The sequence below is a fragment of the Abrus precatorius genome, unplaced genomic scaffold (assembly GCF_003935025.1).
Source record: "Abrus precatorius isolate BTA unplaced genomic scaffold, Abrus_2018 Scaffold7, whole genome shotgun sequence".
NCBI classification, from domain to species: Eukaryota; Viridiplantae; Streptophyta; class Magnoliopsida; order Fabales; family Fabaceae; genus Abrus; species Abrus precatorius.
Window position 1 is genome coordinate 14,181,358 of NW_020874417.1, and position 72,089 is coordinate 14,253,446.

General features: G+C 29.9%; 4 protein-coding genes across 5 annotated transcripts; all 4 read left to right on the forward strand.

Annotated features, from left to right (window-relative positions):
• Nucleotides 1-472: 472 nt before the first annotated feature.
• Nucleotides 473-3,617, forward strand: LOC113872204. Its single transcript, XM_027509567.1, has one exon. The coding sequence runs from the start codon at nucleotides 1,148-1,150 to the stop codon at nucleotides 2,957-2,959; it is 1,812 nt and encodes a 603-aa protein (XP_027365368.1). The 5' UTR covers nucleotides 473-1,147; the 3' UTR covers nucleotides 2,960-3,617.
• A 13,721-nt stretch (nucleotides 3,618-17,338) lies between these two features.
• On the forward strand, nucleotides 17,339-22,173 carry LOC113873289 (bet1-like SNARE 1-2). Of its 2 annotated transcripts, XM_027511342.1 has the most exons (6): nucleotides 17,339-17,448; nucleotides 20,092-20,248; nucleotides 21,206-21,262; nucleotides 21,334-21,393; nucleotides 21,489-21,574; nucleotides 21,960-22,173. In XM_027511342.1, exons 1-6 carry the CDS (start codon nucleotides 17,435-17,437, stop codon nucleotides 21,985-21,987), a joined length of 402 nt encoding a protein of 133 aa, XP_027367143.1. In that variant the 5' UTR covers nucleotides 17,339-17,434; the 3' UTR covers nucleotides 21,988-22,173. The 2 variants fall into 2 exon arrangements, with proteins under 2 accessions (XP_027367143.1, XP_027367144.1); XM_027511343.1 differs by lacking the exon at nucleotides 21,960-22,173 and having other exon boundaries at nucleotides 21,489-21,578.
• A 10,702-nt stretch (nucleotides 22,174-32,875) lies between these two features.
• LOC113871518 lies at nucleotides 32,876-34,505 on the forward strand. Its single transcript, XM_027508607.1, has 2 exons — nucleotides 32,876-33,575; nucleotides 34,192-34,505. The coding sequence occupies exons 1-2, from the start codon at nucleotides 32,876-32,878 to the stop codon at nucleotides 34,503-34,505; spliced, it is 1,014 nt and encodes a 337-aa protein (XP_027364408.1).
• A 12,320-nt stretch (nucleotides 34,506-46,825) lies between these two features.
• Nucleotides 46,826-47,731, forward strand: LOC113871520 (AT-hook motif nuclear-localized protein 20-like; the record flags this gene model as incomplete). The annotated part of the gene is made up of 1 exon (XM_027508610.1): nucleotides 46,826-47,731. A coding segment is annotated over one exon (906 nt), but the record flags the coding sequence as incomplete, so codon positions are not given.
• Between the last annotated feature and the right edge of the window lie 24,358 nt (nucleotides 47,732-72,089).

Consider the following 72,089-nt stretch of genomic DNA (forward strand, 5'->3'; position numbering starts at 1 on the left):
ATATTTAATAATATGAGTAGTCATATGCACCGTATTGACATTTACACTGTTATATTTAAGGTTTTTTTTTTTAATGAACTAACAATTCTTTATAATAATTTCGAAAAATAAATTCACAGTAGCCTATATTATTTAAAGATTATAATGATAATTTAGGTTAACTTTAGAGACTAAAAAATTTATTTAATAGTTGAAAATATTAAATTAACAAGTGTCTATAATTATAAGAATTAAAATAATTAATTTTTAATAATTTTGGGAAATGATTTTTTTATCATAATTTTGAAAACTAATTAAGGAATACTTATAAATTAAAATTTATAATAATTATAAGAACAAATTTACTTTTTATTTATAATTTTTGAAATTAAATTAACAAATACCTCTAATTCCATAAACTAAAATAACGTATTACTGGAATGGAGCAGCTCCAACCTAAAATACATCCAAATTTATAAACCGCTTTAGTCCACAGTTCACTTTCTAAAATTCTGCTACCCTTTTTTGAAAGCCAGACACCCATCATCAAACAAAGTCTCAAACTTCTAAAACAACACCTCTCCATCTCTTGCAGGCCCCAACACACTTTTCTCTCTCTCTCTCTCTCTTGCCATTGCCATTGCTATTGCTATTGCAGCTTACTCAATTACACCCATCATCCTCCCTCTTCCCACGCCTGCTACTGCTACTGCTCAATTTTGTGGCGCATGCTAAACCTTCATCTTCTCATCATGCCAACAACTACCTTTCTCTGTGCCACTGTTTTAACTTTCTTGGGCACTCTCTGACTCCTCCACTATCCCTTCCATTTATATCATTTTCTTCCCCTTGTTTACAACCATATCCATCAAACAATTCATGTAAAGTTTCCAACTTTCACAACCTCTTGCCTTCTTCCCCTTCTCCACCTGCATGGGTCTTTCTCCAATTTCCCTCACAAAGCTTCTTATGAATTTTCACTGTTCTGGGTTGTTCTAGGTTTCCCAAAGGCCTCAGCTTTGGGGCTATAAAAGTTTCATTTTGAAGAAATGATTGCATATTTTTGCCTGTTTTTTGAAAATTCTTAAAAAATAAGCTATTATTTTTGCTTTTTGGCACACCCCATTTTGAATCTGCAGCTGATTTTTGAAGGAGTGTGGCTGCAGCTATGGTTGCAGAAGCTTGGATTGTAAAGATGGGTAACCAGGTAAGTTCCAATCTGAAGCATGCCCTTCTTCTTGAAACATTGACAAAGAGAAAACAGAACCACAAGAGGTCAGAGAGCAAAGAAATGATAGGTATTCTTTCTTTTGAAGTGGCAAATGTGATGTCCAAAACTGTGCACCTTCACAAGTCACTGTCAGAGTCTGAGATCTCAAAGCTGAGAAATGAGATCTTGGGCTCAGAGGGTGTTAGGAATTTGGTTTCCTCTGACGAGGCCTATCTTCTTGAGCTTGCTTTGGCTGAGAAGCTTGAGGAGTTGAACAGGGTTGCTAGTGTGGTTTCTAGGTTGGGGAAGAAGTGTTCTGAGCCTGCCTTGCAAGGGTTTGAGCATGTGTATGGGGACATTGTTGGTGGGGTTATAGATGTCAAGGAATTGGGGTTCTTAGTTAAGCATATGGAGGGAATGGTGAGGAAAATGGATAGGTATGTTAATGTTACCAGGAATTTGTACAGTGAAATGGAGGTGTTAAATGAGTTGGAGCAAGCAGTGAAGAAGTTTCAGCACAATCAGCATGAGGAGAGTAGGAGGGCGTTTGAGCAGAAACTCATGTGGCAGAAGCAAGATGTGAGGCATCTTAAGGATATTTCCCTTTGGAATCAGACCTATGATAAGGTTGTTGAGTTGTTGGCTAGGACTGTTTGTACCATTTATGCTCGGATTTCTGCGATCTTTGGCGAATCTGCTTTGAGGAAGAGTGCCCTTGGGCTTGGTGGGGGCTCACCGGCTATGCAAAACGAATGCGGGTTTGTGTCTGGCCATATCAATGTTCAGACGAGTTCTGAGAGGTTGAAACGCAATCAGAGCAAGAGAAATGGATCTCATTCGGGTTCAGTCGGGAGAATGGCTGCAGTGGAGAGGAAGGGAACTACTAGTAAGCCTCAGATAGATATGAGAAGAGGTGAGTTAGCGTCTCTTCGACCTGAAGATTTTGGTTTTCCATGTGGAACTAGTCCGGGGAGACTTTTTATGGAATGCCTAAGTTTGAGTAGCTCAGTTTCAAAATTTGATGATGTCGATGATGGTTATGTTATCAATCGGGAGGACCAATACAGTAGCTGTCGCAGTGTCGGGATAGGGAATAATAGCATGAAAAAGGAGCACGTGTGCCATTCTGGTGTTCTAAGTCATGCCCAAAGTGTTGTTCCTTTCACTGGTGATCTAAGACAAGCCAAATCTGGTGTACAAAGTTGCTCTACGTTTGGTCCCAGAAGTTGGTTAGCTGTTTATGCTCCTCCTTCCACTCTTGGAGGGTCTGCTCTAGCATTGCACTATGCTAATGTCATAATTGTCATTGAGAAGCTGCTTCGCTACCCGCATTTAGTTGGTGAGGAAGCAAGGGATGATCTATATCAGATGCTACCTACGAGCTTAAGGTTATCTCTTAAGGCCAAACTGAAGTCCTATGTCAAGAATTTGGCCATATATGATGCCCCTCTTGCCCATGACTGGAAGGAGAATCTTGATGGGATACTCAGGTGGCTTGCCCTACTTGCCCATAACATGATCAGATGGCAAAGTGAGCGCAATTTTGAGCAACACCAAATTGTTAGCCGGTCAAATGTTCTGCTACTTCAGACATTATTCTTTGCTGACAGGGAAAAGACTGAGGAATCAATCAGTGAGCTTCTTGTTGGGTTGAATTACATATGTCGTTATGAACACCAACAAAATGCCCTACTGGATTGTGCAAGCAGTTTTGATTTTGAAGATTGCATGGAGTGGCAATTGCAATGTGGTGCTTCTTTTCTCAATTGAATACCTTTTAAATTTTGAAATCTTCAATATGGTGGTGACCATTTTCTTGATTTATAAAATATCTTGTGAGGGTATCATCTCAACACAATGTGGAATTCTGAACTTTGGACGTTGACGATTAATATTGTCAATGACTCTCAAAGTATAATTATATTTGTTTACAATTTGACTTGTGCAGTGCATAAGCAGTCATATTTATAAAGGGGCATAAAAGTTCAGGCTGAACTTGTAAATATGTTTATGTACAGATTGCTTATTGCATAGAGTATGCTTTGTTAGAATTGTTGTCATGAATAGCACATAAACTTGTATTGGTATCTTAATCTTGAAGCTGGTGTTGATTTATTGGTGCATGTATTTTTATTCTAGTTTTGTACAAGTCATAAGGTCTAGTTTTCTTGCCTGTAAGATACTTCTCCATTAAACTTGTCTAGGTGATTCATAGTGCCTATTCAAAGAATGAGTGCATACTGTGAATTATAAACTGTTATCTCTTGCTAAGAAGTAAGGGACTTTACGATTATGTTGTTTGAATTTTGCAGATAGTACTTCTAAAAGGCAAGCATTGTACATGGATGCTGTCTGTCTATTGGTTATCAATCTATTAAAGATGCTTGTTCCTGATTTAGACTCTTAAATTAAATCACAAGTATTGGATTTATAGCATATTTTGATAATTTTCTTTATTTAGTCTGCTATTTTTGACTTCCCAAAGCTGATATTTTGTGTCTTTATGATTGCAATATCTTATAGGCTGTCATTTATAGGTTAGATCATCGTTGCTCTTCTAAAAAAAATGCTTTCTGAAAGTTGAATATCGAAAAGATGAACAAGCAATAATCTCCCAAGATTCTATAATTTTCTTTTGCACCAGAAAAAAGAAACTCCTAAGATTGTATGTATAATTTTCTAGACTTTTGAATGCGTTGTATAATCAGCATAGATCCTCCCTTCTAGATAAGACTATCCTATAATGCTATAGAGACCAAGATGAGATTACCATCTTGATGAAATGAGTGATTTATGCTGTCAATGCTCTGTTTAAAATACGTTACTAACATAGGAAAGAAATCAGTCTATGACAGAACTGCCTTGACTTGAAGTAGCAGAGCATTGCAGATCCACCATGCTGTCATCATTGACATTCATTTATACCGAGCTTAAACTTTATCATCTTTGCATGATTTTGCTTCATATCTCACGTGAGCTCTCTTTAAGTCCATGCATCGATATTCAAACTAAACTAATATTTTCATTAGGAAATCATAAATCACCCAAAATGCAGTAAACACTCAAATTAATCATCAAGATTTTATGAATTAGACATTTTAATTGCCTTTAGAAATCTTACATTAGTTTTTAACTTTATAAAATTAAATTTGTTTTATTCCTTTTTAATGCAAAATAAAGAGTAAAATAAAATAATTAAAGTAAAATAATATTTTTAAAAAGTTTTAAGACTATAATGTCCGGTTCATATAATTTTAAACACTCAATGCTTTAAGAAAGAGCACGCGATGTAAGAAACACAGATCAACATAATAAAATGAATGTTTAAAAGATTCATAAAATACTTATATTTTGGGAAGCAGTGCATACGTAGAATGTGGTATTATTTATTACATGTTTAAGGAAACAAATAACAATAAAAATGGTCAGGATCTAAAGTCAAAAATTTTTCTTGATATGGATATTGTCTTAGTGGGAACACAAACGCTAAGATGGGAGCGTATTGAGATGGGAAACTACCTTGTCAGTTTAATTAATATAATTACTAAATCCAGCTGGGAAAGTAGGCGCCATGAAGAGGCATAACATAGGTGGGTAGCAGATGGCATTCACTTTGGCTATAAAATGTTGTGTGTGTAGTTGGGTGCCATTAATCTGTTGTGGGGGGGTTGCCTTGTGGTTGCTGTTCCCTCCTTTTATCACTTCCTTCCTTTCATTCACTGCCTCACAAAATCAAGGTCCACACTTGTTAGATCCTTCTTTCTCAATAACATTTAAGTTTATGCCTCTTCATCAAAGCACAGCCATGGAAATATTAAAAGATTTTTTAGTTTTGTTAACTCCAACCTTTATGCCTCAGTTTAAACATTTAAATATATTAATTTTTATCAGAATAAAAAGCATTTATTATGTTAAGAATATAAAAGTGTAATGAATATTTATTTTTTAATGCAAAATTTACTTGTGTTTGAATGCTTAAATTCAACTTCAAGGATGAGAATGATAAAACTATCTAAGAGTGATAAAATTTTATTAAGATGTAAAATATTTGTTACATTTTTATGTGATAATAATTTTTAATAAACATTTATCATTTTAAAACCAATATCAATTTTAAAAGTTGATATTACGAAAGCTGATATTTATTGGTGTATAGTTGGTAGGAAGGTCCATGCCAGATATTAACCATTAAATGAAGCTACAGTTGCGCTGGATGGACAATAGTAACACTCTTTTTTTTAATTATTGCATTCTTAAGTTCAAAATCCTCAAATATTATTTATTAATTAAATATTTTTTTTACAGTACTCTTAAAATACATACTCCTTTTCTTAAAATAACAATACTTACCTTTGTATGGCTATTTTATCCCTGTTTATTTGTTCATTTTAATTAAAAATTAAAAACTGCCAAATAAACAAAAATAGTTATAACAAAATAAGTACTACAGAAGTATAAAAAACTTACTCCTTAACCAAATATAATCATGTCCACTAAGAGAGTGAAGCAGGAAAACAAACCACATATAAGCTAAGTTTCCATTTTTTTGCTAACTTTTTGTTGTTCCGTCAATTTGAGCTATACCTTGAACTTCATTGAGTTTGAGTGAATTGATTTTTGGGTTGTAATATAGAAAGTGTAAAGGAGTGATTTATAATAGGTTGTTGTGTGCTTGGGAAGCACTTATAATTCGTCCACCAATTTGGTTTATAGTCAATTTTGAATTAATGCCTTCTTGTCAACAACAATATACTACTCTGACGCACTTTCCAATTGGGCAATTACCCACAACTTTTGCTTCTGATGATATCAGTTGATCAACCCATTCCGGTAAGGTCAAAGACAAACTTTATATGCAGTAGATCTAAAGATGGGAACCCAACTTAATTTAAACTTTAATAAGATATTATAGTGAATTTTAAATAGTTAATCTTAGGATATCCATTATGCAATGGTGCAAATATATTCTCTCTATTTTAAGTAAAACATATAAATGCCCAACATTAGCAATGGTGGAGAAGGGACCTAAACTGGTCTGGTATAACGTAGGTTGAAGGCACATATGAAGCCCCCTATGTCAATAAGCCCGTAACATACTAATATTTTGAACGGTTCAATAAGCTGGACATAAACAGTATGTTAATTTTAGTTGTTTAGTGGGTTTATAATTCTGGTTGATTTTATATGTACTACAAGGCATAGAAGGGAATAGAAAAAGAGGAGAGCATAAGCACTTGGTCATAGTGCACTGTTCTATGATGTGTGTCAGCCCACTGTACAAGCGATGAATTTGATACTTAAATTTGAAGGTGCCAAACAACAATTCTTTTTAATAGTGAGTGGATGATATGTAATATTGGTCAATCTTCAAATATTTCAGAGAGCCAAACATGTGGTCCCCACTCAGAAATACTATGGTCAGCTCCTTCATAGTGCATGTTTAACTCACTTGTGACTTGTTTTTTCCTTTATTTCATGCACAAAATCAAACCTAGTTGGGCTTAATCTCCCAACCACCAAGCATTTTACAGATAATAGAAACATGTTTCAAGATCAAAAGAAAGAGTTTCTTTTAACTTAAGAGAAGTAATGGTTTATATTTCAAAAGTTCATTTGAAAAACTGAAAATAATAATCAGGCCGTGTGTATGGAATAGCAAATTAGAATATTTAACATGTTGAACTATTTAATATTTGTATAATAATAATAACAATAATAACAATAATGTTTATTTATGAGTTTCATTTTTTTAATAATTAACCTTTCTTTGTTCACTTTTTAACTCTTTTTGTTTCTAAGTTATTTATTTCTTATTAAATCAATATATTTATTTTATTGACACACGATTTGAAATTTTTTATAATATAAAAGTATTAAAATGCATTAAAAGTTTATATTCTTTTTTAAATATTTATATTATTTATCTAATATTATTTATAATACTTAATAATAGTTAGATCAATAACTTTATAAAATAAAATGAATACTTAATTATAATATTGTTTTAACGTTGGTCGCTTTAGGAATAAATGTTGTTTTAAAAGTAAGAGTAATCGTTTGTTAAAGTTTATTTTAAAGAAAAATTTTAGAAATTTTTTTAAAAATATGTAATTTTTAAAATTAAAAATGAGTTTGAAAATTATTTACCTATAAAAAAATATTAACATCTTATTATGTCTATTTAAACAACAGTTATTTTAATTTAAATGTGTAAATTTATTATAATATTGAAAATATTTATTTAACTCTTAAATAATAATTTTTGTTTCCATCTTTCATTTGCTAACGTTGTTTATCTTTTTGTACAGTTAAAAATGTACAGGTCAAAAATATTATTACACCGATGTGATAATTTTGTGATGCCTCTGACATTAAGATCAACTTTGATAAGTTCATGGCAATGTATTTAAAAGGAGTCATTCACCAAAAGTGTAATACTTTATATGACTTCACTTCCATTTGTGTTGTTTCATATTTACCTACCTTAGCTTTCCATTGATTAAAGGTAGATTGAATAAAATCTTTTTCTCTTTTACTCGAGAAAATTTACTAACAGATAACAACTTGAAAAAAGAAACTACTTAGGTAATATCTTATGCAAATCTAGCAGCTACCCCAATTTGTTTATTATGATATCAATAATATAGTTAGAGATTTTATTTGATTTTCTCATAATTTAGACTGTGACATTCATCTGATTGGTTGGGACAAAATTATCTTTCCTAAAAAATAGGGTGACTTAAGTGTTTGTAATATGCGAATGGTTAATACCTCTTTTATAGGTAAAATGGTGTGAGATATTTTTTCAGATAAACCCAAATTATGTGTTCAAATAATGAAAACTAAATATAGGAAAGACAATTTGTTAGGGATTGTTCAACTATGTTCAAAAGATTGTGTTATTTGGAAAAGTATTACGAATGTATGTAACATTTTGAGAGATGGTTTTAGTTTCAGTTGAATTATGATTCTTTTTTAGTATAATATTCTGGTTGGACTAGACTTGACTCAATTACTAACTTAGTTGATTTTGTTCACATCTTATATAAAAACCTCCAAGTTAGTGAATTATTTGTTTATGTCACTTGGAAATTGGACCAACTCGGTACCTGTATCTCGCAACACATCAAAATCCACATATACTATCTTCTTAGGCCATAGACAAAAATATTGAACATCAATATTATTGAAAAAGTACAAAAGAGACTTATTCCACAAATGTAGGTTATGGTTGCTAAACAAGTTGAGATCAAATCATTTACCAATTTTAGATTTTGATTGGAGTATAGAAGTTGTCATTAATGGAGAAAGTTAAAATTTTTATTTGACTTATTTATTATGAATCTTTACCCACTGATTAGTGATCATTAAACTTTATTTGGAAATTAATTAAATATGAAGGGATGGTTTTAACTCCCTAAACCTCTCCTAACCTTGTGTTTTTTAATTATTCTATTTTGAGAATTTTATTGACTTATGCTGTGTAAGTTTATTGTTTGTATTTCTATCTGTTAGATTAAATATTTACCTGGTATAGAGTTAGAATAACAAGAAAATAAAAAAAATTTAATTTTAGAGTGATTTTTTTAAAATTATAATATAAATGGAAATAAAAATTTTAAAAATCTTATTTTTTCAGTGAGAGGAAAACATTTACTTTTTTATTTTTTGAAAAAAAATGAAAAATACAAAAGATACATGAATAAAAAAATATAAAAAGGTAATAAGTCATTTACATATTAAACCTTCCATTATCCTTTTTCTCTTATTATTAAACATCCAAATAAGGAAGGGGTTTAACACCCCTTTCCCTCTCTTCTCCTCCCCTCCTAAACCTTTAAACCATTTATTTTCCTCTCCTTCCAAAGTCTCAAACAAAACCTTAAGCTCTTGTTCTAGGTGTTCTCTTGAATTTAAAGACATCATTATCTTATGTGAAAATCAATTTTTGTCTCCCAGGATTTACCTCCAAATTAAAAAAAAAAATACAAAAAAATGGAAAACTTTGAAAAAAGAAGGATTAGTTTTTAGAAATGGAAACCTTGCACTATGCATGCTTATACTCCAATATCAAAAATTGACTTTAAGCATGAGGAAGGATAAAACTCAGACGTTTAGCATTTTGTGAAGCCCTAAAAGCAAAATACAAGGACCAATATAAATATGCAAGTAAGAGATAAAGAAAAAAAAAATTTGGAGGAGAGGGGAAGGAGGCAACAATTTTTCAAAAGGATGGAGGTTTTTAGGAAAGAGCAAAAAAAATTTTTAGAAGGAGAAAGATATGGTGATTGGAAGAGGGTATAACTAGAGAAAAAGAAGAAAAAAATTCAAAAAAAAAAAAGAGCATCACAGGTATTTCCTTTCTTTCTATATTACTTTTGTCTTCCTTCAAATATTTGTGTAGGATAGAGATAAATAAAAGAGCTTCGAAAGAGTTGCATAATGAACAATAAATTGGAGAGAGGAGAGTTCTGGAGAATGGCATTGAGAGAAAGTTGCGTTTGAAACCAAATGAAAGTAAAGTGGGGAGATTCTTGCAGTTTTTGACTTTCTATTATATTCTCTCTTTCTTAATATTTTAATAAAACAATGTTTCATTTGATGTGTCCTAACTGGGCAGTCGCAACGGTACGACAAAAATGTTTTCAAAAATATCAGAAGAGTCGCCACCAAAGTTTATTTTAAGAAAAACCTTGGAAAAACTTAAATATAATACGATCTTTGAAACCAAAAATGAGTTCGGGAATCATTTACGTGTAGGGAAGGTATTAGCACCTTACAACGTCTGTTTAAAAACAGTTACCTAAATTAATTGTGCAAATTCATTCTAATTTTGAAAAATATTTATTTAACCCTAAACATTAATTATTTTATTTTTAGAAGAAGAAATATTATTTGGATTATTTTAAAAATTATTTTGACTTGACAGGTTCGGTTTCCGTTCCTACGTATCCCCGGGTGCAATGGGAAACTCAAAGCCACGTAGTTCTATCTAAAAATTATGAAATTAGTTTATTAAAATTAGGTTTAGTAAAAAAAAATTATTTTAAAATTAAAATTATTTTGTAAAATTATAATATTTAGAATACAAGATAACACGGTTATACATGTACCCTACGAGAAACAATACAGAAAGTGAAGGAAGATTACACAACTATATTGCAAATCGTTAAAAATATTTTATTCGTAAATCAAGTATTTGAATTTGAATTTTGATTATGAATAATGTTAAAAGAGAATTAAAGATAGCATAAGCTATACGTTAATCTTTTATAATATTTGAACAATCGAAGGTAATGTAAATCACACATCAATGTTATAAAAATTGTATAATATAATAAAAATAGAGAAATAATTTGTTATTTAATTTATCAAAATTAGAAATATGATTCAAGAAAGTTTAAAATATGAAATTAATTTCATTTAATGAAATGAATAAATAAATTTGAATTGATTATAAATTATTTAATAAAAAAAAATAATTAAAACTTTGTTTGATAAATTTATGTTGTATAGAACCTAAGGTGACGTTGGTACACATAAGTTCTAATAATTTATAACATGTAAAGGTAGAGTTGCTATACATTAACATTATAAATTATTATGTTAATAAAATAATTTTATTGATTGATTAGTAAAATAATGTTTATAGGGAATAAATTTTGATTAGTTATTAAAATAATTTTTCTAATTAATTAAAGATAACCTATAATAAATTAATATTGCTTAAAACTTCGGTAACGTAGGTACACGTAAGCTTTATCAATTTATGATACAGGACGATAGAGAAGCTACACGTTGGTATCATAAATTGATGTCATTATTGTATTTTTTATTTATAAGAGTATTTCGTTAAATAATAGACAAGAGACTAAAACGTGACACTAAATTATATTAACATTATAAAATTGTGCAACGCAACAAATTAAATTAATAATACTAAAGAACATATAATCTGAAAAATAAAATAAGTAAACTAGATATGAACATATAATCTGAAAAATAATTTTGATGAAGAGATAAATTTAACAAGTAAAAATAAAAATAAAATATGATACAATAAAAATTAACATTATGTTTTAACTTCTTTTATTATTATAATCATAATGTGAAATTAAGAACAAAATGAAATAATTTACTTAATGAAAATAATAACAAAATAAAAAATAAAAAAAAAATTGCGATACAGGTTCGGTGCAAAGAGTAAAGAGTGTATTTCCAATCTGTATATCCCATCTACGGAATTTGTTTTTAAATATTTTCGTGTGATATCACAAAAAAATAAAATAAAATCTATATGTAATAATGAAAGAAAAAGTGTGAAAGATGCATTTGAAAGGTGCCCTTTTTCATGCGTGCACACTATCACTATGTCAGCTTATAATATTAATAAAAAACATAAACATTCAAAAGTTCCTGAAGCTTTCACGGTATGTTTGCATTGATTTTTTTTCATTTCTATTTCAACACACACAACACAAACATACAGATTTTATATTCGAAGAAGAAGAATACCTAGGATAGAGTCAAAAATGGCGAAAGGGAAGAAACGATGAGCGGCTGTGATAGATCTAGCAGTGATAAACGAGACAGTTCTCTTTTTTATTTTATTTTTTCTCTTTTTCTCTATATTTTATTTTTAAAGTTTTTTTCTTTTTTCTCTGAATCTCTCTCGTTAGATCTCTTCTTCTAAAATTTTGCTCTCTTTATCTCCTCCGAAAGCTCTCTCGAGTGGACTCCTTACTTGCATCTTTATACTGGTTCGTTTAGGATTTTTTACAAAATGCCAAAAGTTCTGATTTTGCCTTTCTTGTGCTTAAGAACGATTTTTGATGTGGAAATATAAGCGTGTATGGTGCAAGATTTTCATTTCCATAATTGATCTCTTTCTTCAAAAAATTTCCATTTTTTGTAAAAGATTTTATTTCATTTTTATAAATTAAAAAAAATAAAAAATAAAAAATTTAAGGTCATTCCAGAGATATAAAAGTTAGTATTCAGATGATGTGAGTATGATTTGAAAGAATAAGAGGTGGAGATCACTGGCACACGCTACCTGCACACAAAAGCACAAAGCTAATCATATCCAATCACTTATTTATTTATTTATTTTGTTTGCTTTTGGCGGTATGTTTTTTTTTTCTTTCTTTTTATACTGTCATGATCCAATGCACCTATTTATTCCGGCCTGATTGCATATCCTTTGTTTCATTTTTTTATTATTTTATTTTATTTATTTATCTCAATAATTTTATTTATTTATTTATTATTTGAAAAATGGAGCTTTTTATTTATATTATTTTTGTTTCATATTTTATTTATCTTTTATTATCTTAAATAAAAATATTTGACTTCTCATATTTATTTATTTTAATTTAACTTCTCTTAATTGCATTTATTAATTTTTTAAGTAATAATAATTAAAATAATAATAATAAATTATTAAAATTAGATTAAATGCAATGTTTTTAATTTATCATACTATATTTGAATTCTTTTTATCGCAAAATTTAACTCTTATCAATGGGACAATAAATTCTCTCCAAAATCCTTTTTATGTTATTTTATTCTTTTTTTTAATTATTATGTTAATTATTTCTCGGTTAATTTAGGATTATTATCCTTTATTTTATTTATTATATATTTGTAGAATATTGATGTAGTTTAATTTTATATTCATGATTACCTCTTATTATATTATTAATAATAAATAATATAACTGCATTAATTTATAATATTAATGTATAATTTTTCTATCGTTGTGTGTTATAATTGATAAAGTCTACCTATATTAATGGGACTTTAGGCAATATTAATTTATCATAAGTTATTTTCAATTAATTAAAAAATTATCTTAATAATCAATTAAGATGTATTTCCCTATAATTATTATTTTACTAATCAATCAATTTACATCAAAATTATTTTATTAATACAATAATTCATAATGCTAATGTGTAGCAATTTTACCTTTATGCGTTATAAATTATCAAAACCTATGTATATCAACATAGCTTAGGTTTTATATACAATCAATATATTAAAATAATTTTATCTGATTTCTAAAACTAAACAATTATGTTGTTTTATTTAATTAAAATCTATTATTTAAAATATTTTAATTATATTAATGCAGCGATTTTATAGCATTATTATGTAGCTCTTTACCTTCATATACTTTAAATCGTTAAAAATTTTGTGTGCCAATATTATCTTGGGTCCTATGCAATATAAATTTATCAAATAAAATTTTAATTTTTTATTAAATAATTATTTTCTTTAATCAATTTAAATATATTTATTCCTTTTATTAAATGAAATCAATTTCATATTTTAATTTTTCTTAAATTATATTTCTAATTTTGATAAATTAAGTAACCAATCATTTCTTTATTTTATTATATAAATTTTTGTAATATCGATGTGTGATTTACATTGTCTTTGATTGTCCAATAAATTATAAGAGATTTATGTATAATTTACGCTATCTTAAATTCTCTTTCAACATGAATCATAATTTAAATATAAATTTAAATATTTCATTTATAAACAAAATATTTTTAACGATTTGCAATATAGTTGTGTAATTTTCCTGCACTTTTCATGTTGTTTCTCGAAGGATACATTTATAATGGCATTATCTTGTATCCTAAACATTAACCTTATTAAAATAATTTTAATCTCAAAATAAACTTTCTTTTACTAAACTTATTTTTAATCAACCAACTTCATAATTTTTAGGTAGAACTACGTGTCTTTGAGTCCCCATTGCAGTTATGTAGAAGCAGGAATTTGACCTGTCAAATCAAAATAATTTTTAAAATAAATTTTCTCTTTGCCAAGATATCCAACAATATTTCAATAAATAAATTTTTTTAAAATAAAAATAAAAATAATTATTGCTTAGGGGTTAAATAAATATTTTTTAAAATTAAAATAAATTTGCACAATTAATTTAAGGTAACCGTTTTTAAATGGACGTTGTAGAGTGCTAATACCTTCCCTATACGTAAACGACTCCAACTTATTTTTTGTTTCAAAGATCATATTATTTTAAAGGTTTTGTTAGCATCATCCTTAAGGCTAAAATAAGCCGCTAATAATAGTAAAATTTTAGTAAAAATAAAAGTATTTATTGTATTTGTATAACTTAAATACAATAATTGTATACTTTTTTCATAATTTTTTTTATTTGTGAATACTTAAACTCAGTCCTAAGAGTTGAGGTTAATAAAACCCTTATTTTTAAAGTTTTTTCAAAATTTTCTTAAAATAAACTTTAGTAGCGACTTCTTTAATTTTTTAGAAAATATTTTTATTTTTAAAAGATTTTTTTTAGTTTTTCTTAACACGTTTCGCTGTTGCTGTCCAGTTGCGACATCTTAGATATTATCTTTACTTTAAAGAAGTTTGGTTTCACTTGAGAATATCATTTCCTTTTATAATTTCTACTATCCTACTACCACTTGGATTGTTAACTTAGCTCAATATAAACATTGTATTTTTTATTTATCCATCCTTTAGTGGCTTTGGTGCTGGAAAAATAAGATACTCTTTGATAAGGAGAAATGAAATATCTATCATGTTTTAAATTTCATTGGTCAGTTGAAGAAAAATTGTTCTCTACTAATTTCAAATAAGTTAACTCTTAAATTCACATTTTTTTAATGAAATGTCATGAAATCTATCATCTTCCGATTACTAAAAAATTAAAGTTTATGGTACTTGTAAGATAAATCATATGAGGTGTGGTGTTGTTATTTGAGATCATAGTAGTAAATGACTAACAAAGTTTACATTTTTTTTTTTAATAATAATGTATTTGCTCTTTGTGCTGAATTGAAATTAATCTCCTAGGATTCTTTTTGACCATATCAAAAAATTATCATATGGTAATTTTAAAATCTTATTGCTTAGAAATGGAGAATCTTATCTAAAGAAATCGAGATTAGTCTCTCTTGAAGTATGTTCTATTATATAAGATATTCATAATCGTATGCAATCCTTTTCTCATTTACTCATAATATGTTGTTCATAAAATTAACTCGTAGATGACAAAGTAAATCATTTGACACTCTTGTCCAAAGATTCTTTTCATCTTCTAGACGATCCTATGAAAAAAATGATATTATAATAATTTTTTAATAAAATATCTGTTTTCGCAGGATATAAACATTTAGGCTAAAATGCATTTTTGGTTCTCCAACTTAATTTTGTTTTTTAATTCTCCAACTTTTAATTGCATGATTTTAGTCTCCTTATTTTCTTAATTAAGCAAATTTCGTCCTTTCATTAATTTGCCATCTAATTTTTAACGACAAATGTACGATCTTCTTCTTCCTCTTTTCCTATCAATCGGAATCCGTAATTCTTGACAGTGCTCCCTCTCTTCCCCTTCCTGGACTCCACCATTGCCAACAAAGCTCTTCTTCTTCCTTTCTTTTGGTTGAACTTTGAACCCTTAAAACAATTTTAGACAAGTTTTTCCTTGTATTGGTACTTTGGATGCAAAAATAATCTTAGATAAGTTTTTCTTATATTGGGAATTTGAACTCTTAAAACCTTGAATATGTCACCATGAAACAAGCCAAACGCATGCTTCCTATTCATTTTTTGCGTGAAGTTGGTGGGTTGTTGTAGCTTCAAATTAAAGCATATGGTTGCAATTTTTAAACCTATAAGGAAGAAGAGCTCCATTAACAATAAGAGAGTCAAATAGAGAGAGAGGAGAAGCATTACCAGCAATACAAATTTTGGTCAAGGAAGAAAAAGAGAAAAAAAAAAAATACTGTATAGTTGTAATTAGAATTTAAATAACAACTGAACAAAATGATAAAATTTACTTAATTAAAAAAATATTAAATTATACAATTAAAAATTAAGGACTAAAATTGAATAAATATAAAAGTTGACGAACTAAAACTAAAATTTAGTCAAAATATTTATCATATGATTAAATATCAATATAATTTTGCTCAAAATTTTTATTTTATAATTAATCTCACCTATCGAGTAAGGATTTTGTTATTGAATACGAAGTCTTTATCTTTTATTTAATATAAGTATTTATTTATCTTTATATAAAAGTAAAGTAGTGTGAACCAATATTTTTCATACCTATATTAAAAGGGTTTATGAAATATTTCAATAAATTATTAAAATCTCTGATCAACATTAATTTAAGTCATAAATATACAAAAAAAAAGAGAAAATATTTGAATTTTAAATTTATTTTAAATTATAATATAACTCTATTAAGTTTATAAATATTTTCAACAATAACATCCAAATCTCCTTAAATGCTTTATAATCGTTTACCTCAACATTCTTAGGTTTTATAGAGAAAATAACATTCTCTGTCTACAGATGCAGAATGGCCCCAAGAATAGTATATCAGAATATTATCTTATACGGTTAAAACAAAAATACTCAAATACTAATTGTAACGAAAACATGTAATAGAAAGCTTGAAACATTTTAACTTGATCCTATGATTCTTTTGTGAAGATAAGAAAAAGTTCTTTACAGCATCTTTCATTATGCGACTAATAAAAGTTACATCATTTTTTCAGACTTTAAATTTGTTACTTGTGTAAGCAACTTTCTCTCTTTTGAATGCAATATTATTTATCTTCTGTATTAATAATTTTAACCATACTAATAATAACAATTGCTTATTTTTAAGTAATTTTCATTAATTATAATATAGAAAAATTATAAATTAGTAATTTAAAACTTCAATCGTGTGTCATTCAATTTCGAATTTCGAAAAGATATACCCTTAATATGTAATCTATATATAACTCTTTAATTAATCTATTTCTAAAATTATCATTAAGAAATATAAATTAATGTTTTAAAATTTGAATCATGTGTAGTTTAGTCTTTAATTATAAAAAAAACCCATTAATTAACTTTTTTTTTTTAGTTTTTAATTCATATGATTTTTTATTTTATAATTCAAAATTTTATAATTTGCCTGGATTGAATTGGTTCATGACCACCTTTGACCACGAGGATTTTAGCAATTTTATTTCTATGCGATTAGAGGAGGTAAACATTGAGCACAAAAATACGACACCGTATGGCTTGTTCTCACGAGGCATGACCCCAATCCAATTGCACTCCAGTCCCTTTCCTGGATCTCGAGCAGAATAACTTTCTCAACGTTTTCTCACCGTTTCTCAGCATCAAAACAAGATCCTTCATTTAATCACCACATTCTCCTGAAATTTTTTGCGAGCTATGAGTTACAGAAGGTTCGTTTTCGAAAAGACACCTTTCATTGTTTGATATGTTCTATCTCTCTTGATTTTAATTATGCCTTTTTTTTAATTGCAAATTGAAATGCACGGTCATGACGATCTTGCATTCATGTCACGTGTTTGTGTATTTTGTTTCCCCTTAGCCATTCATTGATTCTAACTTTAAGGTTTGGAGGATGATTTTGATTTTGGGGTAGTGCCGGATCTGGATGTTGGAATGACTATTAATAACTATTGCTGGGAATGCATGTGTATATTAGTCATTAGTACTTCAGTAACAAGGTGAAGCTGAAGACGATCATAAAGTTTTTGAGTGTTGGATTAAGTAATTTTGTATTCGAAATAGCTTATTATCGATATTTTAATGAGAGTGCATGTCTGGTTTGGATTGACTTTTGGATAACTTCTTTTTATCTTTTCTTTTCAATTTATCTGTAAGATTTTTTTATTATAGGGTGTTTTGGATCTTTGAATGTAAAACGAAGTAGTACAAATTTACGTGGAGCTTTTGAAATATATAATTTTTTGAATTAATCCAAACCATGCATGGCCTTAGAGTTTTAATAAAATGCTCGAGTCCTAAAGTTTTTGAGAACTAATAAGCAGAAGTTATAATGTTATTGGGAAAGATTTGAAACCCTTGCTCACTTGTTAATGCTTCTTTTACTGTTTTTGAATCAAACGAGAAGAGTGAAGATTTTAGAAAATTGGAGGATTTTGGGTTCAAACAAGATGGTGGGTCTTGGTGCGATGGTAAGGTTGCTTTCTTGTGACTCATAGGTCACTGGTTTAAATACTGAAACAGCCTCTCCCCTAGTAGGGGTTAGGCTGCTTTCACACTAGACAGTGCATCTACCCTCCCTAGAGCCCCCTAGGTGGGAGCCTGGTGTATTGTACTCACTCTTATTTTGATTTAAAACAAGGGAAGTAGCAACACTCTGAAAAATGAAAACTGCATTCTTTGTTTAGGGCTTGATGTTAGCTTAAGTTTTGTTGTGTTGTCTATGAATGAGCAATGACCTTGAGACTACCTTTTTTACTATACGTCCTGTGTTGACTTGATAGCTATTCTGTACAGTATTACTATAAGTATTGTTGTCAAAATCACAATCATACTCGTAGGATTGCAAAATTCCATGAGTTTTGTCATTCATTATCTTTGTGCTTGATCACACCTAGGATCACAACTTTGTGGGATTGAAGTGAAACTGTTGATCAGACTCACAAGATCATAGGATCTGTGATTTTTCTTGATCTGGATGTGTTTATTGCGGTTGAGTTTGCTGGTCAGGTTTCACAATCTGTGTTGCAAAACCCCAACAAATTCTCACCCAAACTAACTCTAATCTCTACCACTTCACTCACACTAACTTCGCCTCACCACCTCCCTGTGCACACTTTGCAGAAAGAAGTTTGAAGCTTCTGTTTCAAGCCTCCCTTTCTGCTTTTATATCCTGCTCTCTCATATCAATCTCTTCTCTGCCTTTTAAAGCTTCTAATTTGATAAATTTTGCAAGTATTAGAGTTTCTGGTCTGGTCTACATTGGTGTGTTGGAGTGTCTCTCTCTTCTTTTAGGTCTATGGGAGTTCTGGTAAGGCTGGCTAAAGAAACTCCACTTTCTTTTTCTTTTTTACTTTTAGTTATTGAAACCCACAAATTGGTCCTTTTGGGTATTCATTTGAGATACAAGTTCTTTGGTCCACTTTTTATGTCGCATTCTTTTTCTGCTTCCTTTTTTTCCCCTTGTTATATTTAGTATCAAATATCAAAATTATGTTAATTATATTGTCATATTTTTATGTTAAAATATAGTTTTTTGGTAGGATCTTACAAAGGTTTACAATATTTCACCCCTCTCCAAATCTTAGAAACTATCTCAATTTTGATAACATTGATTGAAAGTCACCTAGGAAAAATAATTTTTTACTTTTAGTTATGTCTAGATAATAAATTCAATAATGCCTTGTCATTCAGTTTACAAATTGTCTGAAATTTTGAACTTGTTGCTCTGTTTTCATCCCTTGAGTGTAGATGCCAACTCTAATGGTTTTAATTAAACAAGACAAAAGTCTTATCCCACTAGGTGGGGGTTGGGTACATAGATCACAAAATGCTATTGGGCTAGGTCAAAACAAAATTTTCAACTGTTTTAATTAAACAGTATTAAAAAAATAAAATTAGATAAAAGATACATTTTGTATTCAAAGTCAGGATAATCACCGCTTCTTTACTCTTTATTTTTGCTTTTGCAAATCTAGAATTCATCTTGACTCACTGCTTCTCATGAATATTTCCTATCATTGTTTTTTTATTTATTCAGGAACCCTTTAATATCATTTATAATATCAGTAATCAATCAATCATTGTGGTTTTTCTAATTCAAGCCACCATAACCATGATTGACTATTGAAATTAGATGGTTTCTTGTTTGGACTTCAAACCATTGAGAACCAAACCAACATTTTAGTTACTCTGCTGTACCATAAATTTTGATGTGGGCTACAACTAGTGCCTATTTTCTTCCAGTTGTTTTTACTGCCTTTAAGAATATTTCATTTCATTGTTCTAGATTTTTGTGGAAATAATGGTGAGCTCTTGTATATTAAATCTTATAACTGTTTAATTTTCAAATACAGAGATGGTCGCTCCTCCAGATCATCACTTGTAGATGGTTTTGATAGTCTGGAGGAAGGTGGTCTAAGGGCTTCTTCTTCTTACTCACGAGAAATTAATGAGCATGATAATGAAAAGGCCATAGAGAGTTTGCATGACAGAGTATCTTTTCTGAAACAAGTAAGTTTTGTCTATTACTATTTCACTCTTGAGGTTTCAATTAAAAATTTCACCTAACATCTGGCTATAAAATTCTTAGTTCTAATTAATGCAAAAGTTCATGGAAAAGTTCTCTTAGGGTATGTTTGGGGGAGGGTTTTTGTAGGGGAAGGGAAGGGAGGGTATATTTTTTAATTTTAAATTAAGAGAATTATATAACATTTATGATGGTAAATGATGATTAATACATTAAGTTTGTGTTAATATATTAATTTATATATATATTTTTTTAAAAACATTAATTTTAAATATATATTTAAAATAAAAAAGTTTCTCTCTCCTCATCTCTCCTCCAAAACTTCCCTTCCCAAACAACTTCTTAGTGTTGAAAGTATTACTTGCATTGGTTCTATTGTTGTTTGCAGTTGGTTATACTTTGTGATGCATATATGTTGTTTCACTTGTTTCTATTTTACCCATTATCATTTTGGATCACTTACTGAAATATTGGGAAACTATTGTTTTTCCTTTTTCTAATTCAGCATTGTCAAAACGAACATGTTCGTAGTTTGCTTTGGAGACCTCTGGCACCAATTAATTTGTAAATAAAGGATCATCAAAATGGATCCTGAGTTTATGTTTACTGCAGGTCTGAAAATGCCTGTTTGTTCGTCAAGGCATATGTACATGCATGGTTGTTAATTTGCTAATTGGTGGTGGTATCTCATCCATTTTAATAGAATTTTTCTTGTCTCTTTTGTATGGGGTTTTAAATTATGGAAATACATTATATCTTACTTTGTCATAATTGGTGTGCTAATTACAAATATACGCATGCACATGTGCATAAAAAATATGACTCATTGCATAATGTTCTAATTATCTGTTTACTAATTTTCTTGGAGGAATCATATAAAGGAAATGATCTATTGGTTTATATTTTCTTTAATTGACTGCTAATATTTATTTGATCAACAGTTAACAGGTGATATACATGAGGAGGTAGAGAGTCATAATCAGTTGCTTGATCGGGTGGTATGTAAACTGTACATTGTTTCGTAAAAATCTCTCTCTTTTTATTCTGATTGGACTCCATTATAAATTAGGGTAACAAAATGGATGGATCAAGGGGTATGATGTTGGGAACCATGGACCGATTCAAGAAGGTAACTTGTTTTCCCTGTTAACTTGCCTTATTTTATCTTCTTTTAATTTCACATTATTGTAAAATGATTTAGTGCATAGAAACTGGATTTTGTAGGTTTTTGAGAAGAAATCGACACGGAAAACATGCTCACTTGCAGCTTATTTCACTTTTGCCTTCATATTCATATACTATCTTATTAGGTAAAATGATGCGATAATCCTTTCACTATTTATTCTTATTACATGTTTACTCTGACATGACTGAAATGAATATCTTTAGATACAATATTCACAGCCCTTTTAGATCCTGTAAGGAATAATATCAAATGTGTGTACATACTTTGGTAGGTTCATAAACAAGGTATGCTTTAAGGAAAAAAATGAAATTATCAAAGGCATTGTTGTCTTCTAGTATTTGTGCTATGCAGAAGTGTTACTGAGTTTCATAATGAAAAAAAGAGTCACTGAATACAGCTGTTGGCTCATTTCTACAGACATTGATTAATTAGTTAGTTGGTATTCATTAGTCATTGGAACTGGAAAGATCTTTTCAATTCACTGATGCAAACTAGCATTTGCTTGGCAGGATGCTTGGATATTTTACACTTGGGTAAATCAAATTTTGTTGAAGCTCATCTATTTTGTTACACCGTGGATGATGGATGTTCAGAAGTAAAATCGTGTGGTCCTCTGCTGTAAAATGTTCGAACGATTCCATTTGGTTAGGAGATGGTATGATGTTCACCTGTGATCACAGAACCTTATTGCACATATGAAGCTTAAACGAAAGTCTATTGCATTCTTCCCTACCTGGTACTGTATCCATTTTTTCACACTTTACACAAGTTTTGAATTAATTTATTATGTAAATTTGAGTAATATGAAATGATTGTATTCAATTGTAATCGCTATTTGGCTTTTACCTTGCGAAACTTGTAGAGTAACACTTCTCACACATGCACCATTGCGATATATCCCGGAATAGTTGGGATCAAATGTACACTTTACATTCATGTTTTCTAACTAAAAATATGTACTTGTCTTATACTTAGGTGCATGAAGTACAAATAATTACCATGAACGTTTAAATTTATCTATTAAATTTTTAAATTTTATTTTGGTACTAAAAGGATAATAGTTCTATATATATATATATATATATATATATTAGTATTTCAGTTTTTTAACTTAGTGAAATAGATAGGTAGTTACCTTTAGTTTACAAATTGCAGACAAAGCTGCATAAGTGAATTAGTTTTGGGCCCAATAAACTTCTCTACTTAAAAGTGAGAGAGCGAAAAATGAATCAACTCATGGAAGATGCATTTTCCATTCTTACTTTCTTGTCCCGTATATCAACTCATTGATTATCCAGTTTGGAGTTTGTAGGGTAAATGTGAGCCTAGGCTTGAATTGAATTGCTTGCTTTCCTAACTACAAAACATATTAAGCCCTTTTATAACAGTCTTAACTTGATGCAGAAAGGCTTTTGTAACCAAAATAATATTATCAACATAAAATGAGAAATTTTATGGCCTTTTTTACTAAAGCAAAAAGGATTCCAACTACCAGAATTAATCTCATTTAAGATACAATGAACCAGTTTTCCATACAAAGGACACAAATATAAATAGATTAAGGATCTCTTTGACAAATATCTCTTAAAGTAAAAAAGAAAAACCAAAAGTTTCCTGTTATATGTTATGCACATAAATGATGTAGATATACACTGAAAAACCAGACTAACAAAAAGGTGTCCCAAACCAGCCTCGGGCATATATCCTTCCCAAACCAGTCTGTTATTCGTTTTCTCTAAAGGAGTACACTAATTTTTGAATGATGAAAACATTATCTATTCCTTGTCTTCTCGGGACAAACCTATATTGGTTATCCAAAATCAAATAAGGAAAAAATTATTAAATCTATTTGCTAGAAGTTTAGTTATAATCTTATAACGCACATTGCAAAAAGGAATTAGTCTAAATTGGTTAATTTTATTTGGAGACTAAATTTCAAGTATTAAGATTAAAACATTTTGATTAACTATCATAATGATAGATGGATTAACAAAAACATCTTTAATAAAACTAAAGTTTTAAAAATGAAGCATGCAAGTCATCCAGACTAAGAGATTTATAATTATATGTACTAATTAGGACCACTTTCATCTCATTAATAAAAAGCCCTCTAAACAAATTTTCAACTTCAAGAAACTCAATATTGAAAAATATATTAAATTTTCTAAATTATCTCCTATAGAAATAAGTTCAAAATATAATCTAGTAAAATAAATAGTAACTATCTCTTTTCAAGATATCACAATCATAAATTTAAATATTTCTATTCATTAGAGTTTCAATTCTATTTTGTGCCTACAAATTAAAGCAATTTTGTGAAAATATTTATTATTCTTATCACTTAATTTAATCCACTTATTTCTAAAATGACAAAAATAAAAATTTATTATTCTAATCTCATTGTTATTAATTTCATATTTTGCCAAAAACTTGTTCGGAGGGCAAGTGTACCCATCGAGAAGTAATAAAGGGTTCTTAAATTAAGTTCCCGAAATATCGTCCCATAAGGATTGTTTTTTAATTACTAAGAATTTCTTAATTCAATTGTTTAAGCTTCAAAGATATGAGATTAATTAAAATAAGAATTTATAATTATAAACTAAGAACAAGGAATACAATGCACGTCTTGATTAAACTTATCGGAGAGGAACCTAGGGTATATGGATTTTCTCATTTAATCCTTTATGTTATTTTTCTGTTTAACTCTAAATTCGATTTCCTTGTGATTGCCAATCATTCATACAAATACTATTAATATCCAATGGTCATGCAATATTAATATTCTTTTCTCTAAATTAACATCTCCAATGGTCATGCAATACATCAATTTAAGAAAGCATAAGGAACCTATGAACTTGTTAATTTAATAACGATTAGAAGAGAAAGATTAGTTTGGTCCATCTAATCCTTTGTCTCGTTTTACCCTATAAATCTATTAATTAATCGAGGTACGGTCGCCTGACAATATAATTAATTAGGATTAAGAAAGAAGTGCAATAGGATAAAATCTAATTACAAAACAGAAATCAAATTTAGATTCAAACATTAAAATTCCATAAATTCATAAACAATATTTCCCATAGCCCTAGCTATGGACTTAGTTACTCATGCTAAAGAAAAGAACTAAAACAATAATAAATAAAGCCATAATCAAAAGAAATAGCAAACTAGAGTATGAGATGTGTTTCCGGTCTTCAAGTACGATCGCTTGAAGCTCCAAGTCTCCCCAAGCATGTGCCAAGGATCCCGTGCAAGAGAGACGAGATCAGATGTATTCTAGAGCAAAAGCTAAGATGTAAAAACGGTGTAAAAATGCCTATCCAAGATGCCTTCGGTCTTCCTTTTAATAGGGTTTTAAAACCCTAAAAACTCTAATTAATTGGGCTTCCCGCAGATGAGCACGATCGTGCAAGGCCTTAGCATGATCGTGCTTGGGCTCGAAGCACTCCCGTGCTTGTTTCAAGGGGCTGGGCATGCTGACTGCTGCGGAGCTCTAATCTTCTATCAATTTGGGCCTAAAATGTGCCCAAAATATACTTGCGGTCTCTTTATACAAAAATGCATAATTAATAAATAAATTAGTGTAAAACCCAAATAAAATAAAGATTAAATATGAATATATGGGCTATAAAAGAGGGCATAATTATAGACTTATCATTATCAAAAATCAAATAAGGAAAAAATTATTAAGTCTATTAGCTAGAAGTTTAGTTATAATCTTATAACGCACATTGCAAAAAGAAATTAATCTAAATTGATTAATTTTATTTGGAGACTAAATTTCAAGTATTAAGATTGAGACATTTTGATTAACTATCATAATGATAGATGGATTAACAAAAACATCATTAATAAAACTAAAGTTTTAAAAATGAAGCATGCAAGTCATCCAAACTAAGAGATTTATAATTATCTGTACTAATTAGGACCACTTTTATCTCATTAATAAAAAGCCCTCTAAATAAATTTTCAACATCAAGAAACTTAATATTGAAAAATATATTAAATTTTCTAAATTATCTCCTATAGAAATAAGTTCAAAATATAATCTAGTAAAATAAATAGTAACTATCTCTTTTCAAGATATCACAATCATAAATTTAAATATTTCTATTCATTAGAGTTTCAATTCTATTTTGTGCTTACAGGTTAAAGCAATTTTGTGAAAATATTTATTATTCTTATCACTTAATTTAATCCACTTAGTTCTAAAATGACAAAAACAAAAATTTATTATTCTAATCTCATTGTTATTAATTTCATGTGAATATCAATAATTCTATTAAATATTTTTTTTTTGTTGAAAATATTTTTGAACACTGTTTTATTCGAAATTGAAATATTATCCCTAAAACTATCAACATTATCTTGTAGTTGTTATTCAAATTTCAAGACATTTTCACATTATTTTAAAAGTCATGATATTAAAGGTAGTAAAGAATAAAAAGAAACTACCACTTTTGTGAGTGAAAGATTGAGATCTAATTTTTAACCATAGAGTTATATGGTTAGCGTAGCAATAAGAACATAGATAAGAGAAATGTTTTTTAAAAATTCTCTATGAATCACTTATTACAACTCTATCTATTCTTTCCTTTAAACTCCTTTTACTCCAAGTATAAGGCACATCCTTAAAACCCACATTAGAAAGATCACAATTATCCAGGCAAGAAGTAAGATTTAAAATGGTTCTATAGTTAGGAGACCCACACCCTATTTTTATAATCAATTGAAATTGAGTTAAAATCCCTAGTCACGTGCTAGTTGAAGATGGCCAAAATGCAAACTCTGCTAATCCTTGGAAATGACCTTACTTAAAACATTTTTAATTGAACCACCCTCTTTACAATTTTAATATATTTATTTTTGACAAATTTTCATAAGTTCCATAATTTTGTCTCTTTTCTTTTTGAATTCTATTTCCAATGGTTTTGTTTCATTAGCCTTATGTATTTTGCAAGTGTCTCATGCAACCTTGCCTCACTCTCTTTGATAGTATGAAAATGAAAACCATCCTTTACTTTTGACATTTTTTTTAATATTTCAAATTTCAAATCTAGACCTTGACTTAGCCTCTTTCAATTTTCCCAAATTATATTGGTTAATCTGATTCCTATTTGGGTTATATTTCTTACATTTGGCTCTTTTAACTATCATCCAAGGACCAAATAATTTATAATTATTATCATTTTCTACTTCAACACCAATAGAATTATCCCACTACATCCTATTTTTGTCATGTGTTTAATTATTAATAACCTTATTTGATACATTTTCTTTTGGTTCTTGATCAAAATTATTAACTAGTTTAACCTACTTAGGCAGCTCTATAAACTTTTCTTGACTATATTTACCATAATAGAAACAAATCAAATATAAAGTGTCACATTCAATGTAAATTATTGACCTAAAATTTTAGAAGATGGAATAAGTTTCTTTCTTAAGTCTACCTTTGTGCGTATTCTAACAATTCTTTTTAAAAGGATAGAAGTATTAATGTCAATTTTAAGCATTGATTCGAATGACCAGCCTATCTATACTAGAGAATTTTTTCATTATGTAATTCCATTAATGTTTGTTTCAAGATTGGTAAACAAAGAACTCAAAAAGTTATTGAATAAGAATAAAGTGGTGGCTCCTTAAAGGTGCAAGACAATTGAACTTTAAGAAATAGTTAATAGAAGATGGTAGTTGGAATGCACAAGGTAGTGTTAACAATATTTGGGACAAGATGACCATGAAGTCCAAGAGGGTTGTCAAGACAAATTTGGATGAATCTAATCGCTTTAGGTCAAAGAACCAAGAATTTTAGTGGCGAAATGAAAGTGTGTAAGATAAGATTAGAAATAAAATAATGTTTTAAAATTTTGCATGTATGCATCAATGCTAATAAGTGGACAATGTATTAGAATGCAGGAAATACGTTAAGAAAAATAATAAATGAAGCATGATCTAAGACTTTTGAGTAATTTTATCAAGATCTTGAGACAAAATATGACAAAAGAGAGATATATAAGCTTGCAAAGGTAAAAAAAGAATACATAGAGATTTTTACCAAAAGTTAGATGTATTAAGAAAGAAAAAAAGGTCTTGGTTACAGATGAAGATATCAAAGACAAATGAGAGAAACATTTCTATAAACTTATTAATGATGGACAAAGAGCAAATGAAAATATAAAATGATTAGAAGTTCAAGCAAATGATCTAAATTTTACATATTATTGTAGAATTAGAGTTGGAAAAGTAAAATAAACTCTTAACAAGATAGATAGTGGTAAAACAATTGTCACCAGAATATTTCTATTGAAGTTTAGAAATGTACAGGAGACCAAGGAATGATTTACTAAGCTCTTTCATGAAATTTTGAGATCTACAAATATGATAGATGAATTGTTAAAGATAACTTTGGTTCCTATATACAAGAATAAGGACGATATCTAAAATTATACAAACTACATATGAATCACACTTATGAGTCATACTATGAATCTATGTTAGGAAGAATAGACTATTGAGACTGCAAAAGACCAATTTGACTATATGTTAGGAAGGTTTACAACAAAAACTATACATTTTGTAAAAGAGACTTACATATAGTTTTTATTGACTTGTAAAAGGCATATGATAGTGTATTAAAAGAAGTGTTATTGAATGCTTTAAATAGGACATGTATGAGGGGGTAACTGTGTGTAAGAACTCTTAGAAGTGTATCTACGGACTTTTCTATAGGGATAGATTTACATCAAGGCTCTGCCTTGAGCCTTTACTTGTTTAACCTAATTTTAGATGTGCTCATGAGTAATTTGTAAAGATTATTCCTAGGTGCATGCTTTTGGGATGACATAGTTTTAGTTGAGGAATTAAAATAAGAGGTTAATATTAAGCTTGAGTTATGGAGGAATACTTTAAAATCTAACTATTTTTGCTTAAGTAGAAGTAAAACATAGTATATACATTGCATTTTAGAAAAAAATGAGATAGTAATCATCCATTAAAAGTTAAAATTAGAGATAATATATACCACAAGTTTCTAATCATACAAGTGGCCCAAATTAGTTGATGTATTAAGAACATAAGTAATCCTTTACAAAGTACAGAAAAATTAAAATAAAATTTAACAGCAAAAAGTTTACATAAAGTTACCTAGAATTCATCCTATAATAATTTAAAAACACATATGAACATAGAACAATACAACATCACAATGATAATAATAATAAAAAAATTCCATAGAGAATTTGGAAAGATATAAGTAACTCTCTCAAACCTCTAAGGAAAAGATAAAACCTTAAAAATAAAGCTATCTTAAATTTATGTAAATTCCTAATTATGACAAATCTCTAAAAATTGACCCTCGTGACATTTATAATAAAGCTCGTACCACCTTTTGTACGACCCAATGTAGTGAACATACCTCTACCCAGACATATCTCTATCTCATTCACTTCCATTTTGACTTCCTCTAGTTCTTCTGACTCTCTGGATTCCTCTCACTGCTTAAACACCCTACTGCTACTGGAAAGAAAAAGGACTGTTTCTCATGCCAGACTTCCTCCTAGTCTTGCCTCCTTCTAGGGATGAGTAAAAGATAACTTGTACATATATGTAAGTATAATTACTAGTGACTGAGAGAAGGGTAGGTGAGAATCCTTAATCGTTGTTAACTTTTGGAGAAAATGATATTTTTGATGATCATGAGTCTAGGAAGAAAGCCTGTGAAGTCATTTTTTTGGTTGTTGTCTTTGATATCGTGACCCTACTTTATTTTGAATGTAATTCAGTTACGTGTATATGTTTAGATGACTGGATGACTGTATATATATATATATTAAAAGGTCTCATGACCTCAAAAAATAATATAGCATTCCAAATTGGTTCCTACAATACTGGGACTTCTTTGATCCAATTGAGGAAATCCTTCCTTCACCAGTAAAAGAAGGATTTGCCCACTTCATCAGTATCTATTCTAAAAAATTAAGAATTCCTGTAGTTCTTAAATATTTCTCTGCTTTTACTTTAGCCTGGGTATTCTCATGACAATATCGATATAGTAGAACAGATAGTGAAGATATATTGCCCATTCTTCAAAGGTACTCCTTTGTTAAATGGTAGAATCAGTTTAATGCAGACCATGCTGGACCTTCTGATGTAGACAAATTCTTTGGAACAAATTCTGAGTATTTAGAGCTTGCTGACCCAGCAACATTTCAATTCCTTAATCAGTAGTCTAGAATTACAGCCCTTTTATCAGGATGCAGTTCAAAAGAAAGAATGAAGGATAATCTAAAAGACTTCCTTCTACTCCTTCAAAAACAAGATGAAGCTAAATCTTCAATAAAGAAGAATTATCAAGACATTGAATGATTTTATCAAAATAAAGACGACTGCTTCAAAATATACATCTAAGAATTATAATTAGTACTGTAGAAATAGTTCTTATAATATTACCGGAATTGTAAAAATAGTATTTTTAATTTCTATATAAGGAGTCATCAACCACATTGTGAGGTACCCTTTCATTTACTTAGTTTTAGAGAGATACTCTAAGAGAGAAGTGCTTTGAGACACGATCTTTGTAAGCCTTTTTCTTTAAGTTTCGATAAAATCTTGTTTCTTGTAATTTTTTTCTCTCTCTTTTATCACCGGTTCTGTTCGGATTACCATCATCTGGTTTTCCTCCCATCTCCCTTTACTAGATCCGTGCTAGTTCTACCGCTATTCTAGTTTCTGATGTTTTAAATTCAGCTATTTAAATTTTTGCATTTTTCATTTACTGCATTTCATTTAGTAGTCCTGCTACTGCTTACTTTCCTTTCATCTTTTCCTTTTCCTTGATCCACTTCGGGTTCTCTGGTATCAGAGCCTGATGGAGAAGTAGGAATATAACTGCTTAAGTTATTTATAACTATGTTATTCTGGATCTGGACTTTAAATTTCTTTTGAAATTTTTGAAGCTATGATTTATAGGCTGGACAAGCCACGAAATTAATGGTTAAGAAATACTGTACAATTTTCTGAAATATCACTACTAGAAGTACAACAGTTCTTAGTTCTTTTGAAGAGAGCTGCAGCAGTAAGTCTGTGTGTGTGTAGGGCAATAAGGTTGATTCGTCGATACTATATTCAAAAGAAAGAAAGAACGTAAGAAGCTGGTGAGTATGGTAAAGATGTTTCTATTTTTTTTAGTATAAAAATAAATAAATAAAAGTCCACAATAACCATGTCCAGAAGAAAGAGTTATAAACAACCAAGCATATATAGTTTTATGGAACCAAATGAGGGTGATGAACTAGAAGTTTATTTTATGATGTCTCGTCTACTCCACTCATTTTCTCGCATCTTTCTTCGTTCCAATTCTAGTTCATCATCCTCCTCCTCTCCAGCTAAAAATATACTTTTGCTTGATCAGGAGAAACAGTCTCCTAAAATCAAACCCAAACAAAACCTCTTTGATGAAGAAGTTAGATTCGAAGAGATCAATCAGAGTATGGATGATTGGACTATTCAGAAATCTCTCAGGTTGCATTATATGTACTTGAAGATCAATCTAAAAGAAACAGTTCTGATTATATTATTAAGATTGTTGAAAACAATATTCCTTTAGGACAAGACATAGGAGAAGAATTTCATCTTTTGTCCAAACACTCCATAAATGAACACAAATAAAAATACAAATACCTCCACATAGGATGTGTTCGGGTAGCAATTAAACCTTTAATAGACACTGGCATAGATGTTGCTATTTTAATGTGTCTTACTAATACTAGACACAATAGATTTGATGATTCCCTCATAGGAACAGTTGAAACCAGTCTCAGCCAAGGACCAATTTACTTCAACTGTTTCCCCAATAAGACAGTGAGTCTTTTAGACTTAAATATTCTTGACTCTCTGTTTCTTAATATTCGCTTTCATGGGTTAGACATGAAAGATGGATATATTCCCGTAGCATTAATCTATAGGATTCAGTATAAAGTTATGAATTTATGTGCGTTTAGAGTCCTCCTAAAACCTCAGAAAGGTGAGACTACTTTGTTTATCACAGATATGACAAATGCTAATGTCTCTCTCCCTAGAATCATCAAGTGGGATGAAGTGACTCTCCCAGACAAGTGGGTTACGTACAAGGTCAAACTCTCTGTTCCTAGACCTGCATCTCAAATTCAAGAAATTTCTCAAGATAATTCTGGGAAAGTTGAAATAACTTTCAACAGGAGAAATTCCTTCTCCTCTAGAATTGATGCTTACAACAGAGAATCTAATTTTGCCTCTGCGAGGAGATCTTTCTCTTCCAGATCTCAAACTTTTAGATCTGAGATACCTAGATTGGTAGCTCACGATCCTTTCATAAATCTTCAGGGATTTGATACTTCTTCTAATGTCTCTAGAACAGTCTATCAAACTTTCGATGATAGAAATCTATGACTAGATGAGGAGGAGGTAATGCTATCTTGAACTAATTATTAGAACGAATGGTAGGAGTTCTAGAAAGGCAGACTGAACTGGTCGAGTATTATTGATTGGAGGCTTTTTGTAAGAATAACCCCTCGCAGTTCAAAGGAGGTTTTGATCTAGATGGTGCTCAGTTGTGGATTGAGGAGCTTGAAAAGATTTTTGCCGTTATGAAATGGCCGAAGGCAAGCAAGGTTATTTTTATAACATATATGTTGGTTGGTGAGGCAGAACACTGGTGGAGATATGCTTATCAACAAATAGAAGCTGAAAGCAGGGAGATTAATTGGGAATCGTTTAAGTGTCATTTTCTGGAGAAATACTTTTCAAAAGATTTAAGGAGGAAAAAGGTTGAATTTCTGAACTTGAAGTAAGGAAGTATGACTATAGGAGAGTATGCTACAAAGTTTGATGAGCTGTTGAAGTTCTGCCCGTACTTTAACAATAATGGAGATGATTGTTCTAAATGCACTAAGTTTGAGAGCGAGTTACGTTCATACATTAAGCTTGCAATTGGCTATTAAGAAATTATTCATTTTCCTACTTTGGTGAATAGATGTCGAATTTGTGAGGATGATGCGAAGGCAAAATAGGGGCAGTGAAGAGTTTTGGTCCACAGTAGAATCATCCTAATATAAGAGGAGATGCTTAAGGGAGAGGGAAACCCTATCAAGTATCACAGAGATATCAAGGATCTTCGTTAAGCGGTGGAAGGTTTCAAAACTTTGTCGGGAGTTTCAATATAGTTGGTGACAATGGTACTCGGTGCTTTACTTGTGGAGGACCGCATTTTGCTCAAGAGTGTACACAGAAGAGCTACGTGTGCTTTAGATGTAGAAAGCAAGGTCATTTCATTCATGATTGTCCTGAGATGAAGCGAGAGAACAACAACTAGAACAGTCAAGTTGGTGGCAAGCAAAATAAGAACAACCATCAAGTTGGAAGGCCAAGAACTCAAGGGAGAGTTTTTGCAATGAGTGGGGAGGAGACATCTCAATCTAACACCATGATACAGGGTAAATGTTTCATAAATGGGAACACTTTGGATATATTGTATGATTCTAGAGCTTCTTACTCTTATATTTCTGAAGTTTGTATGAGACAATTGAATCTACTTATTACTGTTTTACCATATGATTTGATTGTTTCTACTCCTAGTAGTAATTCTATTATTATTGCTAGAGCTTGTTTGAATTGTCTTATTGTAGTAGAAGGCAAATATATCTTTGTAAATTTGTTTTGTTTACCCCTTACTAACTTAGAAGTCATTCTAGGGCTAGATTGGTTGTCTGCCAATCGTGTTCTACTAGATTGCCACAACAAAACCATAGGCTTTGCTAACTCTATTAAACTACCCCATGAGAATTCGAGATTTCTATCTACCAACCAAGTCAATGCTTCTTTGAAAGGAGGAGCTCAGATGTGTATGGTGTTACTCTCATTAAAAGGGGAGGAGTTTACGATAAAGGAATTGCCAATTATTTTTGATTTTCCTGAAGTTTTTCTGGAGGATATTCCTAGGTTACCTCCAGAAAGAGAAGTAAAGTTTACTATAAATTTAACCCTTGGAACTGGACCAATCTCTATAGCACCTTATTGGATATCACCTTTGGAACTAGCTGAATTGAAAAAGCAACTGAAAGAGTTATTGGAGAAACAATTTGTGCGTCCAAGTGTATCCCCTTGGGTGGTCCAATGTTATTAGTTAAGAAGAAAGATGGAACGATGAGGTTATGTGTGGACTATCGTCAATTGAATAAAGTGACTATTAAGAACAAGTATCCACTACAAAGAATAAATGATTTGATGGATCAATTATGAGAAACAACAATTTTCTCTAAAATTGATTTGAAGTTTGGTTACTATCAAATCAGAGTGAAAGAAGAGGACATTTTAAAAACTGCTTTTAGGCACGCTATGGGCATTATGAGTACCTAGTGATGCCATTTGGTGTGACTAATGCACCTGCAGTGTTTATGGATTACATAAATTAGATTTTTCATCCGTATTTGGATAAGTTTGTAGTTGTTTTTATTGACGATATTCTAATATATTTCAAGAATCATAAGGAACATGCGGAACATCTTTGTGTGGTATTGGAAATCCTAAGAAAGAAACAGTTATATGCCAAACTTTCTAAGTGTGAATTCTGGTTGACAAAAGTGAGTTATTTGGGTCATGTGATTAGTAAAGATGGAATTTCTATAGGTCCTTCTATGGTTGAAACTGTTTTACAATGGGTTAGGCCAAAAACAATTACCAAAATCTGAAGTTTCTTAGGATTAACAGGTTATTATTGGAGATTTATTGAAGGATTTTCAAAGTTGGCATTGCCTTTGACTACGTTGACTCGCAAAGAACAACCGTTAGTGTGGACTAGTAAGTGCAAGGATAATTTTCAAGAATTGAAGAATAGATTGACTTCTGCTCCTGTATTAATACTTCCAAACTTTTATAAGAATTTTGAAGTTTATTGTGATGCATCAAGGCAAGGATTAGGATGTGTGTTGATGCAGAATAAGAATGTAGTAGCTTATGCTTCTAGACAATTGAAACCGCATGAGTTGAATTATCCTACGCATGATTTGGAGCTTGCTGTGTAGTTTTTGCATTAAAGATTCGAAGACATTACTTGTATGGTGCTAAATTTGAGGTTTTTAGTGACCATAAGAGTCTTAAATATCTGTTTGACCAGAAGGAACTGAATATGAGGCAACATTGATGGATTGAATTCTTAAAAGATTATGACTTTGAACTTCAATACCATCCCAGAAAGGCAAATATTGTAGTGAACACATTAAGCAAAAAATGCTTACAAGTGTCAGCTATGATGATCCGGGAATTGGAATTGGTGGAACAGATCAGAGATCTGAATATAGTAATGGAACTTACTTCAAAGAGTCTTAAATTTGGAATATTGAAAGTTACTAGTGAATTTTTAGAATAGATTCACATAGTTTAGCAAGAAGATGCAATCATACAAAAGAAGAAAGCCTTAATGATTCAAGGCAAAGAAAAAGATTTTTAGGAAGGTACTGATGGAATTTTGAGATTCCAAACTAGAATTTGTATTCCATAAAATGAAGAACTTCAAAAGATGATTTTGGAAGAAGTCCATAAGAGTAAATTAAGTATTCACCTAGGTACCACTAAGATGTACCAAGATTTGAAAGAATTATTTTGGTGGCCTAGAATGAAGAAAACCATAGCAGGATATGCGGCATCTTGCTTGGTGTGTCAAAAGGTAAAGGTTGAACATTGAAAACCCTTTGGGATGTTACAACCTTTGGATATTCTCGAATGGAAATAAGACAATATTGCAATAGATTTCATGAGTGGATTGCCGAGGACATCTGCAAGTCATAATGCAATATGGGTATTTATTGACAGATTGACCAAATCTGCCCATTTTCTACCCATTAATGTTAGTTATTCATTAGAAAAGTTGGCTCAGTTATATATCAAAGAAGTAGTAAGACTGCATGGAGTTCCATCAAGCATAGTGTCAGATAGAGACCCTATATTTACTTCAAGATTTTGGGAAAAGTTACAAAAGGCATTGGGAACAAAGCTCAGATTTAGTTCAGCATATCATCCCCAGACTGATGGACAATCAGAAAGAACTATTCAATCGCTTGAAGATCTTTTCAGAGCTTGTGTAATGGAGTATAAAGGCAACTGGGATCAATTCTTACATTTGATTGAATTTACTTATAACAATTGTTTTCACTCAAATATCGGGATGGCGCTGTTTAAAGCGTTATATGGTTGGAAGTGCAGAATACCTCTATGTTGGTATGAAACATGAGAGAATTTGACTTTGGGACCTGAGGTGATTCAGCTGACAACGAAAAAAAATTAAAATAATCCAGGAGAAAATGAGGATAGCACAAAGTAGACAAAAAAGTTACTATGATAGAAGAAGGAAGCCATTAGAGTTTCAAGAAGGCGACCATGTGTTTTTTAGAGTTACACCTACCACAGGAGTTGGAAGATCTATGAAATCTCGATGCCTAAATTTATTGGTCCGTACCCCGTTCCTTTCTAATCTCCATAACGTTTCTCATGTCTCACAACTAAGAAAATATATCTCTGATCCATTCCATGTCCTTGAACTTGAGACGATGCCACTGAAAGACAATCTTACTTATGAAACATCGCCTGTACATGTTATGGATCAGTGAGTTAAACAACTACGGGGAAAAGACATTGTGCTTGTAAAGGTGGTATGGAGTGGAACCAATGATGAAGATGCTACGTGGGAGCTAGAGAGCAAGATGGGGGATTCTCACCCCTACCTTTTTTTAAGCTACATAAATTTCGGGGACAAAATTTCTTTTAGGGGGGAAGAGATGTAACATCCTCATTTTTTCTAAATAGTTAATTTGTTAATGTAATTATAAGTTAGAGTATAGTTCTCAATTTTTTGGGGAAAATAGAATAAAATTAACATGAGATGATTTAGACCAAATTATTAGGTATAATTTTAAGAAATTTTTAGTAATTTTTAATTTTGAAAATTTTAAGTTTCAAAAAGTGTTCATTGGTACTGGTTAAAAATTGCTTTACGAGGCTAAAAATAGCATTTTATTTTTTTTAAAAAATTATATTCTGGTTAGAAACATTATTTGGAGTATAAAAATAGTTTTTTTGGTAATTATTGATTTTTTTTATTTTTTTTGTTAGTTTTAGGTAAATTAATTATCCACATAAGTAGAAATTTGCATGAAATTTTTTTTTTGCACAAATTGAAGGGCAAGAGTGTCAAAACTTATTTTATAATTATGTTTAATTTTCTTCGTGATTATTTTTTAAATTTTGGGATTTTTATCTAATTGTTTCAATTAATTACAAAAAATTAGTAAAAATCCTATTATTATATTATTATTTTATTACTTTTCTTCCTATTTAAGATAAGATCAACTCACAAAACCTAAATTTTTCTCTCTTAGCTACCGTGGAATCCTCTTCTCCTCTCAAAGGTTTTAAATTTCTTTGGCTCTAATCTTTTGATTTTCCAAGTAAGTTCATAAATTTTTTTACTATTTCCCCTATTTTTATCATTTTGAACACTTTGAACCGATTTGATTTTTTATTTTCTTCCTCTTTTTGGGTGCTGGAACAGTGACATGAGGGGTAAGATTTTGCCCAAAATTTTTGCTTCTAAATTATGTTTTAGTTAGCTTAATCCTTCTATGGTTTATAATAGATGATTTTGATGTTTTTTGTTTTGCTAAAAATGCACTTGGGAGGTTCAAAATCCTTGTTTTAGAGGTGTTGTCTCAAGAGTGTAAGAGGAGAAAATAATTATTTTTTATTACTACTATGCTCATATTATTTCATTTAAAGTATAGGAAACAATTGTAGGACTCTTAAGCCACTTTTGCAAAAATTAGAAAATGATAGTTTCAACCCACTAGTAGATGGGTGGATGATTAATGTCTCTTAACATTGATCATGATTTTATGTGTGATTATTTGGTTAGGATCGCGATTTGAGAAGTGGTGGAAAGAAGACATTATTGAGAAAAAATCAAAATAAACTTCAAGGTAAAAGGGGGACATATCTATTTTCAAGAGTATAGTATAAAAACATTAGGAGAAGGAGTGTTTTATTCCTTGCTATGTACATACAAATTATTTGAAGGCATTTATAATTATCATCATACTTAGTGTACAAATGTTTGATATCCTTTTTTGAGATTGATTTTATGTGTGATGGTGTTTCTATGATAATTTTTTTGTTGAATTTAATATAAATAATTGAACTTGTGATATGACATCTTGGATGTATAATGGTAAATATTTAAGAATGATGGGTGTATAATAATTGATTGTCTGAGATACTTAAGAAATGAACTATCATTCATGTAGAGTGAGCATATAAAATGTATGTTAAAAATTGAAAAGAACTGGAGACTTGTGAAACAAAGATGTTAAAAAAAAGAAAGGAAAGATTTGAGGTAAAATTTGATGGATTTTAAAAGTTCTGAAAAGTGTTTTAGAAATTGAGGAATGAAATTGTGGCTACTTTTCTTCTTAAGAAAATGATTTTTTTTTTACCTTCTTTAAATTTAGGTGGTTTGATTCAAAATTGTACCCTTAAATTAATAGTTTTCTGTATATTTAAAATAAATATATACATATATATATGTTTAATTTAAAGGATTTTAATTAATTTTAAAGTATTATTTTAAATGAGTATTTTGAAATGTGGTGATAATTGGAAAAGGTATTTAAGAACCATTGGAGTGGCTGAAAAGTTAAGGAATATGGTGGTGATGAGTCTCTGCTTAAAATTTGAAGTGTATTAGAATTTTCTGGCTGTTTTGCAGAGAGAAGAAAATTTGGAAATATCCGAATTACGGAGAAAACGCTACCGGATTGTCAGTGAAATTTTGAAACATATGTTGTTGATTGAAAAGAGATATTTAATACCTAATTAAAAGACTGAAATTAGGTTCATGCATCATAAGCATGTGATGATGGTGGCATTGGATGGGAAGTATACGAAATCTAAGGGAGACTCTAGGTTAGTCTTAGGGATAGTCGGGTGTGATTGAGCCGGGCAAAGGCTAGGGCTCACAGCCTGTGTTGTCAGTTCACACTGCAAATCTTGACAGAGCCCGATGGATTCTCAGAATCAGTTAAGCTATACCTTTGAAATTATCTGATGAGATAGTTATGACCAAGAATGGTTGGTGGCAGTGAACTCCTGATCTTTCCCATAAAGAAAGAAAAAAATGGTTTGGGCCCACATGCATGTGTCAGTGTAGCGATTAACTAGGTGATGCACAGAATTATACATGGCATGTACATTGTGTGTTGAGTTGTTTGCTATTTGCTATGATGATTGTAAATATCTTGACGTGTTTTCTACTGTACTTTGGTTGGAATGAGTTTGTCTCACCCTTTTAGTTGTTATGTGTGTTGTATGTGAATATGTTTAGTAGGTGAGGACACAGATGGCCTGACCACCGTACCAGTTCAGCATCACAGTCAAATATGATCATGAAGGAAGATGGGTGCACGATTGGGAGCAGCAACAGTTCACCCACACTAGCACTATTACCTTTTTGTTAGATAGAAATGGGCTAGGCCCGTGGACATATACCCATGAGACTCATTTTTCCATTTCCTCCTAGAGTACAGTTTATAAGACCCCATGTCCCACCTCCTGTCCCTATATTATCGCCCCTAATATTACCCCCAAATTTTCTTAGATCTTTAGGGCCTGTTGTATGACCTAATGTAGTGAACATACGTTTACCTAGACACATCTCTATCTTATCTACTTCTATTTCAACTTCCTCTAATTCTTCTGACCCTCCAGATTCCTTTCACTGCTCAAACACCCCTACTGCTGTTGGAAAGAAGAAGACTGCTTCTCAGGCCAGACTTCCTCCTAGTCTTGCCTCTTTTGAGTAGGAACCTAGTAGGAAAGGAGAGTAGGCTAGGGACGAGTAAATGATAGCCTGTACATATATGTAGGTATAATTACTAGTGATTGAGAGAAGGGTAGGTGAGAATTCTTAATTGTTGTTAACTTTTGGAGGAATGGTATTTTTGATGATCATAGGTCTAGGGGGAAAACTTATGAGGTCATTTTTTTTATTGTTGTCTTTGATATCGTGACCCCACTTTATTTTGTATGTAATTCAGTTACATGTATATGTTTAGACGATTGGATGACTGTATATTTTGAAAGATTATATATATATATATATATATATATATATATGTATGTATTTGGATACTGGTGTAAATGGTGTATTTGGTTTCTATTTATGAGTACAGACATAAACTCATATATGTGACATTCTTACTGCTTGATTTATTTTACGATTATATATATGTTTACCTCCTACAATTCAATGAGAGATGAAGAAGAACAAGTATATCTTGGTAACTCAAGTACTGTTAAAGTTCATAGAAAAGAAAAGGTTCTTTTGAAGCTCACATCTGACAAGACCCTGCCTCTCAACAAAGTGCTTCATGTGCCTAGTATTAAGGCGAATTTAATTTCTGTTAGTTTACTAGGGAAGGTTAAAGTCAAGATGTCTTTTTAATATGATAAAATTGTGATGACAAAAAATAATGTGTTTGTGAGAAAAGGTTATTATATTGTAACTAGGGACTCTTTGTACTCAATGTTGCTCATGATTATCAATGAAAATATTTCTTCTTCTGCTTATTTGATTGACTCTATAAATATTTAACATGCTAGATTAGGACATGTTACTACTTCTAATAATAATAATAATAATAATATACTATGTGACCTTTGTTGATGATTTTCATGAGGATTTGAGAAGAATTTAAAAATAAAGAAAAGAAATTTTTTTTAGAAATGAATTTTTACATATGTATCTTATCGATGATGAACATTTTCTATTACTCAAGCCTTCTCTTCCCCTTATGCATTTTTTTAACAAAAATAAAGGTGTTCCAATTACTCAGTCATAATATGCACAAATCATTATGAGTCTGATGCATTTAATGAATTTCAATAGGCCTGATATTATATATATTGTATGTAGATTTAGTAGATATACTCATAATCAAAGTTTAACTTTAAAGAAAATTGATACTCTGGCTAAGTGTTTAAGAAATTTCTGAGACAATATTCCATTGCGAATAGAACTAAATTCTTCTATGTTTGTACATTATAATAATAAAATGATAATATCTATTACGAATGATAAAATTGTTAATAATGGTAAGAATAAGTTGAAACATGAGATAATAAAACAGATAATAAAAGATGAAATTATATCCATTGATTATGTAAAGTTAGAATTTAACTTAACAAATCTTTTGACCAAGTCTTTGAGAAAGAATTTAATAAATACCACATTGAAAAGAATGTAACTTAAGCTAATATGATATCTAACATTTTCATTCCTAATTTAGATTATTGAAACTTTAAAGTTCATTTTAGTTAAACTATGTTTATTATTCTCAATAATATAACAAGAAAAGTCTTATGAATGTCAACACGAATCATTTAGAATATATGTAATATATGTATATTAAAAATTGAATCTTGGTCATAAACTTACTTATATATATATAATTATTTGATTTTGAAAATAAAAGAATAAAAAACAAAGATTTTTTCTAAATAAAAAATTGTAAAAGAATAATAATTAATAAATTTAAAAATGTCACAAATATTAGTTAAAAAATTATATTTTTTATTTAAAAAATAAAAAATGTTCAATAATTTATATTTAATAATTACAAAAAATTATAAACATAAAGAATAAAAAATATAGAATTATTCTTGCGATGATATCCACTCCTAGACCCTGCCAGTTTTAGAATCTCAATGTCGCACCTACCTATTTAGGATAGAATCAAAACAACCATTGTTATGTTGGTTGCATTTACTGGTTCTCTTTTTTAACAGCAGTACAACCATATTCTCACACTTATTGCACAACTTTCTTGCCTTTTTTACTAGAAAGAGTGATCCACACTCTATCCTTTTAATTACAAATCATTTTTGGTAATACTTTTCACTATTTTTTAATGTATGTTTAAAAATATACAAAAAAAATTATTAAATATATTTAATTAAATATTTTAATTTATCATAACAATATATGTTAAATATTTTCTTATAATTTTAAGATAATAAACATTTTATTTTTAATAAAAAGTTGTTTTAAATTTGTTAACGTATATATCATCATACATATAACTAAAAATCATTCTTTTCAATCACTGATTAACAAGTTATTAACACGGACAGGGACTGGCCCATTAGCAGAGTAATGTCCAGGAGGAAGAACCGTAAGAAAACAAACTTTAAACCATAAATAATAGCATAATTTTTTAATTAATAAGCTTATTATGAAACAACATGTGACATATCTAAAGAACGAAATGCAATATTTTAAGTATTCTCAATATTATTTTTAATTCAATAATTTTTTTCAATCAACGCCCGCCATGAATACTAATTTAAATTAGGTAAGCTATCGAATCAAAATTTTAATTTTAATTTAAACATAATAAAAAATAATTAAAAATTAGGCTTTCATTGCAGATTCGTATCAGTATAATTCTCGTGTGGAGCCAAAGTTTCATCTGGTGTTAATTTGTTCCAAATTGAAATTAGTGCATACTATATGAGTTCAAAATGCTTTTCAAGTGTTACTTTGTTATTGACACAGACTACAAGAATGTCTAAACGTAAATTTAGCACAAAAATTAATATTAAAATAAATATGAATTTGTAAATCTAAATATATATGCACTAGATTAACAATTGACTCAACGTTCACTTGGAACAACTTTTTACGACCGAGTTTAATTTTCAGTAAAAATTAGTGATATCGATGAAAATGATTATTAGGCGCTTTCATTGTTAGTGATTAGAGCTTTAACAACCGGCTATTCTTAATCACAAATTTATGTTTTCTAGTTGTATATCGTTGAAATAAAACTAATTAGAATCATGGGATAATTAAGTGTAGTTTTCTTCAAGCTAAAAAATACGTTCATTTATAATAACTTTATAAACACCTTTTGAGGTATAGATCCTCAACTGTAGCGGAATTGCTCCATTTGCTGCACATCTCGGTATTAGGATTACAATATAGAAAATGGCCAAAGAATACCATTACAGTAACTTGTTTTGTTCGAAAGCTAGAGCACAACACAATGGTAAAGAATAAATTAGTACACATGACGACAAAATAATGAAGTGACGTGGGAAAAATAAATATAGGTGAACTATTTTCACACTCCTTTTAGGAAAGTATGAAAAAAAGAAGAAGAAGAAGGAGAAACAGAAAGTAAAAATGTAATAAATAGTGTAAAAAAAATTAAAAAAACTATAAATAAAATGATAATAATGTAAAAATACTATCATTAATTATTCAATTCACCCCGTCCACAAACCTGCCATAATCTTTCAAGACAAGAAACTTGAAGAAGCATCTTCGATATACCTTTTCCCTCTTTCAACTGTCGAAGATGAAACCTAGAAAAACAAGAGCTTTACTATGATGACATTCTATGTACGTATGTCTCCCGACTTGTGCTTTGTCACTTGCAACTTGCTATTCTAATTTTTGTGATGATGGACTATTAATTAATTTTGGAGATACAAATCCTCTATATGTGAATACGTATAAACTTATGATCTATTTATAAAAAAATCAGTTCTATAATAGCTTTCCTTTTTATTACTATTTCTTGAACATGGATCCTATTCTATTCTGTGAAGTTAAATTAACAGCTTCCATCCTACCTTTGAGCCAACTAATAACTATTTCTGGATTTTGATTGATTATATGTTCATTTATCAATTACCTATTTCTACATTTAAAACGAAATTCAACAGTTGCTTAATATTTTTAATTAACAAAATTTGAGAATATTTAAAGTGTTTATGACATGATCTGTCTCCCAAATTAATTTACCATGGCCCATGATTAATTTTAGTGGATTTAAGTTATAAAAATTAAATCTTATATATTTTGAGAATGAGTTTGAGCTATATTTTGTTAATATTAATATTAACAAGATATACATTAATTTTAATATTAATATATTTTGTTAATAAATTAGGTTGATCTGATCGTGTCTCACATTTTATTAGGTTTTGATTATATCATGTTTGAATTTGTAAAAATGATATTAATAAAATTTTGGGTCAGGTAAGAACAAGAAAAAACTATTTCACCCAGTTTCATGTACATTCCTACTCTTGATGATTAATTTTTTTTTATCATTTATTATTATTATTATTATAATATACAGTGATCAATCTAATGATTGAGGTTTTGCAGGATATGGTTGGATCAAATGCTGACCGAACAGGATCCGATATATAAACTTAATCACTTGAAAATTGACATTAAAAAATTCAAACAAACAACAAGCGTTTTAGATCCGAAAAGGAAAATACAAAAATTCTTACTAAAGCTGAAACACAAAATCAAATTCAGTTTCAATTTAGAGGGTCCAATCAAAATTGATAAGTTGGAGAACTTTCTTGATATGTAAAACCTGTTATTGAATTTATTCAAAAGGGATTTCATGAAGAAATGTAAACATTGATTAAGAAGGGACTAAGAGCTACTATCTGTTTCTATTGGCAGGTAATTTACACAATTATATGTCTTTGAAGAAAATTACCTTAAAGGTCTTGTTAGTCCGTATAAGTAGCCTTATATGAAATATGAAACTCGAAATTAAAAAAATAAAAAAGAAAGAAATATGAAACTCGAAAACCAAAAACAAAAACTCATGAAGTCAGTGTAATGGCTTCGATAATGTCAAAATTGGAGAGTTTCTTTTTTCTTTTCTAAATGGTGTATTAATCATGTCTAATGATTGAAGAGTTACTAATGTCTTTGTAAGAATTTTGTAATTTTTTATTTTTTGTTTATTAGTTTAAGTTTTTTTTTATAGAAATTAGAATATATAGGTTTAATGTTTTCATTTTTATTAAAATTATTACCACCTGATCATTTTCTATTATACTCATTTCTTTTTCTTTTTAATTTATTAGTCTTTTATCTTAAGTTAAGAATAAATTGATAAAAAATAATTGATGTCTTGTACTTTAAAAGTAATTGATAAATAAGAATACATTAATTTTCTTAAAGAATAAGAGATAAAAAAAGAATGGAGAGAGTACTAAAAATTTGAATATCTCTTGTACTTCTCATAAACTCTTGTTTGCTGATAAAAAAAAAATTATACTTTTAACTGAATAAAAAAAATAGAATATATCATGCTGATTAGCTCCTCAATCATTCAAAATTTCCTAGAATTACAACAAATTCGACAAGAGTCACGTGTCTTTATTTTACACACGCATGCAAAAAGACAACAATTTTAAGCAAGGTTTTTTGTTCGAAATATTACATGGAGTATAGAGCAATTGATGATCAATGATTATATATTATTTTTCTTAGGTCGTTATTGTAATTAATAAAAGAATTCTCTTAGGTCATGGGTCGGTTTGATTTGGATTTAGAAGAAAAAATAATTTGAACTGATCAAAATGGATTAATTTAGTTTTGTTCGAATTTATGGAAAAAAAAATAAAAAATTCATACCGATCCAAACTAAACATGAACGGGTTGGTCGGATTGGATTATCAGATTGTCTGAATTAAATAATCTAAAATAAAAATGTATAAAAAATAGAAAAACGTCTTTTTTTTTCATTCGAATAATTTTGACACATAATTTTAACATAATTATACAATATTTCGACATAAATATACAAATTCAAAATAAGTTTCAATTCATAACAAAAAAATCAAATTCAAAATAAGTGTCAAGAATCTCTATGTGAATCACGTAATTTATTATTAAGTAATATTTATCAAGTTAATTGGGTATATTTATTGACACAGTGTCACCTGATATCTGAACCAAACTACATCAGATTTAATTAGTTTGGATCAGATCAGACCGTTAAACATTAATTTGAATCATCTTTTGGTTTAGATCAATTTAGATTATTGGGTTTGTTAGTTTATTCGATTTGATGAAACCTTGCTTCCAGCTCTATAGAAAACAAAATATTGCATTAGTCAACTTTTTTTTTTTTAAATCCTAGTCAAGATTTCTATACTGATTGAAATTTTCCAAAACTTTACCTCTAATTCGCTAAGCTTGATCAATGCCATTAGTGCTCAAAGCATCCTAGAGGCATAGCAACTGGAGGACCCATGTTTCACATGGAATATCACGTGTCTTAGTTCCTAATCCTAATTTATTAAATTTCAATATTGATAGCAACTTGAATGTGCTACAATCCAACACTAAAGTGCAATTTTGGTGGACCCCTTCTTAACCCAATAATTACGAGCTCTCTCAATATTATAATCCTTCATGGCCATAATAATACAAATATATTCTCCTCATGTAAGGCAATCAACTAATTACATTGAAAGGAATCCATTAAGCTTGCATTAATGAATCGTCTACCTCCCATTATACAACCTTTTTTAATATAAAAAGGGGCGAGAGTGAAAATTGAATCATGTGTTCGTGTTGTTCATCTATGTATTTCTGCTTATTATATAATTATTACCTGTTTTCAAGCATTTTGCTTTTGTTTAACTCTCTTTCTCTGAGATCTCTATATTTATCATTGTGCTTGATTCTGTTAAGCTTTTTCACCCGTTTCATGTTTTGGTCCATCGAGATCACTTCTCGATACAAATAGCCAAGATAAAAAAATAAATGAAAACAAGTTGATGAATTTCGGCAACCCTTCCTAATCTTTGATCTTCTAATGAAAACCATCTCTTTTTAATTGATTGATTAATTAAAAATTATTAATTTTAATCGTAAAGAAGAAAGATAAACAACTAAAAAATAATTAATTTTTATCAAAACAATATTTATTACTTAAATATAAAAGTATCGTAGACATTATATTTTTTTAAAAAATAACTAATTTCATATGCTTATAATCAGTGTTAAAAGGTGAGGTTAACATGTTAAAAAAACTGATTAATTAATTAATCTCTCTCTCGTGATATCCTTTACTTGATTCCCTTAAGTCATTGAATCTAATTCCTCTTCTTCAAAGCACCATACCATATCACCTCTCTCTCTCTCCCTTTCCCTTCTCTCTCTTTTTGCAGGCTTCCTTTCCATCTATGAGAGTAATAAAAGATCCGACCTTCTTTGTTTCTTACTACCTATCCAGGTTTGACTATCCTTAAGTCCCTTAAACTCACAGAAAACAAACCCAGACAACCAACCATAGCTTGTGTTCTACCAATTAAAGGCAAATCGAGACCGGTTTTTAAATTCCCTTTGTGACCCATCATCTATCTCTTCCTGCTTTTTCGCTGCATCAAATTTTCATCTCATTTGAATACCCTTTTCATCATCATCTTCTTATTATTATTACTCTTTTCTTCACTCTCCTTGTTTACAATAACAACAACAACCCTGGCTAATCCTTGGTGGAGTGGCCATCAGGTGGGGTTGGGTGTAGGGATTGACCCTACACCTTCTTCCCTAAACAAACACCAAATAGACCTTTCCATAAACGAAAACAACGAAAATAGAGAAGAGGAAGAAGAAGAAGAGAGAGAGAACAGCGATGAACCGAAAGAGGGTGCAGTTGAGGTTGGAACGCGAAGACCAAGAGGGAGACCCCCAGGATCCAAAAACAAGCCCAAACCCCCAATCTTTGTCACAAGGGACAGCCCAAACGCGCTTAGGAGCCACGTAATGGAGGTAGCTGGTGGAGCTGACGTGGCAGAAAGCATGGCCCACTTCGCAAGGAGGCGCCAGCGTGGCGTCTGCGTCCTTAGTGGGAGTGGCTCTGTCGCCAACGTTACTCTCCGACAACCTACGGCACCTGGAGCTGTTGTAGCACTCCATGGAAGGTTCGAGATTCTGTCCTTAACTGGGGCGTTTCTTCCAGGACCTGCTCCTCCAGGGGCCACTGGACTCACTGTGTACCTTGCTGGAGGACAGGGTCAGGTTGTGGGAGGGAGTGTTGTTGGCCCTCTGGTGGCTGCTGGCCCTGTTATGGTTATTGCTGCTACTTTTTCTAATGCTACTTATGAGAGGTTGCCTCTTGAGGAGGATGAAGAGGATGAGGGTGGTGGTGGTGGCGGGGGCGGCGGTAACATTCATGGTGGAGGAAGTGCTTTGGGAGGGTCTCCTTCTAGAATTGGAAGCAGTGCTGCTGGGACCCATTTACAGCCTGGGATTCCTGATCCTTCTTCTTTGCCCTTGTATAATCTCCCACCAAATCTTCTTCCCAATGGAGGCCAAGTGGGCCATGAAGCTTTTGCTTGGCCTCATGCTCATGCAAGACCACCTTACTGAATTCATAGGTTTTCAAGTAGGAAAAGACTTAGGTCAAGTATGTAAGTTTTACTTTCATGTCCAATTAAGATTAAAATTTTATTGTAATAACGTGTGTGAGTTTTTAATGTCGATATTTGTTACGTGAATTATCGATATAAATATTTAATTTTAATTGAAGATGGTATTAAAAGCACTTAGGACTCTACATAATTTTTATCATTATGTGGTTGCGGTCAGAATTAGGAACACTTTCAAAACTTTATTGCATGAAGTAATTTTAGACCTTGTTTGATATATATTGTAGATCATGTGTAGTTGGTTCAAGATCTAATGGAGTTCTATGTTATCTTTCTAGCTTGAAAAATTGGAACTGGGGGAAAGAGCTGCAGAAATTTTAGAGTTCTCAAGTAGGTATGAGGAACCATAGGGATGTGAAGGGGAAGCATGTTTTATTAGCTCAATGTATATGTGTATGAGTTAAGAACTTTAATTTTGTCTATTTGTGTTTGGAATTAAAAAAAGAAGAAGAAGAGAGAGGTGAAAATGTACCTATTTTTATTGGATTAAATTTTGAATAATTTTAAGAGTTATAATTATATATCCTGATCCATGATGGATCCCTGTGTTTTTCTCCTTTAAAATTTTGTTGGTTGGACTTTTAATATAATTTGGTTTCTATACTTTTGTCATTATATATTTTAATACTGACGCACTTTGTGACTATCGAATGCATGATGGGGATCATTGATTAGACTTGCAAGATGTGAAGAAGGTAGTGTTTATTGTTTCTTGTTTTTGGTTTTGCAGAGGGAGAACGGAAATTGTAGTTTTCCAAGCCTCCACCTCAACGCAGTACTATTGGGTTTGCTAGCCCTTAATAATCAAGTTTTTCTTTCGTCTTTAACTATTTTTCCTGTCGGGAACAAAGTGAATCATTGTCAGGATTAGTTAGGTACACCCTTAAAAATGGGATAAAGATACACGAATGATGAGTTTCTCAATGATTTTTTTCTCACGTAAAACCCACCTAAAATTTGCTATCTTATTCAATTGCACTTACATCTTGCTGTTGTAATTGCACTCGTAGAAGTGAAAGCAAATGTGAGTCTCTTTCAACGGGAGATGGTATTTATATACATCATATGTTTTATACACTATTCTTAATACCTTTTTCCGTGATAAAAAAAAGAAAGAAGGAAATAACTCATTTGAAATTTTTCTTTCTCCTTTCTATTATAATAAAAGCTATAACGATAATATAAAGATGGTACATTTATTAATTACTTAATCTTTAAGACATTATTAACTAACAAGACATAATGTGTATCAAAATATAAAATAAGATTTGAATTTTAGTACACTGTTAGTCTATCAATCAATTAAAAAACATCATAGTGTAAAAAAAATCTTTACAACATTAGTGTATTCAAATTATATATATATATATATATATATATATTAGCAATACACTCTTAGTTATTAGTCAAAATTTATTTTAAAAAAATATAAAAATTATGTGAATCTCATTTTTTTACTCTTATTTAATAATCTCTCTTAATTTAATAGCAGATCAAAATATATGATTATGAAAAAGATACATTTCTGGGAAGATTTTTTATTGTTTGTACACATATTTCCTTCAGATATATCAGGCCATAAGAAGCAATTCTCTTAATTGTTTTACTTTGATTATATTTCTCTATATAATAAAAGGAAAAAAACAAAAAAACAGTCGATCACTACGAGGGATCAGACCCACAAGTTTAATTAATTGTATTCATGCAAGAATATGTCTTATGAATTCTGAAAAGAAAAATAGATTAGTTTTCTTTTCATTTCTTTTCCATTTTTAGAAATTTTAGAACATATCTTTTGTTGCATGTGCACCTCATCATTGCCCTTTTTTAAAGTGTTGCAAACTCTGTTGAGGCATTGCTTTAACATTGCCAATTTGTTCTACTCGAAGCTGCTACTGTTTAGAGTATGGCTCTCTTCTTTGTACATAGATTTGGTCAATTTGCGGACACCTTTTTTGCCTTCCCACTTACCTGTTATGGACAAAGGAGTATTCAACAAATTAGTCTCCAAAATTACTTGTAAAGATAATCATATTTATATAGTCATTTTTTAATATATTTTTCTCCCTTTCTCTCTTTTATTTTATTTTTTTTCTTTTTATTTCATATACCTAGTTGATATACGCTAGTAGTGAGATTATTCTTCTGGGGATGCATGAGTAATATTATTTTAGGTGGAATGGATGATTTTCTCTTCGTTCCTATTGGGGTACTGATAACGTTGCTGCAGAAAAGAGGGATGCTTTCTCCGATATACATTGATAAATTTGTATCCTCTCGTATTGATAAGCAATATAATATAATTATTAAACAAAAATATTATTTTTATTAAATAGAAACTTGAAAATTTTATTAAGTAAAATTGATAAAAATATATTTTAAATGCAATTATATGATTATTTTTAACAACATAATATATGATACAAATATTATATTGATTAAATTGGAAACATTGGTTATCCCATGGAGATAAACCGTTGGCTGTATGTGCCTTCTGCAAAGTCCCCTGTTTTGACATTAAAATATGGTTCCAATTATTTTCGTAGTTCAATTTAATACTAATATTGTGATGGTTGCTTTTGTCCTTGTAATCTGCTTGAGTAGATTAAGGGTCATTACATGATAATAATAAAGGGTGGAAACATGAGATGATGGATATGTTGGTGTGACATAGAAACTTTCAATATATTGACCCTTTCTTTTTCTTTTTCTTTTTCTTTTTTTCAGCCACATTGGGTTCTGTGAGGTTCTGTGATCTTACAATAAAAGATTGAAAAATCACCAGATTATGTACAGCCTCTCCTAAATAAGAAGACCTATTCGCGTCCTTATAAATGAATTATTGTTGTATTATAAACTATAAATTTGATTTACTATGTATAAGTCATCGGAACTGATTATGGTGTCATAATTAATACCTCATTGATGGTGCTTTAAAGCTTATGAAACCACATGAAAGATGGAGAAGAGAGAACAGTGCCATTCAATAGGTTCTGCCTTTTGGTCACCAAATAAAAATTATTTGTTATATTTACAAAATTAATTTTAAGTCGTCTTATAGCAGTTTTTTGTAATAATCTTTCTAATTTATAAACAAAGAATATCTTTAATATTTACTTTTTTTTATAAAATATTAGAAGGATAATAAAAAAATGTCATAAAATTATAACATTACATCATTTATCGAAAGACTTAAATTTCATTCTCCTCTCTTAAAATATACATATATTCCACTCTCCTTTATTCTATTTTAAAATATTATAACTTCCTTAAAAAATTAATATATCACACAAATCAATTTAATTTTTAAATATTGTATTTAAGTAACATTAAACTTTTGTTTGAGATTTTTTATTAAAATAACCTTTTAATAAATTTATACTTTTTATTATTAAATTTTTAAAAGTACTTCGTAAAATAATAAGTACTTATTGTTATTATCAAAGTTTAAAAAACTTATATTGATATCAAATAATGAAAACAATACTACAAATATCAGTATCTTTAATTAAAATAATGTACAACACCTTAAAAAAGGTGGAAAGATTCAAGAAATTAAAACATAAATATAAAAAATAATTAAATTAATAAATTAAAAATATTATATATATATATATACAGATATTAAATAAAAAATGTTTTAAATTCTTTTAAAGAATATTTTTAATAATGTAAATTTAAATAAAATAAATATTATATTTTACAATAAAAAGAAATAATACTATAATATTTATATCTCATGGAAGAAAAAATATATATTTTATTCTTATAAAAATTATCATATTATTATAAAAATTATAAAGTTTTAACTGATAAGAGTAAATTAGCTCAACAGCGAAAATCTGTACGTGGATTTGAAGAGTTAAATATGCTTTTAGTTTTTATAAAATTATATAATATGTACTTTGAGTCTTTATGATTTTTTCTATTTTAGTCTAGTAAAAAGTAAATTCTTAAAATCAATCTCTATATTATTCAATCTCCGATAATTGCTAATTTGACTAACAAAATATCATGTAAATAATAATATAAACTAATTTTAAACATTTTATATTAATTAGAAAAATAAAATATATAAATATTTTTAAAAATTAATAATTTTATAGATTTTAAAAATATATTTAATCTTAATTGAAAGGTTAAACTCATCCTTGAATCCGAAACGTGACAAGTTCTCATTTTATAAAACTTTAAAGTTTCATCGACGGCTTTTCAGTGTGATACCATTGAAATATATGTAATTTCAATCAAGAGATGCTTAAACACACACTCTCACTTGATATGTGTGTATGGGATGCAGTAAAGCAATTTAGTTGCTAAAGATTAATAGTCTGATACAGTCTACAGTATATTTTTAGACAATAAAAAAGAAATATAATTTATTATCGGAATATAATATTTTTAAGATGCCTCAAAATTAATGGTCTGCATGCGTCATTTGCTGTAGATAAAGCAAGTAGGATTAAAATATAAGAAATGTCGGATAGGTAGAATACAACAAAATGGTGAAGAGTAAATGAATAAGAAGATAACGACAAAATCATGAAGTGACATGGGAAAAATAAATTCAATTAACCCCATCCACCACTTTTACCTTTAGTAATCTTTCGAGACAAGAAACTTTAAAAAGGATGTTGTCTTTTGAATCCTTTAATTGTCTATAAGATGAAACCAAGAAAAGAAGTTGTTTATGACGATGATTTTCTATTATCTGTCTCTCCTCCTGCTTTGTCGGTGTTTTGCAACTTGCGAATCTGGAACACCACTGTAACGTACGTGCATACACTAGACACTTGGTACATAAACGTTTAGAATCTTCTGACTTTTATTTTCCTATGAAATTACTTCTTTTTATATATTAATATTAACTTTAATCAAAAATTTATTTTTTAATCATTATTAGATTTGATTATAAAATTCCTCTCAATACTATATTGACATATAAAAATTATGAGCAATTCTATCTGCTAAAATATGAGATAAAAGTCTTGACAATAAGAATTATTTTTCATCAAATTTTGATTCTTTTAAATACTTTTAATAATTATTCAATAAATTAAAAAATCTTCAAGATACTGAATTGTGACTAATTAACGTATGAAAATCTTGCGTGATTTTATTAAGTAACAGTCGGATCTTTGTTTATCACTAATTTTAAATGCTTATATATTTTTTTTAATGAGTCTAACTGATTTATTTTTGAAATTTTAAATTTTCAAAAAATTCAAATAAAGTAGTCTTATTTATGAATTTGATTCACAAACAGTAATATTTTATTTTCATTGGTAAAAAAAAATTTATACAACATTATTTTATATTAATTATTTAATAAAAAGTACAATATCATTATAAAAATAAAAATAAAAATTTAACGTCAATTATCAAAATAATTGATGTAGAACTATTTTTTACATTGATTTTTTTAATTGACATAGAAAAATATAAAAAATGAAAAAAAAATGTTAGAATTTTAGAAAACAAAAATTTGTCCAAACACCCTTTAGGACAATGTTAAAAGTAATTTCTATATTAGTTGTTTTTGGACTAATGTAAAATAAATATGTTTTAATTAATTTTAAAAATGATATAAAAATATATATTTTTTTTGTCAGTTATTTTGGAACTGATATAAAAAATATTTTTTATGTTGATTTAAAAAATAATTAATTTAAAAAATATGTTTATATCAATTTTTTTAAATTGATGTAAAATTAATTTAAAATAAAATATTTCAAAGATGTGTCCTAAGGAATAATATAAATTAGAAATGATGAATATAAATTCGGTACATCAATAATTTATTCTATCCTCTTTATTAATATATTGATACATGATATTGCCGCATATTTTTAATTTATAGATTAAATAAATATTAATAATAAATACTATATATTTTTTATTAATGTAACAAAGATTAAATTTAAAATAAATATTAACAAACATTAACAAAAAATATTAATACTATTAATAATATTAACGAATATTGATATTATTAAAAAATTATTTATTATTTATAAATAAAAATATTTTTAAGATTAACATTAATTATTGACAAACTTTGACTTTCATCTTTATCTTTATTTAGTCAATACTATAAGAATATTCAATTTCAACTAGTGATTTATTAATTTGGTTACTCTTAGTGAAAGTAATTTTGCAGCATATCAAATGGCGGAGCATTATATTTTTATTAATGTTCCCTTTTTTAGATGGATGAAAATCTTTCTCAACTAAACTTTCTGATGATACCTTAGAACAAAAATAGGTTAAATTAAGTTAGACTTTATATAAATAAGCATGACTTATTTAATAATTTTAAAGTTTAAATGTAGTTTATGATTTATTATAAGCTTTTTATTAAGTTTAATCTATTTTAACTTATTAGCCTTATTAATGGTCTACCTTATATTGAAATCTTCAAATAAAAAAAAATTATTATTCTTAATTAAAAAATATATTTTATTAACCTAAAAATAAAAAAAATAGTAAAAAAAAAGTTATATATGACATAAACAAATACGCAAAAAGATAAAAGATGAGACGACCAATGATAGACATAATCGAGACAATGCAAATACAAATTAGCATTATTTATATAAGATGTATCACATTAATGCGGAAGACTCCAACAAGCAGTATTCTCTCTCTTAAATACTTACATAATAGAAATACTCTCTAACTCTCATAAAAATTATTAGAGTTTCTAATTTAAGATTTTATTTATTTTAAAATTTAATTTATTTAATATAATATAGTAATTTTTATATAAAATTATATAATATATTATTATAAATTTTATAAGTTTTAAATTTGTTATTCTAATAAGTCTAATAGACGTTTTTTTTAAAGTTTAAGTCTAACCTGTTTATTTAATTAAGTCTTTTAAAAAATTTAAATTAAGTTTATTTTTTTTTTGATAGGCAAAACAAATCTTATTAAAAAGAGTTCAAGGGGAACTCAAAACTCATATACACAAAAAATTACTTACTCAGAGAAATAAAAAGCAAAAATATACTTATGCAAAATTAAGACAGATGCAATTTCGTGGGTTCAAATACCAATCAGCTAACATAATAGCTTCTCCCTTACTAACAAGTGAAAACCATTTCCAGGATTTCAGAATAATAGAATCTAAGACTTCCTTCTCATCCAAAACACCATTGGAAAATATAATTCTATTTCTATGCAACCACAAAGACCACACTGTACTTACCCAGATAATTAATAAGCATATTCCTTCTCTTTTACTACAGCCAACACCAACCCAAGAAAGCAAGTGAGTCGATAAATCTGAAGGCAAAACCAGTGAGAATCCAAGCCAACGTGCAGTAAAGTACCAAATTTGAGATGAAACTGAGCACGTTAAAAATAAATGAGTTGGAAGTTCCTCCAAACCATGACAGAAACAACAAGTTATATCATTAATTTGAACACCACGATCAATCAGTAAACCTTTACAAGGAAGTGCATTCAACAACAATTGCCAAGAAAAAACCAGACACTTAAGAGGGACCTTCCCTCTCCATAGCCTTTGCAAGGCATCTGCCGTACACTGATCTACACTATTAGGACCACCAAAAAGTTCAAATAGCCATGAATACGTAGATTGCACTGAATAACAACCTGAAGAATCTGCCCTCCATACCCATTTATCTTCTTGTAGTAACTTAATAGAAACTCCATCCACAAGCTCCAACAAAAGATTAAAGCTCGAGATCTCATGTTGAAAGAGTCCTCTTCGCCAACTAACTTTTTAAACCCATCTAGTGCCATCATGAAAACTATTCTCCAATACACGTGATTCAACATTTCTCGCCACTGCAAATAATCGCGGAAATGCTTCACACAATCGCACCCCTCCTACCCACTTATCTCTCCAAAAAAGAGTGTGTAAACCTGCACCCACACTTCTATCAAACTTCTCATCCAGCCATGAATTCCCTTGATGAATAACCTCCAGCAAATCACGCCACCACAAAGAACATCTGTTGTGAACTGATGAACGTTGAAGAGAAGAAGTTAATATTCCATATCTAGATTCCAACACCCGCACCCACAATGAACTAGAACAGTTAACACCTCGTCACAACCATTTACCAAGAAGCGCCCAATTAAACCACTGCACATTCTTAATGCCCAAGCCACCATTCTTCCGCGGTCTACATACAGTTTTCCATTTCACCCAGGGGATTTTAGATCCATCCTTAACACCCTTCCATAAAAAATTCCGTTGGATAGTGATATTTTAAATTAAGTTTATTAATTAAACAAGTCAAATTAAATTAAACTTTAAAAAGGTTAGATCGAAAATTCTTACCATACCTCAATATATGAGGAATGTCATAGCCTTTCCTTTTGTTTCATTTTTCTTTTAGCTAGTAAAAAGCTAAAAAAAAAAAAAAAACTAAGATAAAAACAAAATTTGAAGAATTAACTTAAAATTAGAAAAAATAAAACAAAAAAAATTAGAGAATAAAATCTTTAGTTTTATTCTTTTAAATATTTTTTGAGAATCCCATTCTAGCTCATAAAGTTAACAAATTCCTTCCATTATAGCTTTAGACAAACTAATTGCTATTTCTAGATTTTGAAATATGATATTAATATGCGCCTGCAGACTGCAGTATCAATTGCTATTTGTCTACGTTTGAAACGAAATTGAAAGTTATGTAATATATGTAAGAGGACTGCTAAATAATACGAAACATAATTCCACGATTTGAATACGAATTTATGTGTGCACTTTTTATTGAAAGATAAATAAATTACTAAATAAAAAAATAAGAAAGAAGTATTTGTAAAAAATTAGGCGGTATTGTTTGTAAACAGTTTCTGTTTAATCATTTGTATATAATTAAAATTTGTACTACGAATCAATTTTTTAATATTTAATATAATCTCAAGTATGACGTTTTAAGATCAACATTTATAATTTTTCTTCTATTTGAATTAAATTTGATTTTAGACTAAATGCTGGAGAAATCCTTTAATAATGGAATTTCTATATTCAATGTTAGTGTTCTCCATTTGGTTTCTATTGAAAGGGATAAAATTAAATTGATTAAAAAAATAATATAACTAAATATAGTAATGATATTTGAAAATTTTGATATTTTAGAAAAAAATTATTTTATATGTCTAGCATTATATTTTTTTTATTCTTCTAATTTATTAAGCAATAAAATCATTAATCAAAATTTTATACTCATAATTCTAACATTTAACTCAATAAATATTAATGTCATTAATCATGTAGAGGAAAAAGTAATTAATCATTCAATCTATCTCATGATATAGTTGATATAAATAGGAATGATCAACACTCACTAGTGGAAAAAAGACTTTTTACATCAGTTAAAAGAGGCCTTTTACATCGGTTCTGTATCCGATGTAGATATAGGCGCTGTAAAAAGTTTAAGACTTTTTACATTGATTGTTAAAAACTAATATAAAAAGTGTCACTTTTTATATAGGTTGTTTATAATAACCGATGTAAAAGATGTTCTTAATGTCCATCTTCGTTAATAGTATCAGTATTTCTCTATTCTGAAAGTTTTAACATTTAAGTCAATATTATCAATATATTTTCTTAAGTTAAATTAAAATCTATAAACATCAGTGTTTATGGTGTTCATTGTGTTCTTCATGTTCATCGTGTTCTTCAAGTTCTTCATGTTCATCATGTTTGTCGTGATGATTGTATTCATCGTGTTTGTTATGTTCGTCGTGTTTATTGTATTCATCGTGTTTCATTCTTGTTCATCTTTGTTTGAATCTGAAACATAAAAAAGATGCAATGGTCATCAAATCGTTTAATAGGAAGAAGAAACAAATAAAAGTGAAACAACAAAAAAATGAAAGAAATTAAAATAATTGATGTACCTGAAAAACCTTTGCATGTTCGCTGTCTACCAGCTAACATAATAGACGTTTTAGAAACTTAAGAAAAATATGTGTTCAAGTCTCCAATTTATGCTATTTTGCTGGCGCGTATCTGAAAATTTGAAATTTGAATTGATTCTACATTGGTTTCTAGAAACAACCGATATAGAATGTACATTTTACATCAGTTGTAAAAACAACCGATGTAGAAAAGTTTGCATAAATTTTTAAAATGCTACCAATTTTTTTTTACATCGATTATTTTTACAACTCATGTAGAAAGTATTTTTCACATTGGTTCTTTTAACAACCAATATAAAAAAGTTTGCAAAAATTTTAAAAATGACACTTCATCTTTTTCTACCTCATTTCACAAAAAATCGATGTAAAATCCTGTTGTAAAAAGTGTTTTTTTGTACTAGTGACTTCTAAAAATTAGTTACAATCGTCATTTGCTAATTCTATTGCCACATAGGATAATCGTATTGATATTTTAAAAAAAATATTTAAATGTTATTTTAGTTTCTATATAATTTTTTTATTAATCCATGTAAAAAAAGTTGTAAACAAGTTTCTAAATTAAAAAAAATCAAAATATTTTTATTTTTAACCTTTGTATAACACCATTATCTCATATTTAGATATATTTTATTTTGATTCCTATGAAAAACATTTTTTTTTCATTATAATATTTATACATAACACATTTTTTATTTTAGTCCTAAAACAAAAAAAAGTACATAAACTATAAAAATCAAAATAAAAAAATTATGTTATGTACATGAAAATGATTTGGTTTTGATAGAAATAAATCCCTCAATAATTATAAAATTTTGAAGTTTTTTAATAACCTAAGGTACTAATAATTTCGTTTAACTGTGATATGAAAGTACCAACTTGAGAAAGACAGGGATGCGAATTACGAATAAACATATGGAGTGGTTACCATCAAGAGGTTTTGTTAATATTGTAAAATGTCTTGAACATTTCATATGATCACAAGAGTAACGAATTGTCACATATCACCCCCTTTAATCTTATTTGTTTTCTTTCCGTAGTTTTTTTAGTAGGTTGTTACTGATTCTCGATGTGTTTAGTATAGTTTGTTAAATTAATTTACCCTTTTTTATAATTTAATAAAATATTTTTTAAATTGATGTTAATAAATTTTATAGTTTAATTTATATTTTATATATATATATATATATATATATATATATAGTATAATGACATTTAAGTTATTTATAATAATAATATTTTAATTATCTTGATTTTTTTTCCATGTTTTAATTATGTGAAAATATATAGCAAAAATAAATCAATAAATTAATATCATAATTGATTCATAATGGTCATATTTTAAAATGCTTGCTATTATATAAAGAGTTGTGCTACCTTAAATTTAATTCTTTATTTTTTTTCTTCCTTTTATTTATTTCCACCTTTGTTTGTAAGGCTCCATTGTAATTAGCCTTGTGCGAATGAATTTAGTTGAGAAGTTGTGTAAAAGTAAGAGAATGCACAATTGTAATTGTAATAAATGTAGTGCCATCTAGTTAATAAATACGTAAAATGTTTATATATTTTTAACAGATCCTTGTAAAGTTGTGCAAAGGTAAGAGAATGCACACTTATACTAAAGTAGTGCTAAAATGTTTGTATTTTGTTAACAGATTCATATTCTTTTTTTTTTTTTAATGAAGAGGGGCTTATATTATTAACTAAAAGTTATGAGGAAAAAAATTCAGTAAATTTGTCTACAAGCAAAAAAAAAAGAAAGCTTAACTAGGCAGAGATTCAAAACAAATAATATCATTTGATAATGAAAGATCAAATTTAGTAAAGCCATCAGTCACCTGGTTAGCTTCTCTAATGATATGAACACACTCCACGCTTTGAATGCTACTCGCCATTCTAACAATATGTTTGATTAAAGAGTAACAAGAATGATCTTGGGGATAACCTTCATTTAGAAACTAGATAGCTACAGCCGAATCTAATTCAATAATAAAATCAGCCAATTTTATGAACCTTGATTAAGCAAATCTCATGATAAATAGTCCACAATTCTGCTTGGATGACAGAACAAGCTCCAAGCATTCTTGAATATGCAAAGATAAAGTTACCAAGACAATCCCTGAGAACACCTCCACATGTTGCCAGTTTTGATGAGGAGACAACTTCATCACAATTGAGCTTCAATGCTCCATTTATTAGCTGAATCCAACTAATAACAGGTGTAGCTATCAAACTAGTAGAGGTTGTTATAGCAGCAAAATCATCCTTTATTCAACTAGTACTAACCCGACCTTGTATCTCATACAACACTTGGAAAGAATTAAACTAGGCTTGATTAAACACAGTCAAATTCCTAACCTTCCAGGTTGAGTCCAATGCTACTGCAAATGTTGTATTCCACACTTAGTTTGGATCATTCAGACTAGCATCGAGCCACTGTTTCAGTTGCATATTAAAGAAATCACTATGCAGAACTCCATTAGATAAGCTATGCCAAATTATATTAATGAAAATACAATCCCGAAAGATGTGCAGATGTGATTCATGAGATACACCATATAATGGATAGCTAGCAAATGTCGTTAAACCTCTTGAAAGCCTCCACTCATTTGAGCATAGAATATCATGAGCAATCATCCATAGTAGATATCTAATACGCTTAGGCCCCTTCTATTTTCAGATTGAATTAAATAAATGACATGGACTAGTTAACAGATTAAGAACAAGACACCTCATAAGCATTTTTAATTGAAAAGCGACCATCGATGACCCTCCCCAACCAGAATACCCCTGTCATTATTACTAGAAGGAGGTCCAACACCTCTTATCTCATGCAAAACTGTCACCTAAATTAGTTTGCGAACTGACTCTAAATTCTAATCTCCATCTCCATCTATATACTCAGCCACGACTTTATCCTTTTCCAGCAAGGGAATTGAAGCTACTGACACATTAACAAGAAGTTGATGAGAAGGTAACCAATAACCAGTCTAGAACTTCACTATTCTACCCTCACCAATGTTCCAAGCAATAAAAGGTTTAAACTCTTTCCAAACTGAACAAATCCCTTTCCAACAGTTCGAAGCAACTACCCTCTTATTGACCAAAGGAATTTTATCAATTTCATAACCATATTTTTCTTGGAGGACTTTAACCTAGAGTTTGTCTGGTTGAGAGCACAGCTGCCAACAATTTTTCATCATGCAGTAAGAATTAACCTTACGTGATTCCCTTAGGCCTAGACATCCCACATCCTTAGGACGAAAAATACTTTCCCAAGCAATTGCATGTATCCTGCGTTGATTATCAGTATGACCCCAAAGGAACGCTCATCATTTGTTATCAATATCATCTCAAACCTGTGTTAGAAGAAGAACATTTTGCATAGTATATGATAGAATAGCTGCCAAAATAGATTTAGTTAGAGTAAGTCGCCTTGCATAAGATAAATTATTTGCCTTCCAAGTACTCAGCCTACGGTTGACATTATTGAAAACTGATTGCAGGGATCGCCTATTCACTCTATCATGGTGAAGTTGAACAGCAAGATATTTACCTGGTTATTGGTGCGTTGAAATCCAAGAGAGGAACTTATCTCATTCTTAATAGACTAGCCAACATTTTTAGAGAAGAAAACTCGAGTCTTATCTTTATTAACTTTCTACCTGAACTTTTACAAAAAAGGTCAAGGCATGTTTGAATGATCTCAACTTGATCCATGGATGCTTCCAAAAAAAGAATGAGATCATCAGCAAAAGCTAGATAAGCTAATGAAAGATGTCTTTTAGAAATCTTAATTGTTTTCCAAAGCTTTTAGAATCAGATGGAACAATTGTTCAATACATAATACCAAAATAAACAGGGACAAAGGATTACCTTGGCGAATACCCTGAGAAGGCTTGAACTATTTTAAGGCTTCACCATTCCAAGTACTTGCATCGTTGGAATAGATATACACTCCTATACCAAGTTGATAAAATTTTGAGGAAGACTTATGTTAGATAAAGTGTCTTTGATGAAGCTCCAATTCAATCTATTATATGGCTTTTTGAGATCAATTTTAATTGTCATCTAGCCAGATTTACCTTTCTTGAACTTCATTGAATAGACCACCTCTTGAGTAATAATAATGTTATCCGTAGTCTGACGATGAGGAACAAAACTACATTGATGTAGTCCCACTAACCCTTCCATTAGTCCTCGAAGTCATGTAGCTAGTATCTTGGTAATAATCTTGTAAGACACATTGCAAAACTTATTGGCCTCATTTGTTTTAAGGAAATGACTTGAACAACCTTTGGTATGAGAGTGATTAATGTATTATTTATCTCAGCCACTTTCCCATGTTCGGCCTTTATATCATGAATCATTTGGCATAGAGAAGAACCCATCGTAGGCCATTGTGTCCTGTAGAATATTGCCTGGAACCCATCAGGACCTGGAACCTTAAAGCTACCCATATGCATAATTGCATTATAGATTTCTTGGTCTGAGAAACTTCGTGCAAGAATATATGTATCCTTTTGGTCTAATGTAGGAAAAGAGTTAGAAAAACAAAAAGGTTCATATACATTAGATTCATAAAATAAAACCTTGTAGAAGTTTGTCACCATAGCCTCCAACTCCTTAGCATCATCAATCCAAACTCCAGCTTCATTATGTAACATAATGACTCTATTCTTTCTTCGTCTAATGGCAGTCACACCATGAAAATAATGCGTATTTTGATCCCCAAGTTCAAGTCATTTACAATGGGATTTTTGAAACCAAAGAAGTTCTTTTCTTATGAGGATCTATTCATATTAGGACCAAAGATCACCAGAAAGGTTCCCCAGACAAGGATTGCTCCCATCACGAAGTTTAGATACTATACCATTCAATCTTCTAATCAAACTCCTTTTTTATAGAGAAAATATTACCAAAAGTATTTTATTCCAATGAAGAAGGTTGCGTTGAATATGCTCTAACTTGTTGGCTCAGTCATGTCTGGCATTCCACTGATGACTTATCAGCTTAGAGAATTTAGGGTGTGTAATCCATGCAGCTTCAAACCAAAAAGGAAGTTGTTTCTAGGTAACAACAATAGAATTACCAAGTTTTAAAAGAAAATGGCAATGATAAAATTTCAAAAGGTTTAAATGGAAAACATTTACATCTCAGAAATTCATTTACCAATAAACATTTACAAGAACTCAGTCCAGGCATTCCAATAAGGAACCTTTTCTCCATGTAAACGAATCACCGTGAAATCCCATATCAACAAGTTGGCAGTCTTGAATGTCTTCTCTAAATGCAAAGTCCCCACGCAAACATCCCTTTGAAGACTCTTGATGTAACGTATTTTAGGTTACTAACAACCACGTCATAATGGTTTCAAACAAAACTAAATTCCTCAAATAATTTTGCAATATAGAGAGCAAACCTAGGTCATCTTAGAAGGACACAGATTCATTCTGTTTCCAGTTTTAAACATGCAACAGTGGTTAGATTGGGAGTTTTGTAGTTTTTAAGAATTTAAATAGAAATGTAAATTGGTATTGAAATGCATTAATGTGAATAAAAAACAATGACAACTAGAAATATGAATTGGCAATAGAAATAAAATTGCAAGAATACTGGAGAATGCAGTAAATCAACAATTGAATTGAAATTGAATTAAATCAGTAAATCGAAACCCAGAAAAATGAAAACAAAAATGAATTGAGACCCAAAAAAAAAAGAAAACAAAAATGAGAGAAAAACAAACGCAGATTAAAACGAACGCAAATCAAAACCAAGAATCATAGACACAAACTAGAATTACTATATCGAATTTGCCTAAATTTCAAATGCAAAAGAAATCAATTAATCAATTTTACACCAAGAATACAAATCAAATTCAATTGAATTATGCATGCACAAATCTTGATCAAGAATTGATCTCGCAATCCACGCTTGAGATGAGATGATTCGAGATTTAACTATGTGAGAAAAGAAAAATTGAAAATCGTAGCAGAATCCGAAAAGAGGCAAGTAAACGATAACGAAAAAAGGTTTTCTCTCAAAAACAAGAAAGTCTTACTAAAACGAAATTATGAAAAGAGAGAGGTCCAAAGTCAACCTTTTGACCCCCTATATATACTGGTTTTAAATGAGATAGAATTAAATAGGCCAAGGCTGTGCCACGAGTAATTACAATAAAAACCCTAAATATAAAAGCTATGTTTTAAGTTTGAACTTCAAAAATTAATAATAAAAAAAAAGCTCCAAACTCCAAACAGCATGATCAATATGTCCAAATTGAACCCAGGAAGTCAGGAATTCGTTGCAAAAAGAAAAATCAGTCAAAAAGAAAATCTACAAAAAAAGCTATGGGCAAAATAGTAGACAAAGGTCAGAATAGAGAAAAATATGAAATATAAAGTAAAGATAATAAGTATTTATAAAAACTTCAATTTAATGCAAGAAATGCAAAAACATGCTAAATGAAAGAAATATAGAAGGAAAAGGTATTTTGGAAGATGTAATAAGACTATAAATGTGAGTACAAAATATGAGTCATCAGTTACATTTATAGTTTTATTTTGATTAATAAACACTTTTCATATACTTTATTTTTAGAGTTTTTATCATTTTTTAGTTATTTGAATAAATTGGGCTTGTTATAAATAAATGCTTTAATTTCATATTTTTGGTTATTCTGACTTTTGACTACTTTTTTTTGTCATAACTTTGTCTACAAATATCATTTTTGGTTGATTCTAGTTGCATTGGATTCTATGCATCCAAGGCTTCAAAATGCATATATGGATTGTTAGATTTAGATTTATTTTTTATTTTTTTATAATTTTTTGAAGTTGAAGCAGAGTTGCTGAATATTGTTGCAAGATTGCATTTGGACCCTTTGTTATTAGATAATTGTATTTGGGCTGATAGTTATAATTAAGGCCCAAATTTTGGTCATGTAGTTTACCCTAATCAGAACTTATAAATAGATTAATAAGGTTCTGAATTAGGAGTATGCATGTGTGATTAAACACTTTGAGGTTTTGAAATTTGGCCGAAATAAGAATTCTTGTTTTTACTTTCTCTCGAATTCTCTCATTCTCTTCATATTCTTGCGTGGGTTAAGTACTTCGATGGAATGCTAAACCTCCTGTTCAATCCGCAGAATCCAAACGCTATACATTCAATTTGAGTTCTGAGCCAAATTGCTCTAAGTTTGTTCCCTTTTTTTTTTCTAATCTCAAATTTATGTATTGCAATCGTGATTAACTTTTCTATGGTTAGAATTCAATTAGATTTTAATTGATATTCTAATTAGATAATTAATTTAGGTTAGGTTTGTAACACCTTATTCTCAAAAATCAGTACAATATATGAATTATTATTAATCAATTAAAATAATGCATTCATTTCTATAATTATATGAATTTATAAAACAATTTACTAAAATTTTTGTTTTTTCTGTATGTAAATGAAAATTTAAAGATTTGCGCAACATTAATATAACAACATTAACAAAGATTAAAAAGAGTAAATAATTATCATAAATATAATTTAGAAATCTTCATAAGAAACCTGTATATACAATACATATCTCAAACTTTGAATATTACAAACAGTTTATCAAAATGAATGAGATTTACAATCCATAAAATATATACAAATTCCAAAGTAGTCTTCCTCCAAAACCAACTACTGAGACTGGTCCTACTCATCTCCAATGTCCCACCTCTTTATCTCAGCTAAATCTTCCAAATCCAAATCTTCGTCCGATCCCAGATAGAGATCTCTCGAATCGGCTCTAACCTTTGTGCCAGTTACGCGTTCAAAGGTCCATCTGGATGGTCTTCCGAGAAAGTCTTAATCGTGATAAGTGAATAGTTACATAAGGGCTGCTAGACTCCTAATAGTACCTCTATACATATATACACATAATGTCTGGTGTATTGTACTTGTTGGGAAGTCAAAAGGAATGCTATAAAAGTACTTCAATTTTATCATAACAAAATTTCTAGGTTCATTCTCTACAAGAATAACCCCACACATTCTCGCTTGAGTGAGGACAAGCTTGCTTGAGCTACGACATCTCGCTTGAGCGACGAGCATCTCGCTTGAGTGAGATATGCAAACAGTGGTTTCGCCTACTATTTTCTGAAATGCTAGCTTGAGCGAGATGGTGTCCAAAGAGCATGCCATTTCTCTTGTGGGTCCTTGCCCATGCTACCCATCTCGCCTGGGCGAGATCCTTAGCTCGCCTGAGCGAGGTGACAGTTGGACAATATTTATCTTATCTCGCTTGAGTGAGAATCATCTTGCTCGAGCAAGATAGCCCTACAGCAAAGTATTCATGCACGCTTAATCTGGCCTGAATGAGATCTCCTGCACCAAAACTTCTCTAAAAATCCTCCAAACTTACATCTAAATGCATTTTAATGCAATTCAATATTAAATAAACATAATTACCAAAAAATGAGAAGAGGGTATTACAAGGTTAAATGATAATTTGATTTAATTTGTGATCTAGTTCAATTAGGTTATTCGATTGAATTAATAATTGAATTGGGTAAATGTTCAAACTCGGATTAAAATCTTTAGATACTGTGATAATTGGGATTACACGTATTTGGTATTCTATGGATTAATATTTCTTAGTTTGCTTTTTACTCAATTTTAATTTGTTCGTAATTTAATTTAATTAATTCACAGTTTTCAAACTCCTAAAACCTTACTTTCATTATTTTAAAAAACCTAAAATTGAAATTAACTAAAGATGTGTCTGTGTGAATCGACCTAGGTTAAACTCTATATTGCAAAATCCTTAGTGAAACTTAGTTGTTTTGATAGTGACTCGACATCGTCTATCAAATTGGCATTGTTGCCAAGGATACGTTGTTAGTTTTAATTTGTTTTAAGATTTATTATTGCTTTTTCACTGTTTGCAAATTTCACATAATTTGATTTTTCACTGTTGATTTGTAGGCTTTTGTTTCTGTTTCTATTTCTATTTGCGATTTGGTGTCGTTTTTGTTTTTCATTACTTCGTTTGTTTAGGTGTGTTTAATTTTAATTTTAATTTTTGTCATTAATAAGGTTAAATAATAAAAATAAATTTTGCGTTATAATTGTTTATTAAATGCTACAAATTGTTTCTGTCACTTGTTTTGTGTTTTGAGTGTTTTTGTCATTCTAAAATTCTGCTATTTTAGTATATTTAATTTTGAATTTTAAAATTTTAGAGAATTGAATTAATAGAATTGCTGCAAACTTGTGCGACTTGCAAGAATTTCTCAAAGAATTTACATAGATTTGGAAGAGATTTGAGGAGTAGCAGAATAAGGATTTGCTACATTTGAATTTCGTGGATTGATTAGATTAGTTTAGATTAAATTTTAAAAAAATTAATACATTTAAATTTAAATTTTAAATTATAATTAAGATTTGATTTGATTAGATTTTGTTTGTTTTGTTTTTAAAGAAAGGATTAGTTTTTTTTAGATAGATTAGTTTAAATTTAAATTTAAAAAAAAAATACTTTATCCAACTAATTTGCTAATTTAAATTTCAATTTTTTATTTAAAAAAATTTGAAAAAAAATATTTTTTTTTAAAATTAAATTAAAATAATTTCAATTTCTATTATTTTTATTTTTTTATCGCACTACCTATTGTAATTTATTTAATTGATTTTTTTTATTTTTCCTTTGCACATTTTCATTATTTGATTTGTATAATATTTGTTTGTTCCCTCACACACGCCCATAATCATGCATAACATGAGTGAGGCCCTATAACCGAGTCTGAGTAAACTTTATCTATATGAGAACTTCTGCTAGAGCTTATCTTATCTATATAAGTCCCTACATCTGGTAGACTGCCTACTGATTGAGGATGACTTTATGGAATGAATTTTAGCTCTAGTGACCTTTTATCCTTAGGCTTACAAACTATCCAAGGTGAGAATGCAGGTCATAGATCATTAAGTTAGAACTCTAGGAACCTTGATAGAACACTATGGGAGCCTATTTCTTCTATTACTGCGCTACAATTTTATTTCTACATTGCTTTATGAGTTATGAAATTTATTGATTTTATTCATCTTCATCATTTTATTTTATTCATTTTATGCATGGTGCTACTTAAAATTCCAAATTCCATCGTTTAGAACAATTTTCTAATTTTTATTTTTTTAATTTTGGATTTTTTTTAAATTTTGATATCTTAAAGTAATCACAAAATTTTTTTTTCTTATGAATAGAAAATAGTGTATTTGGGTTGACTTTAATTGTTTTGCCTCTTGGTGCATGACTAGAAATAATCTTGAGCAATTGCATGCATTTGATCCTGAAATAGAAAGAACTTGGAATAGATTAAATAAAGTAAACATATTAGAAGGTAGTGTGCATAGTGATAAAGATAGTGATAGTGTTCATAGTTTTGTTGTGCATTATGAGTATAGTCATTCTGATAGTATAATTGTGCATTTAGACACTCCATTTGAGTTAAAATTTGGTCTACTTCATTTGTTGCCTAAGTTTAATAGTAGTGTAGGTGAGGATCCTTATAAGCATATGAAAGAGTTCCATATAGTCTACTAAACAATGAGATCTCAAGGAGTACCTGAAGATCACATTAAGTAGAAGGTTTTCCCATTCTCCTTGGATACTGCAACAAAGTACTGGCTTTACTACTTGCAGCTAGGATTAGTCACCTGTTGTATAGACCTCAAGAGGATTTTCCTTGAAAAATTCTTCCCTGCATCTAGAGCAGTGACAATTAGGAAGGAGATTGGCGGCATAAGGCAGTTCAGCCAAGAGAGCTTCTGAGAGTACTGGGAAAGATTCAAGAAGTTGTGTGCAACTTGTCCACATCATCAAATCAATGACCAATTGCTTATCCAATACTTCTATGAATGCCTTACTCTAATGGAGAGGAGTATGCTTAATACAGCAAGCGGTGCAGCTCTCATAGACAAGACGCCATCTACAGCTAAAGCTCTGATTGATAACATGATAGAAAACTTTCAGCAATTTAATACAAGAGCCATGGCACTAGTGAAAGAAGTGCACAATGTGCATCAACCAAACCAGATAACAGCAGATTCTAGCAAACTTGAGAGCAGAATTGAGGAGCTCATTACATTTGTGAGGCAGCTAGTTGTTGCGTAACAAACTGCTCTGTAAGGAGGAATGACCAGAGACTGCCAGATTTGTTTCTCCATAGAGCTCCTCAGATTGTTGTCCTTTGCTGCAGGATGGTAGCCAACAAGCTTCTGTCCATGGAGTTTTTGGTGAAAGATAAGAGCAGTACAGAGTTTTGAATTTCCAGCAACCTCAGAGACAACTATAATAGCCATACAGATTCCAGTACCAATCTCATAATCTTACCTTCAACAATCATCCAAATTGAGATATGGTGCCTCTAAGCAACAGCAACAACAGACTGGCCAAGTAAGTAATAGCTATAGACCACCTTCAATGAGGCAGCATCAAACACAACAGAATTTTGAGCCTTTGTTAGAGGATTTGGTCAAACAAATGGCCAAGAGCAATCTGCAATTCCAACAGAATGTTAATGCTTTCATCTAAGATCTGCAAACACAGATTGGCCTGTAAACCAGTTTGAGTCTCTAGGTTCTGGATAACTTCCTTCTCAATTATAGGTTAACCCAGAAACATGAGTGCCATAATATTGAGGAATGGAAAAGAGCTTCCAAACAACCAGAAAAATAAAGAGGTGTAAAATGATGAAGAGGTAGAGAAGTAGCAAAATACAGAGTAACAAACTGCCCCTAGTAGTTCAGAAATTGTGCAGAAACCATCTTTCCCCTTTCTAAATAGAGTGGCCAAGCCAAAGCTACCAACAGACTTTGATAAGGAGCTTTTTGAGACATTTAGAAGAGTAGAAATGAACATTCTACTGCTGGATGCTATGAAACAGATTCTAAAACATGCAAAGTTCCTTAAAGAATTGTGCACCAATAAGAGGAGGCTAAAAGGGGACGAAAGAGTCAGCATGAGGAGAAATGTGTTAGCCTTTATACAATCTAATCTATAGTAGAAATGCAAGGATCCTGATACTTTTACTGTCCCTTATACCATTGTGACTTCTACTTTCAGCAATGCATTACTTTATCTTGGTGCTTCCATAAATGTGATGCCTGCATCAATCTATAGGTTTTTGAACCTCTGCCCTCTAAAAGAAACTGGTGTAGTCATTCAATTGGCAGACATGAGCACTGCATTCATTGCTGGAGTAGTAGAAGACATGCTGGTAAGAGTGAATAAGCTAATATTCCCTGCTAATTTCTACATTTTGTACATGGCAGAAGAGCTCAATATGTCTACACTCATCCTTGGTAGACCTTTCCTTAAAATAGCAAGGACAAAGAATGACGTGCACTAATGATTTCTATCCATGGAGTTTGGAGATGATGTTGTGTAGTTCAACAACTTTGAGGCCATGAAGTATCCCACAGAGCTGCATAGTTCATTTCATATAGATATTATTGATGTTTTAACTGAGAAGTTTTGTACTAATTTTTCTGATATTTCTAGTTATACATGCACTGTAGGAGATTTGTGTAAAGTTTATGCTAAAATATATGCATATTTAATAGCTGATGATGTTTCATGAGATACAGTAGCAGGCTTATGTAGCTCTAGCTTGATTACAGCAAGTACACATACCCCTGAACCTGCCCAGATACATGTTGCAAAATTAGACTTCTTTACTAGGACACTCCCCTCTATTGTGCAGCCACCACTTGAACTGAAGCCTCTACTAAAGCACTTGAAATATGTGTTTTTAGAGGCTCATGACAAACTGTCAGTGATCATTTCAGCATATTTGGATGTTGTACAAAAGGAGAAGTTGTTGCAAACTTTAGTAGCCCACAAGCAAGCAATTAGGTGGACCTTGGCAGACATTCCAGGGTTAGCCCTGTCAACTTGTATGCACAGAATCTTACTAGATAAAGATGTCAAACCTATGAGGCAACCCTAGAGAAGACTAAATCACACCCTCCTAGAGAAGCTGAAGAAAGAAGTGAGCAAATTATTAACTGTCGACATGATATACCCGTTCTCAAATAGTGAGTGGGTGAGTCTGATAAACGTTGTATCAAAGAAGACTGACATAACAGTAACAAAGAACTAGTTTGACAAGTTGATTCCAACTAGAATTCTTTGTATTGATTATAGGAAGTCGAATCAGGCCGCTTGCAAGGATCATTTTCCCTTCATTTCATTGATTAGGTCCTAGAGCGAATAGCGAGGAAATCTCATTATTATTTTCTTGGTGGTTTCTCTGGTTATTTTTAGATACACATAGCACCGAAGGATAAACATAAGACCACCTTTACTTGTCCTTTCAGTACTTTTGCTTACGGACGGATGTCATTCAAACTGTGTAATACACTTGGCACTTTTTAGAGGTGTATAATGAGCATCTTTGCAGATTACCTAGAGACCTCACGTGAAGTATTCATGGACGACTTTACTGTTTATGGTTCTTCATTTGATGCATATTTAGATAGCTTATCCATAGTATTGGATAGGTGCATACAGTCTAATTTGGTTCTGAATTATGAGAAATGTCATTTTATGGTGACTGAAGAGACTATATTGGGGCATGTAGTGTTAAGTAATGGTATTGAGACTGATAAAGCAAAGATTGATGTAATTGTTTCTTTACTTTACCCACTTCTATGAAGGAAGTACGCTCTTTTCTTGGTCATGCATGTTTCTACAGGCGCTTTATAAAGGATTTCAGCAGACTTGCATCTCCATTGTCCAGGCTCTTACAAAAGGATTCAAACTTCATCTTTGATTAGGGCTGCAAGGATGCTTTTAATGAGCTGAAGAGATGCCTCACTTTTACTCCTATCATTGTTACTAAGCTAAGAGAACACTAACTAGCAAGTGTATTAGGTAGTTGTAGCAAGTAATAAAATTTGAAATTCAATTTGAGTCCCAAGTATCGTCCTCAGGGATTAGTTCTATCAATTACCACTTCACAAATCAATAACTAGTTGAGCTAAACAAAAATTGGAGTGTTTCGAATCATTTAAGAATAAAAGAAATAAACTGTAAAAATCAGAAAATAACAGCAAAATAGAGTGACAAATTTAGAAATGAAATGATATGTGAATGGAGTTAGGACTGATTTCACTTCTTTATCAATTGGAAATCTGAAGTATATCTGAACTCTAAGTTTCTTAATTGATTGGTGATCAATTTCACTTATTTAATCAAAGGATAATCCCTTGCCTCAATGATCCTAATATTTAATTAACTACCTTAATTTCTTAGATGTAAATCAATCAAACATTGCATTAAGTATAAAAAATTAAGAGATCACAAGATCACGAATTCTTATCCCTAAGATATCCATAACCTTGACATTCAATTCAGATAT

Coding starts and splice junctions, on each gene's coding strand:
- LOC113872204 (XM_027509567.1), top strand. CDS start 1,148: ATGGTTGCAGAAGCTTGGATTGTAAAGATGGGTAACCAGGTAAGTTCC.
- LOC113873289 (XM_027511342.1), top strand. Junction 20,249..21,205: donor GAGTATCTTTTCTGAAACAA/GTAAGTTTTGTC, acceptor TTTGATCAACAG/TTAACAGGTGATATACATGA. Junction 21,394..21,488: donor CCATGGACCGATTCAAGAAG/GTAACTTGTTTT, acceptor TGGATTTTGTAG/GTTTTTGAGAAGAAATCGAC.
- LOC113871518 (XM_027508607.1), top strand. CDS start 32,876: ATGAGTGGGGAGGAGACATCTCAATCTAACACCATGATACAGGGTAAA. Junction 33,576..34,191: donor GAAACAATTTGTGCGTCCAA/GTGTATCCCCTT, acceptor TAGGATTAACAG/GTTATTATTGGAGATTTATT.